Here is a 72,089-nt window from a genome sequence, read left to right on the forward strand (position 1 = left end):
AGCAGCACCCTCATTGCCTCTGTTTCTCTGGAGCCCCTTCATTCTTGTGGATATGAACAGGCCCAGCTCTGCTCCTGTCTTTCTTACCATGAGTCATGCAGAAGAAAGCCACCATGAAGGCTGCCAGATAAAATGGAAGGTGCCCAGTTAACTTTGAATTTCAGATAAACAATGGCATTTTCAAAAGTATAATTCAAAATCTTCATAGAATATACTTATACAAAAAATATTGTATATCTGAAATTCAAAGTTAACTGGGAATCCTGTATTTTTATTTGCTAAATCTGGCAACTGTCATCCCCATCAACCTTCTTTTGATGAGTGGCCCAGGCAAAGAGTGGGTCTTTGGGTCCTCCTATGGAGCACAGTCCTCTGGTAGGTCTTCCAGCCTCACATAATCCATACACCCCAGCAGGACCACTTCTCTCAGCCTCTTCATGCCTTCCTCTACTGCCTGCCAGGGCAACTCGGACTTGTCCGACTGCATGAGTGACCCTGATTTTTCCAGGGTTTTCAAAGCCATGCCAGCAGCTGTTTGTGCCATCACCTGAGGTTTTTCCAACAGTGTTAAATCCATTAATCAGAGAGTGTCCTGATGTCAATTAACATTTGCTTACCACGTCTTTCATTCTGGCCACCAAGTGCCTTCAAAATGCAATTCCAGGAGCACTCCTTGCTTCTGCTGGCACATGGAGGCTAATTTTTGCAAGTCTTCCAGTGTGCAGTTTCTTTCCTCCCCTAGTAGGTACAGTGTGTGCCCAGCTAAGTTATCCTGGGATTTACTGGACTGTGCTCTAAGTTTTGACCAAGCAACCAGGAAAGGCCATAGGGCCAGCTTCTGAGGGGGCACCTGTTGCCTTGTTGGGGAGATGCCCCTGCAGCATCTTCCATCACTGAAGTGCCAGCTCTTACTAGTAAGGGGTGAGCCATCTCTGCAAGCCCAGAGGGTCTGTGGAGGAGGGGATGTTGCAGCATTAACATCTTCCATCGGAAAGTTCCTGTACCATATTCAGAGACCAGGTTTTGTCCACCAGGGCTCTGACTGTTGCATAAGAAATCCATATTAGCTAAGTACTTAAATGTTTCTGGAGCTCTGTGACTCTGAGAGTTAGACATTTGGCCTGCCATTAAGCTGTGTCTGTTCATCCACTGCCAGAGGCAAGGACCTCACCAACAGCTCCCAAAGAGGCCCTGTGGCTCTCACACAGCCACTATTTGTTAATGGCCCTCAGTCTTTATCGTTCTTTATAATTTATAAATTTATAAAGGGCCTCTATATAATTTAGCAATAATTAGCCAACTCTGTTGTCTTTATAGGTATTGATCTTTCCATATTTTAAAAACCCTACAGCATTCCCCTCAGCTGCAACTTTTCCTTTGCTACCACTGGGGAAATCTTTAGGGATTTGAGCCACCACCTTGTACCAGAGACTATCTGAGCTTCATCTGCCAACAAGGATGGCTGGATGAGCCAGCTCAAATCTTAAATCCCTACATAACCTCCTCTTTTTTCTTGGACCACTCCTGGACCACTTATGTTGGCAGTCCTCTCTGAGAAGCAGAAGCCAAGATGGGGTTAGAGAAAATGAGGAAGGAGGTAGGAAGGGCTGGGAGAGCCATCAGCCTGTACTATAGGTCTATCCCCCACTGAAGGTGAGAGGAAAGGAAGGAAGTTTGGGTAGAAGGCTCCTAGTCTACATTAAAGTTCTAAGAATGCCCCACAAGGCTGCAGGGGAGTGATCAAGCCAAAGTAGCTTGTCAAGGTGCCCCAAGTCTTCTGGGTACAGGACTACTTAGGATCCCGGTATGCTTGGTCCTTAGCCTGGAATAGCTGTGGGAAACGTGCGTGGCCTGAGTTCAGAGTGCAGTAGTTGGGGTTGTCAGTCTCGTACAGCTGGAGGCATGGGATGTCCATTTCCATGGTTTCTGGAGAAACCATACCTTTAAGATTCCTAGAGTATGTTTTGTCCAGATCAGAGGCTCTACTAGCACCATCTTAATTCTCCTAGAGGCCCTAACTGAGGGGTACACCCTTAACTTGGTCTTCCTCCTGGGATCCGCATGCTTTATTGGCAACTCCCTGTATTTGGTCTGTGCTGTAATTTAATTTGGTCTAGGCTATATTGGAGAATTTTTACTGGGTGAAGAGACTGAAGATAAGAATTGTTTTATTTATATTTCTTCTGAATCCTGTGTTCAGATTGATCAGTTCTTTCCTAAGTTTCTCTCCCTCTCTTTTTTTTAATACTAGCATATATAGCTGAAAGAAGTCAACTCAGGTTTTCAACACCCTGTCCAAGTTTACAAGTTTAGTAGATACATCTTCCAAGTTACTGCTGGGTATAATTTTACCAAGTATTTCACCACCATATAACACAAGGTGGTATTTTTTTTCCTGACTTCTGGAATAATTTCCTTGGCTTTTTTCTAGCTTCTACCTACTGTCCTGTTTCAAAGCCCAATGCCATATATTTGAGCTTTCTATCACAGCAAAACCAAATTTCCCTATAGGTAGCATCAATTTCTGAGTCATTTAATTATTGTTTTAGTAATAGTGCATAACAAATAATCACAATATCTGACAGAACACCAAGCATTTATTTAACTCATGCCTCTCTGGGGTAAGCAGGTTCAGGCTGCACCCAGCGAAGGTACCTCTGCTCCTTCAAGCCATCAAGGGTGTGTCTCTTTTTTCTCATGGGACCAGCAGGACAGCTTGATGGTGCTTTCCATCATGATGAGAGAAGGTGAATCCCAAAAGCGTGTCCTAAGCCTTTGGTCACTTTGTATTTGGTAACATTCCATTGGTCAAAACAAGTCATGTGGCCAAGCTGAAAGCCATTGTGTTACAATTGCCTACAGCAATTACCATTACCAACGGTCATTGTAACAACACCGTGTTACCATTGCTTACAATATTCAGTACAGTAACATGCTGTACAGGTTTGTAGCCTAGGAACAACAGGCTATACCATATAGCCTATAGGTCTGCAGTAGGCTGTACCATATAGTTTTGTTTTAATACACGTCTTGGTGTTAGCACAACGATGAAATTCCTAATTATGGAGTTCTCAGGATGTATCCCTGTCATTAGGTGACACATGACTATTCATATATCTGAACAATACTCTCTTCACCCTTACTATCTATCATGGTTACTTCTTACTTACTATCATGGTTGCAAACTGTGTTTTCATTTTATGGCGTGGAGGTAAATTTCATTTTCAAAGATTTTTGAAGCAGAAGAAATTTAAATTTTCCTGAAACCAAAGGCTAATTTTTGAAAACACTTGTGAGGTTACTTTCAACTACTCTTTAAGTCTCTATTAATTGTCTAATATTGCAGGTAAAGAGATGGTCTGCACTTTATACGCCTTGAGAAGCATGTGTTCCTATCGAAGATCTACACATATTCCCTTAGGACTACAGGTCAATCCCTCTAAAATCCTTCTGTGCAGTCTTTGGCCCCAGGAACCGGCAGACAAGAGCTTGCTTTCTTGTATACAGTTGCTGTCTCTTTTTTAACATTATCACTTATGGGCCACAGGCCTGCCTGGCTGTGCCAAGTGCTGTGTTCAGTGCTTTAAATGCAGTACCATATGGAATCTTCATCGTGATGCTATGAGATTGGCATTGCTATTACCATCGTCATAGTCGCTTCTGGATGTAGAAGAATATGTCCCACATCTCACAGGAAAGTCAAAGAGATTAGAACTTGGACTTACCTGACTCCAAAGCCAGTACTCCTATGCTTAGCAATACTGCCTTTTTGTTTGAATTCTGCCTCTATTCACTCTTCCATTAAAACAGAGACATCCCTACTGCCCAAGAAGTCCTTCTGATCCAAAGGAATCAAAGAAACTGCTAATTCACAAGAATCTGACTGTAGACGACTATCAGGAGGAGTGAACAGCACTGGGATGTTTTGCTTTAGCCTAACATTGCGTCTCCATTAGGAAGTATAGCAGCCTGCTGAGGCTTGGTTACTAAGCTTGCCAAGAGTACTCGCTTCCATGACTCTGTGTTGAGGAAACACCAGTGACAATGGAAAGGAAGAGAGTCACCCTGGCCAGATACCCCTTTTCCTCTTGGCCCTTCCAATACATGCTGCTCAAGGAGGCTCTGCATTGCAAGATGGGCAAGGGGTCACAGGAGGAGGGGTGGTGAGCGATTCATTTTCCAGTTAATTGAAGGCCAAGGGAGTCCCTTTCTGAAGTTTTATTTGGGGGTCTCAGGCCATCTGTATATAGCAACCCAAGGAGAAAACCCCCAGCCACTCTGCCAGGGCAATTAGTTCTACATTTTCTTCCTCTGCTTCATAATCCCTACCTCACTCAGGCTGTGTCAACTGCCCAGCTCAGCATCTCTTGCAGTCAACTATCTAGCTCCATCTCTGAGGGATTTGTCCTCATTTCTGGGTTGGAAGCTTCTCACCTTCAAATTGCACAGTTTCTTGAGAAGAAAGAGATAATGGATGTGAAAGTGCTAGAAGATAGATAGACAGATATGAGACACCACCACCACCAATAACAACAACAGAGTACTGTCTATCCTCACGGCCCATGCCCAGTGGGCATTTAACAGAAGTAAAGACAGATGGATTGCCCAGAAAAAGTAGAAGTGTTTGCAAGTAAAGGGGTAAGGAATGGAAATTTCTAATTTAGAAGTAGCCCTTCTACTAAGAGCCAGGTTAATTAGGGACCATGGGGAATCTGAAATCAAGATCTCTGAGAGTCTATAGCCACACCAAGCTGAGGTCCTTGCAACTTCTGATCCTGAAGCCTGGGCAGTGTAATGGATAAAAGGCTGCCTAGATCAACCCTCACCTGCTCCCACCTTCTCTCTGTCTGATGCTTGTTTGCCTTTGACAACTCAATTTGCCTTCTACCCTCTGGCTGCACACACCCAGTGATGGTGAACTCACTCTATTCTGAGACATAGATTTCTCTCCTTGGGCAGGTCTGCCAACATGTCCTTCCTTGCACCATGTTACCATCACCACTCTCCCTGATCCACTATGCTCCAGAATAAATAAGAATTAGAGAATTGGGAGTAGGGCTTGGAGGTCAAGAACGTGTGCGTGGTGAATGAGGAAGAAATGATTTGTGGCATTTCCCTGTGCAGAAGGAAGAGAGGGAGGCAGGGGATGGTGGAAAGCCATCAAGGGGGAGACACTCAGATGCCTGCTGCTGGTGGTGTGCGCTGTGTCTCCTGGGACTGATGAGTGAGACACATTCATCCAACTACCCTTTGAAGACGTGGCAAGCCCTCTCAGCAAGAGGTTGAGCTTCCCCCATGAGGGTTTCCCAGGTCTTGCTTTGGCTCCAGAACAGTTATTTCCAATGCTCAGAAGCTCAGAAAGTGACCAGGAGAAAAGAGGTAGAGCGTTGTGGAGAAAGAGAAAGGGGTGGGGGGGTGGTGGGAGGGAGTGTGTGTGGGAGAGAGAGGAGGAAGAGGCACTGAGAAACTGAATGTGTCATAGGAGAGAGGGAGCAGCAGGGAGTATGGACAGAGAGGAAGAAAAATGGAGAGTTGAGAGAGTAGGGGAAGGAAGAGTAGGGACAAGCCAGGGAGGGCTGGAGCAAGCAGCAGCCTCTAATGTGTGGCTGCTCTGGGCTCTGGGGTCCCACACAGCTTCTGCTACTGGGCCACCAGACTGGGAAACTTGGTGGGGGTCGGGGTTAGGGAGATGGTTGGACCAGGAGGGCTGTGGGAATTCCCAGTCTGCACTGACAGGATCCGGAGGCCCAGCCCTGAAAACCCCAGGTGCCCCGACGACTCCAGGAAGATGGGTGCTGGGTGGATGGGACCTGGACAGATCTGCTGAGTGCTGCAATTTGGCAGTCGCCCTGGCTTTATTGGCAGCGAGGCTGACAGGAGCTGAAGGCCTCCCTGCTGGGCCCTGCGGCTGCCGAGTGCCTGCCTCTGGGGCGCCTTGCGGGGCTGGTCCCCTAGTGCGCCCGGGGATGGACAGGAGAGCACCGCGCATGCGCAGGATGCCTGTGGGCGAGGAGTGGGGAGATCCCAGGCAAGACTGACGCGGGTGGGGCATGCGGGCGACAGGCCGCGGTCCAACTAGCCCGGGAGTGGTCGTGCTTTCTGTCCTGTTTTTAAATTTTATTCAATGGGCTGGGCGCGGTGGCTCACGCCTGTAATCCAGCACTTTGGGAGGCCCAGGAGGGTGGATCATTTGAATTCGGAAGTTCGAGACCAGCCTAGGCAACATGGCGAGACCCCGTAAAAATAAATTAAATTACCCTGGAGTGGTGGCGCGTGCCTATGGTCCCAGCTACTTGGGAGGCTGAGGCAGGAGGATGGCTTGAACCCAGCAGTTGGAGGCTGCAGTGAGCCGCGACTGCACCACGGTGCTCCAGCCAGGCAACGTTCTGAGACCTTGTCTCAGAAAAAAAATTAAATTTTCATGAGTAAAACTTGTTTGGGAAAACGTTTTCTAAAGCCTGTAAAGCTTTATATTACTATCCCCGTCCTCACCAGGAGCCAACAAGGAATGTGTCACTGTATTACAGAAGAGGAGCCCCATGCAGGAGCACTCAAAGGCTGCCCACGAGACTCCAGACCTGGTGCTCTGCCCACTGTGGTGTAATAGCAGCTACTCTCTTGAAGGCTTAGGGCCAGTTAGTCCCAGGCCTTTGATGGCAGGGGCCAAAGGGGTGGGCTGGACTTGACTTTTCACTTCCTTTAGAGGTCTGTCCACATTACCTGTGGGGCATCATGGAATAAAGGAAGAAAAGCATCCACCCTCTTAGTTTTCCCCTTCCCTGGAGTGAAGCTGCCACCTGCTAAGCACAAGCCCACAATGAGACAATGAAACAGGTCACTCCTGCTGAGGCTTACATACCCAGGAAGCACACTCTGTGTCCATTTAAAAACATTAGAGCTGGCCTGCTGTCCTGAGATGCACGGGGAAATGGGAGACACAACCAGACACCAATAACACACTGCAAGGGTGTGATGGCAAGTGTCCTCAGACCCTCCTCTGGCCAGTGCGACCACAGCTCAGTCAGAAACCAAGAAACTGCCTGGGTAGGAGCTGAGTTTAACCCTGCAAGTCTTAATTTTGTGCAAGGCTGTACAATGAGCTGCAGCGGGTAGACACGGAGCAAGGCAGTTCCGCTTGTCTGATAGGACAGAAGCAGTACATATGGAACTACAGTATCTGGAAGGACACAGAAGTGGCAAGAAATGAAAAGACTGGTGCTGTGGGGATGGGAGGAGGGAAGCAGTCACCTTGGACTGGAGAGTGAGCAATCAGGAGGGACTTCACGGAAGAGGTGACTATCAATGTGCCATTTTGCATATAGATGGAGCTTTAGTTTACAACACTTTTGCATACATTATTTTGAGACACAGTATTATGGTAGCAAATGTTGGTAAGGTGGAGAAAAAGTGCTAATCCACTGATAGTGTTGAGTGTAAATGAATTAAACTTATGTGGGAAGTGGTTTGACACTCAGAATTCAAAATTCTGGGAATTTATGCTACAAACGTACTGATACATATGGGCAGATACACAAGGACAAGATACCCACTATAACAATGTTATTAGCAGCAAAAGACTGAAAACAAAGTAAGTCTTCATCAGTAGGCATCAGTTAAAGAATTGCAAGTTATCCAAGCAATGGAAACTGCAAGCAATGGAAACTGCAGTCACTACAAAGAATACGGTAACTGTGTGTTGATATGAAATGAAATCTCCAAGATACCATGTTGAGTAAAAAATAAAATAAGGCAAAGAATGATGTGTATGGCTAACTTTCATTTGAGTGACAATTGACTGTGTATGTTTTTATATTTGAATAGAAAATTTTCAGAAGGTGTATTAATCTGTTCTCACACTGCTATAAAGAAATACCTGAGACTAAGAGATTTGTAAAGAAAAGAGGTTAAATTGGCTCATGGTTCTGCAGGCTATACAGGAAGCATAGCAGCTTCTGCTTCTGGGGAGGCCTCAGGAAACTTACAGTGATGGTGGAGGGCAAAAGAGAAGCAGGCAGGTCTTAACATGGCCAGAGCAGGAGGAAGGGGGCGGGGGAAAGTGCCACACATTTTTTTTTTTTTTTTTTTTTTTTTTTTTGAGACGGAGTCTGGCTCTGTCGCCTGGGCTGGAGTGCAGTGGCCGGATCTCAGCTCACTGCAAGCTCTGCCTCCCGGGTTCACGCCATTCTCCTGCCTCAGCCTCCCGAGTAGCTGGGACTACAGGCGCCCGCCACCTCGCCCGGCTAGTTTTTTGTATTTTTTAGTAGAGACGGGGTTTCACCGTGTTAGCCAGGATGGTCTTGATCTCCCGACCTCATGATCCACCCGTCTCGGCCTCCCAAAGTGCTGGGAGCCACACATTTTAAAACAACCAGGTCTCCTGAGAACTATCACGAGAACAGCACTAGGGGGATGGTGTTAAACCATTCATGAGAAGCCACCCCCGTGATCCAGTTAGCTCCCATCAGGTCCCACCTCTAACCCTGAGGATTACAATTTGACATGGGATTTGGGCAGGGACGCAGATGCAAACCATATCAGAAGGATACACGAGAACCTGCTCACAGTGGCTGCTTCAGGGAAGTAAATTGAGGGCTTGGAGTGGGAGGCAAACTGCTAAAACATTTTACGTAATTGTGAAATGTATCATATATCTAGAAGAGTGTATAAAACATATGTACCATCTGAAAAGTAATTATAAGGCGTACCAGACAATGTGTATTGTATAATAAATTCTTGTACTCTGATTTTTATAGTCTGCATATAGTAATTTGTTACTTTTCCTATTGAAAAGCGTCTCTGTGAGGTAGACAAGGACATTCCTTCCTCTCTCATTTCATAAGTGGACGGTAGGGCTGAGAGCTCGGTGGGAGGGCCTGTGGGATATCCAGGGACAGCCCTGGGTGACTGCAGCATGAAATCAGGGAGGAGGAGGGGCAGGAGATGGGAAAGCCGGGCTCCCTGCCGAGCTTGGGATGGCTAGGCTCAGCCTGAAGTTTGTTTGTTAGTTTCAGAGAACTCATTAAATGTTTTGGGGAGTGACGTGATCAAAGTCTTACAAAGAGGAAGTAAAATCAAATGCTGTGATGGTCAGCAAGGCCATAGCCAAGCAGACTAGCCTGGGGAGTTGGGGAGGAGGAGAGAGGCTTGTCTTCCTTTCTGCTCTGCTCATTGTTGAGAATAATGAGAGTGGGGACTCACTGATGGGCACTCATGTGCTGTGACCTTGTTGATGGCATTGTGTCAGTCAATCCTCACAATGACACTGACACATAGATGTTATATCCCCATTTTCCAGGTGAGGAAATAGAATCTGAGCGAGAGCAACCTGCTAAAGGCCACATAGCTGGAACGCAGCGCAGATGGAATGTGCCTCCACGCCTGCCGTTTGTAAAGCCAGTGCTCTTGCCGGGACTCTGCGCATCTCCCCACAACTGTTGGCTGTCAGGAGGACTTTCCCACGTGCATCTTGCTTTGGGGCTTGATATTTCTCTCATCATCCTGTTACGGTGGCCATGCCACTGTGACAAATGTACAGTGGATGCCAAGGTACGTAGCGTGACATTGAGAGGCACTTGGCTCCTCTTGCTCTGGTCACCTGCCTCCCGTCAATCATGGAGGCCTTCGGTGTGCATGAGAGTAACGCAGGGCAGTGGGCCACATTTGAGAGGGAAATCTCCCTGAGCTCAGCCTCTGGGGAAGGAAACTGCCCGTGTGCTTGCTCTGCTGCTCTGGGAGTGGTTCTGGGCAGGCCCCCGTGCTCATGGCCTGGCTTTGCTGGGTATTCATATATGGCAGGCAGCTTCTGAGGAGAAGAAGGGGTTAAGGGCCTTGCTCATTCTCCTGCCCCCACACCCCAGAAACACACCAGTTATATTTTTCAATCTTGCACACCCCACTAATGAGCACCATTTCCTGGTGTCTGACACGATGGAGTGACTCTATGGGAAGATTGGGCCAGGATCCTGCGAAAGTAAAGAAATACCAGAATCTGCAAGATGGCCTGGCTCTGACCTGACCCCTGGGCCTGCCCGCCTCTGTAAACAGGCATGAGGGGTGCTGGAGGGTGCTAGAGTCAGTGCAGAGGGTGAGGAGTGTGGCTGCTTCTGCGGTTCTGGTCTAGTCATGTGCTGGCCACAACGACAGTTGGGTTTGCACAGGGGGCCTTGTTTGTTATGGTGAATCCACAGGTTAAAATCGAGGCCTGCCGTGTTGCCTTCCCTTTCTGGGAATCTGGTGGGAAGCACCAATGTAATAATCCTGATTTATATCTGTAGCCAAACCCCAAACACAGCTCCAGTCCTTGACAAAAGTAATTCTCCTTTGGACAGTAACGTGCAGGAACCATGCCAGTTTAGCCTATTCCGTACATTCTTCCCCTTGACAGGCCAGAGCTCAATGAATATTTCACCTTCATAGTCTTGGCCACAGTCGGGGGTTTGCGAAGCTGTCTAAATCTGGTTTATCAGCAGGAATAAATGCCCTCAGACTTAAAAAGTGGGAAGCAGAACTCGGCTCTGTTGGGCTGGTGATTTATGAAGGAACACTGAGCTGGGAGTGGAGGAGCAGTGAGGGGAGGGAAGGCAAGCAGGAGTCTGTGGGATTCCACTCACAACCTATAAAAGCAGCAACATGTACTCTAACGAGAGTTCATATTCCGAGATACATTTCCTCCCATGAAGGATAAGGCATCTGGCATCTATCACTTGTGAGGGACAGAGGAACTGGAGGGACTCTGGCTGCCTTTGGGGGGCACGGCAGGTGTGGGGATAGGCCGCGATCAAGCCCACGGTTACCTCTGCAGGAGTCATGGCCTTGAGGTGGCGCGTCCTTTCCATTTGCTGTCCATAGGGCCTGCCGTGCCTTGCTGCCCACAGCCCTGAGGCTTTGTCCTTACACCATCTGGCAGCTCCCAAAAGCCCATTCCCTCCGTAAATCATCTCAGGCCAGCCTGCGTAGGGTGTCCTCTCCCTCCACGATTACTGCTTCAGACCCCTAAGTGTCCTGATCGAACCAATCATTTTCCTGTTTGCACATTTAGCCTTTTGTTCTGTCTGTGACACCTGCAAGGTCACGCCCCACTTCCCTGCAGATAGAATCTCAAAGAATGAGCCCTGTGTTTGGGACCTTGGGACCTGGATCAGGCTGCCTAGGCCGACATCTCAGCCCTGCCACTTAACAGCTGTATGATTTGGGTACTTTTTTTCTTGTACCTGTTTTCTCACCTGTAATGCGGGGACAATAGCACACTCACACTCCCTGGATTATTGGGAGGATGAAATGGAGCAATAACTTAGCCCAGCACCTCCCACATGGTTATTGTTGGTTATATGGAGACACAGGATAATGGTGGTGATGGTAAGACAGGCAGGGCTTCACAGTCACCGAAAAATGCTGGGAGCAGGTGACTGCATTAGACAGCTAAGGCTCGGCGTAGTTTCCACAACTTGGCTGGCTTTTGCTTTTTCATGTAGTTTTATGATAATTGGCACCAGAGTCTTTTCTCAGCTCGTCCGTGGACACAGTGCAGTGCAAATTTCATGAGCTTTGGAGTCACACAGGCCTGGAGCTGAACCATAACCATGAATAATTCACTTAATTTCATTGGGCCTCAGTTTCCTCATCTGTAAAATGGGGATAATAGTAGCTACTTCAGATGACTGTGGGGCCGATTAAATGAGGTGATGCGTATAGCTTGTTGAATATAGTGGTAATGCAATGAGTACCCGATACTGATTTCATTCCTCCACCCTGGCCCCATAAGGCTCTAGGCTCCATTTGTATTTTGAGATCTCTTTGACATCCGCTTCTTGCATAAATGTTTCCCCATCTAAACCCACTGATGAGATACTGTGTCACGTGTTGTTTGTCTTTGATTATTTCATGCATACCAAATTTGTCATCCAAGGTAGATTACAAGCTTTTAAAGGCAATGTTGTCTTAAATATCCTTTTTTTCCCCCTTATAATAAAAACGTGCTTCTGGGCACATCAGTGCATTATAAACAGGTGAGGTGACTCGACTTTGACTTTAGGAGGAGCCAGCTGCCGAAAGGTGAATTGGGAGACTTATGGCGCCAACTCTCTCTAAGGCTGAATTTCTTCTCTTTTTCCCCCTTTCCCTCTCAATCACTCTCATTCTCTCAGCTCTTAGGATCAACTGCAATTCCAAGAGATTTATGAGAGAGAAGAATGTGCAGTTTTTCTAAAAAGAGGAAAGAGAAAATTGAGAGTGGAGAGGGACATGGGATATTCATGCATTCTGTTTTTTTCATCTAACAAACATGCATGTGATTATTGTGTGCCAAGCACTGTGTTAGGCTCTGAGGGGGGAAGAAGATTATGAAGAGGAGAGGACAAGTTTCTGTGCTTAATAAATTTATAGCCTTGGGTCACTGAGTTGGTGCTTCCAGGTCTAGTTGACCTACCAGACTGGAATTCCATTGCTTTGGTTTCTCAAGTAATGAAGTCAATCCCCTTGGATTCACGGAGTTTATCCAGAAGAAGTTGATGTGGTTTGCTTCTCAGGGAGAATGAGGACTCTTTGAAGGTGGTGTTTCTGTTTAATACAGGTTTGTGGGTCTTGGTACTAGCATGTAGCCTGGCAAATAGCATATCCAGTGAGTGTTGAGTGAACAAAAGAGAAGTGGAAGAGACTGCAATGAAGAGAGAACTCCCTGGATGCAGGTGGCTTTCTCTCAGCCCCAGGTGGAAGCTCTTCTACTGCACCAGCCCTGCAGTTATGTCAGATGGACTCAGGCCTCCAGAGTGTGGCTCAATAAACAACAGGAAAACAACAAAAGCTTTCTGACCAGCCTGCTGTGTTTGGATTGGCAGGAGGTTCCCAGTTGGAATTAGTGCCTCAGACTAACTCCAACTCTAACTCTGATTAGTGAGGATCAGAGTCCTTCCATATGAGTGACAGGAAGGCTTCTTGGCTCAGCCCCCGACTTTGGTGTGGAGTATGTGGGCCTGGGGGTGCGATTCCAGTGGGGTGGGGCGATGCAGAAGGGTAGGCTGTTCGGAGCTTCTCAGGTCCTGCTCATTTCCTCCAGTTGGCCCAGGCATCCTCACTTGTCCCCATGTGGTCTGGGGTCAGGACAGCAGGTTCTAAGCAGGCCCTGCTGCTTGCCAGCTGGGTGACCCCAGGCAACTCATTTCACCAATCTGGGCTTCTATGTCACCATTGTAAAATGACAGGGTAGATTAGGCGATCCCTAAGGTGTCTCCTTGCAGTTTTATGAAATTATTTTTGTTACCCTGTAGCTGCAGATCCTGGCAAGGAAGCACTGACATTTTTGACGTATGTTGAGATGGCCGAGGAAGACGGAGGGGTATTGAGAAACAGGGATATGAGATGTACCCTGAAACAGAACCTGGAACTCCTCTTCCCTGGTCTTTTGCACTCATCACTACCCCGCCTTCTTTTTATCTGTCCTTTACCCCACTCCCCAAAAATGATCCTTCTGGGAGAGAACAGCGTGCGACGGGAGAAATGCAGAACATGCCAGCATCTCTCCGCCTCGCTTTCTCATCTGCACAGGGAGGCTAATGCCACCTCCCTTACTTGGAGGTTGTGAGGATGAAGTGAAGTCATCTATATGCTATACCTTGTAAACTGTCAAACACCACATAAATGCAAGGCATAAAGCTGGCTCAGATGGGAAAACTATTAGAACATGTCAGGTAGCCCCCTTCTTACGTGAAGATGTTTCAGTACAAGGGATGCTTCTCCTGCCACTTGTCAATAGCCTGTCCTATTGGGTTTTGCCTGCCTTTTGGAGGGAGAAACACTCTTGTCCAACACTTCATTTCTTTGGATGCTTTTCCACTAGAGCAGAAAGAAAAGCATTTTCCATATGATTTGGCTTATCTCAGTAACATGTGCAGCAGCATCTCTAGGTCTTAAGATGACAAGGATTTGCTCTCCGTCTCTGGAGCAGACAGGACCAGGGAGCTTGTCTTGGGAGCAGATGCCAGGAAGTGGTGGTTGGTGTGTCATTCTCTTTCATGGCCACATTAGAGTTGGGGCCAGGGGAAAAGGCACTGAACAGGACTGGAGTTACTTCATATCGTTCTGGTTTTTGATTTCCACATATTAGCCAAAAGTTTGACAAGATCTCAGATAACATCTAGCTCAGCCGCTTTCTTAGGCCTGAGAGTTAGGGCCTGGCTGAAGCCATCCAGCCCATTTAGAAAGGAGCAGGAACTAGAATCTGGTCTCCGGACTTGGTTCTAGCGCTCTTTCTGGAATACCACAAGCATCCCTGTTCTTCCTCCTTCTTCCCACACATTCACCATCACTATCCACACCTCGCTTACCTCTGCCCTTTGCTTCCCTTTCCTGAGCCCTTTCGGTGTAACTCTCAGGACGGAAAAGCTTTCTGAGTTTCTGGGGACAGGCTTACTGTTTCACAGGGTGGAGTGACCTTCCCAAAGCAGCTTGGCCATGTTCTCCGGATGTCAGGAAGCAGCCTGGGCACCGGCTCACTGCATGGGCCTCTTCTCAGATCCAGATGCAAGAGTCAGAGACTCCGCCCATGGGCTCCATGCCTAAGGGGTCAGCGACATAACCATAGAACTGGGTTCTGTGGTGTCCGGGGCCCACTGTCCCTTCCCTATCCCTTGCTGATGTGGAAGGACCAGTGTGTGCTGACCTATGGTGTTCCTTCCTGATCCAACCCTTCTAACCCCTGCCCTCTTACCTCCCGTTGGGGCATTCCAAAGCCACACAGCATCCACTTGGCAGCCTTCTCCAGCGTCACCCAGATAGCTCTGGCCTGCGTTCAAGTGCCCATCTAAGCCCAACACGGGGTTGGCTGGTCTAGGGGAACTCACCCTGGGGAGAATTCACCTTCTGGCAACAGCTGACTCTATTTATTCAGATGAGAACAATTTTCTCTCCCTTGCACTTTCAACAAGTTTGACTTCAGCGCCCCCCCTCCCCCGCCCCCAGCCTCCATTGCTCAGCTGCCAAAAGCAATAAAAGGCTGAGGAGGAGGTGGAGGACTGAGGAGGAGGTGGAGGGCGGGGGAGACTCTCCACGATAATTGAGCTGTCAGCTGAGCCCTGGGGCTTCCTGGATCTGGGGTGTCTCACAGCCCACGTGGGCTGGTTTGCAGCAATGGGGAAGGGAGCTGTTTGACTTCATAATCACTCAGAGAGATAGCGGTGCTCAGGGCAGGTGGGGTGGGCCTGGGTGGAAGGCGCTCTAACCAGCCTCCCAGCCTCCCCTGTTGTCAGCTTCCTTCTTGTCTGGGCTAGAGCTGCCTCAATAGTTTGAACAGGAAACTGACCTGTCACATGGAGGTGGTGGGTGGGGATCATTGTGGGACAGAGGGCTTCAGTGCTGTGCTCTGTGATGTGCCAAAATGAGTAAGTCAGGAGACGATGTCCAGGTACACCCCAAATCTGAGGACCCAAAGAGCATCTTGGCTCTCGCCGGAGCATCCCTGTTTGTTTTTCGTTTTGCTGGCTTTTTGCTCTTCTACAGTCATCACTCTTGTGGGATTATTGGGCTATTAGTCCCCCAGGAGGAGGGTCCTGGACTGTCATTTCTGCCAGCCTGCCATCCTCCGGTTGTCTTGGGTGAAAAGACAGGTGGCACTGTTTGCTGCTCTAAGTGGACCTGGCCACCCTGGGGCTGGAAAGCTGGGCCCCTTTTGCCCGGGGACCTGGATGACTTGGGATGCCATCAGGAGTGGGATGCAGAGGAAGGCAGTCAGCAGCTTCCTTAAGGGTGGGTCACAAGGACCCACATCACTATCATTTGGAAACAGTTTATTGTCCCAGTTTGGCATTCACTGCTCTGCTTGCCTTCCCCTTCACAATCATTCTCTTGTCCTTCCCCAGTCCTCACTCAGATCCACCATCCCCCCACACCTGGCACCACAGGGGCCTTTGCTCACACCGCCCCCTCTGCCATGATGGCCCTTTCCTCATGTCCAACCACACCCATGGATCACACTCTACTTCCTCCCTAATTCCTTCCTGAAACTCCTCTGATATCTCTCTGGCTTCCCTGTCCTTTCCTCATCCCTCACTTACAACACCAAGACCCCTCTGTCTCCTGTCAGTGACTCAGGAATGGCCCTGCTTCTCCCTCTAGATTGAACTTCTTGAAGGAGAGATTCTCGCTCTCTCACCCTGTGCCTCCTTCACACGCCTAGCACAGGCCCTGTGAGCAGTTGAGCAGCAATTCCCTGTGGGGGTGAGGCATCCCGCAAGCATGCATTAACATACATTTACATGTAGCACATTTGCATAGTGCATGATCAAGATGGAGCTCCTGCTCTTGGTAGCTCTTCATTTGGAACAGAGGGCTCTGATGGAGGCCAATGAATCAACGAAAAGGCCCTATGGATGGGTCTGAGGCATTGAATTCAGAGCTGCAAGAAGTGTTAAAGGTAGTCTAGTCCAATCCAATCTCTTCTGTACAGATGAAGACACTGAGGTCCCAAGAGGTGAGTGGCTGAGTTGCGCAAGCAGTTAATGACAGAACAAGAGATGGCTCACTCTGGTCTCGTAAGCCTTAAACCTGGTTTGTGGTCATTGGAGCAGGCTTTCTACCAGTGCTCCTGGGGCTCAGTGATAATTCTGGATCACCCATATTGTCTTGTCAGTCTCACCTGCAAATTTCTATTTTGAAAGTCTTGGGAAGCCTGCCCTAGGCACCTCTGCGCTAATCCTGGAGGGGAACCAGCTTGCGAAACAAGCCACCACCTTTGATGGGACCCAAGTTCCTAGGTCACTGTCCACCAGCACCACTTGATTCCTAGCTCTGGCCCCAGGGGATGACCTCAAAATGAATTTCAAATCGTAGTTGATGGGAAAGAAAAAAGAAGATTGAGATGAAATTAAAAATCAATGGGAATAGCACATGGAAGTATAGGGAGGGCAGAGCTGGGGCCGGGGCCCCTGGGTGCTAAAAGGAGAAAGATGTTCTTCCCGTGAGAAAAATCATCCGAGAGCATCCAACAGGCCTCTTGTGAGGGATAGAGACTCCTCTGTCCCCATACTCCTCCCACTGAGAAAGTAGGTGGCTCCAGACTTGTGCTGGCTCCTGATGTAGGGCTCATGGGCGGGGCTGAGGCTCAGGGCTAGCGAAAGAGGCTCAGAACAGCTGGGACGTCCTCTCAGAACATCTTTCGCAACTGGATTTAGAGATTAATTGAGGTAAAGGGGAGAGATGCAAATACTTCTCCTCCTCCTTCTATCGTCTCTACCCTCATCAGCTTCCAAGCTTGGGAAAAAAAGTGATTTCTAACCGTCTCTCTTCCTTGTCCAGGGCTCTTTGGAGAAAATAAGACACACAGGGTCAGAGGGAGGGTAGCCCAGTCAGGCGGGTGTCCCAGCAGAGACTGGGCAGGAGCCTGGCAGGCACACCCTGTCCAAGGCAGCCTGTGCTAGCCTAGGAGTGGGAAGCGAGAGGAATGGGGGTGCTGTGTGCTGCCCTGGGCTCAGGGTGACACCCCTTTCCCTGAAAAAAATGTGTTATGTTATTCGACCTGAGGGAACACCCTTTAAGAGACTCCTGAGACCCAAACAAAGTCCTTTATCTGCAAACCAGAGACCTTCTTTGGGTACCCGCCAGCAACAGAGATCAGAGCCGGCCAGGGGGAGGGTGGCAGAGGCCCGCTGGCCGTGTTCCTTGAGTCCCAGATGGGAGCTGAGGCATCTAGGTAGGGGTCAAGAGGCTTGGATTTGCCATGACCCCATGTGGCTTTTGACTGCAGCGCTCAGAGACGGCAGCCCACTGCCAGGAAGGACTCTCTTCCAAGTTCGGGCTGGCTCAGGGCCCCGAGGACTCTATCCAGGGAGCCGTGGCCTGTGGACCACAGAAATGGTCAGATGCTGTGGTGCGTGTGCTGTTGAATAAGAAGCATTGCCAGCATGAAGAATTTTCGAAGTTTCTCCACTGTAAAAGTCCCCCTTGAATTTTGTCTTGACCCTGCCCACATTTTCTTAGTCACTGACATTTATTTTTCATCTCTCTGGGTTCAGAAAATCATCTCTCTCAGGCCCACTTGGTGTTTGAAGTGGGACAGGATTTCCAGGACACCTGCAATTCAGAGGTCAGTAGAGGAATGAAGGAGCAGAATCTGAGCCTGAGCCCCCCAAAATTCAAGGGGGACTTCGTTGCCTTCATGCAGTCAGACAGACATTGAAGAAATGCTTTTATGTCCTGGATTTTCCAATTGCTGTGACATGCAAACTCTTCTTAATGAAAATTTTTTGAGTGTGGGTTTACTTCAGGCCCTGGATCCTTTGCGTTGATTTCTTTAGATTGGCTCTGGAAACTATAGCACAGGGGACTTAGTGCTATTATCTTCCTAAACCCATCACAGACAGGGGCATGTTTGCTGACCTCAGAGAGAAGTGAAGCGATCCTCTCTGTATTTTTTGAAACCCCTTCTGTTCCCTAAGGAATGAGACTGGGTGCCATCTCCAAGATTGCTACAAATGCAGCAAGAGAGACAGGTGGGCCTGATTTCTGCAGGGCTCCAAAGGGCCAAACTGGGACTACGAGGAAGATCCAGGGCTGGCTGGGGTGATGGGCTGTTAACTGGTCCTGGAACTAGGCTAGGTAGAGTCCTTCGAGATCTTCCAGAGGGTACGCTGTCTCCAAATTCCACCTTTTCTCCTCATCTTGGAGGGCCTCGCTTGGCAGCCCAGAACAGTTCTCTAGGACTGAAATTTCCCCTTCCTTTTTTACCTTCTCCTCCAACCTTTGAACCTTGTTTCTACTCCATGCCCCACTGAGTTCTCCGGGTTTTCCATTTTAAAAACAAGGCCCTTATATTAAGAATAAAAAACCAGAACCTCTTCTGGTTGTCATATGTGCTTCCAGAAATAGTGCCCCAATACTATTTAAGACCCTGAAGTCAGAATTTCCAAGGAAGCATCTGGGGTGGGCTCCAGGGGGTGGGGTACCCTGCAGTGGCCTGGGAGATTGCTCTGCCCCGCATATGGGACCACATGCTCCTTGGGAAGCCTGGACTGTCTCTTTCTTTGGGTTCCATCTGGCTAATTTGTCAACTGAACAGCCCCTGGAGGATGCAAAGAAAGATTTGGCCCTTAACCGAACCAGAGATGAGCCACCACTGCAGCGTGCTAAGAGATCTAAGGATCTGGTGTAGCCCAGAGGTTAACGGTAGGAGCTTTGTAGTCAGACCTACCTCTGCACTTCCCAACTATGTGACCTCAGACAAGTTCTTTTATTTTCCCTGTCTCTAAATCCTCATCTATAAATGGGAGCTGATAATAGCTCCTCATAAGGTTGCCATAATGATTAATAAAGTAGCATAGAGGAAATGCTTGGCAGAGTTCTGGCCCATAGTAAGTGCTCAATTCATGGTAGCAGTCAGTACATATACATTTTTACCTACAGTGATGCTGCTTTCTGATGTGCACGAATCTTTGTAAACAAAATAGGAAATATTGGACTTGCTGTGTCTGTGTCACTTCTGAATGTCTTGTTTTGTTTCAGTGTCCAGCCCAATGCCTTGGACCTAGGAGATTCTCCCTGAGTATTTGTTGGATAAATCAAGAAATGAACTGGTTCAATAGGTGGGAAGGGAGGCAGCCCACACGGTGAATCTCTAACTGCTTCTTTGGAGAAAAGAGTATAAATACCACCTGCTCCAGCCCTCAGGCAGCACCGTATCTGAGGATTTTGCTTAACAAGTGCTTGTAGTTTTCAGTGGTTAGAGACGTTGCTGAGCCCAAGAGTTCATATGTGGATAGGGGTGTTGGGAAACCTCACCATTTCTGCTCTGTCTTAACCCAGGAAGGCCTTGTCACTACAATGAAGACGTTCCCAAGCCCCTCATTTTGCACATACCCATGTCAATGGGGCTATTGAAGTTGTGCCCTGCATAGCCTGAGTGGCTCTGTGTGGTAGCCATGGATGCTCCTAGCTTCGAGAATAATTGAGATTCCTTGACATGACAACTTGCCTTCCAAAGGACGATTCCTTTTCAAATGGCCTGAACGAAATGAAGGAAGTAGAATGATCAAAGCCAACTAAAATATCTCCTCTGGAGACAGGACTGCAGGAGGTCCTATCCTAGGAGAGCTGGGGTGTCAGTGGTGTGCACCTAGAGCCGCTCATGCTACCTCATGAGACCTGACCGAGCAGATCTTTTTCTAACTCTCAGGTAAGAACATTTACACCACAGGAAATGGCATATGCTACAAACCCAGGCTCCCCACTTCACCCCTCCACCCCAAGAGCTGGTTGTTAAATATTTATAGCACACCACTGATTTTGACCGAAAGCCAAAGGTATCCACAAGGAATAAAAGAGAGGATGGTGAGGAAGAGGATAGGAAGAAATCCTGGGGAATGCATCTGGACCTATGCAAACATTGTGGGGAAATGGAATTTTGCTTGCTGAACGCAGTGTGGAAAGTGTTCCCAGGCCCAAGCTGGTGAGAATGGTTATTTTTAGTTTTTAGTACTGTAGCACAGGAATTTGCCAACAATTCTTTCTGGGGCCAACCTTGCCTTGAGAGACAGGGCTTGCCTTGGGGCTGAGGCAACTGGGGTTTCCCAGGAAGCGTAGGTGGAGTGAGGGATGGGACAGCCCTGGACTATGGCAGATCTGAGCCCCCTACAGTCATACTATTGCACTCAGCTGCCCCCATTTCTTCTTTTCCCACAGCTGACCTTTCCTTTCCCCTTTTAGCACTTGAAGCCAATTTCAATAGTTAATACTCATATAGTAATTTAAACTTTATGTGGCACAAAGCTTGGCACGTAGTGGGCACACGAAAAACAAACAAACAAACAAACAACCCGAAACCCAAATCCTAAGGTTAATTGAAGGTTTAGGTGACAAATTGCTTTACCTATAGCCCCTCATTTAAGACTAAGAACTCTGTGGATCAACTACTGCTATTCACTCCCATTAAAAAAAAAAAAAAAAAAAAGAGGCCCTTGAGATGCAGAGAGTTGCTCACTGGAAGCGAAGACCCAGGACACAAATGAAGGTCTTCCTGAGTCCAGAGCCCCCATTTTTAAGTGTTACAAATATCAAGGAGAGAAAAGAGGAAGGTACAACAGGCTTTTTCTAATTAGCTTCATTTAAGCTGTGCTGTCTCTGAATCGCCCTGCTGTAAGGCATCATTTTACTTTTGGGGGACTTTGAAACCCTCTAGGAGCAACTGTGTCACACTATCCCAATTCATCCTAATCACTTGGATTTCAGAGGACATTCACTAATTCTGTGCTCCTGACCTCAGCCTTCCTGCTGCCCCTTATCTTCCATTTGTCCATCCAGCTACTCATTAAAGCCAGCTTATTCCTGGGGAGGCTATACTGTGTACTGCTCAGTGTGTGTGTATGTGTAGAATAATAACAACAAGAAACCCAGCTCCTAAGCCACATGTTTCACTTTGCTGCTTGTTAATTTTAACAAGGCAGCTGGTGGTTTGGACTGAGAGGTTCCTTTTCTATTAACCACAGATTTTCCTCCCTATGGATTTCCTGTTTGCAGTTTTGGAGGTAAAAAGTCTTGGTAGAGGCAAGCCGGAATTATTCCAACCTAACAGGAACAATTTGAAGAACCCAGGCAAAGGGAGCCTCTAACTGGGACAAACTTGGTCCTTCCAAATGAGAACTTTTTATGGTGCATGGTTATGGTCCAGGGACTCTGCTCAGCATGGGAGATACAGCAGATGAAGATTACCAATACTCCCAGGAGTGTGCAATCCAGTAGTGGGAATTAGTCATCCCCATAGAGTTATTACAAAAACTGTGCTAAGCACTCCAAGAGTGGTACAGGCTGTGGCTGGTATGCAGAGGAAATAGCAGACTCTCGATCTGCAAAGTCTTCATGGAGGAAGTCAGATTTGCATTGAGGGTTAGGAAGGTATTTTTATTTCTTATTTTTGTTCTTTTTACAAGCAAGAATGAGAGGAAGGGCATTACAAGCACTGGATAACCCTGCAAAGAAAGACCTAGAGGTGATCAGTTGTGAAAACAGTGACTCTGCTGGTTAGACCAGAGAAGAGAAATTGGGAGACCCAAGAATAGGGTTGCAAAGTCATGTGAAAGCCAGATCATGGGGTGTGGGGCACCTAAGGTCACGTAGAAGTTGAGATTGTTTTTCAGGAAAATGATGATCACTGAAGATTATTGTGTATGAGAGGGATATATTCAAAACTGAGTTCTAGAAAGATAACTGGTAAGTGGACATTAGAATGTGGAGGCAGGGAAGCATTTTGTTCGGGAGCACACTTGGGAAGCAATAAGTTCAGTGGGAATGGAAAGGAGGAATTGAGTGCAAAAGACAAGTCAGGGAGAGGCCAGGAGTAGTTGAGAGTGACCGAGACTTTGAACCTGGATGATCTGGAGGATGGTGACGCAATGACCAGGGAACGAAGGAGGATTCTTCATCCATGTTGAGAAACAGAATTTTTGACAAGTTCAGTTTAAGGTGTGGGTGAGACACTAGACTGAAAAGATTCAACTACCAGCCAGAAATGTGAATATGGTTAGAAAGAGAGCCCAGGATCAGGGTATGGGTTTTAGACTCCTCTGGACAGAAGATAAGGAGAAATTCCAACAGAGGAAAACATTCTTAGAAGATAGCACAAAGGGAGTGATTAGAATGAGGAAGAAAATCAGGAGAGCTTAGGACTTCAAAGCCAAGGGGGACAGCATTTGCTCAAGGTAGTAGTCAACTAGAAGCTGCAGACAGGTGAGAGAGGGTGAGAGACTGAGAGAGACGACTAGATGTTACAATTAGGAAGACACTGAAGAGAGAAGATTCAGCAGGGTAGCAGCCTCAGAAGTAACCGCATAGAGACATGGGTGGAAGGTTCAGAAATGTTGCCTACAATTAATTCACTTACAAATTCATTCAACATGTAGTAGTTCTCTCTTAACTGTGGTTTTGTTTTCTATGGTTTCAGTTAACTATAGTCAACTGAGGTCCAAAAGTATTAGAAGATAAGTTCTAGAAATAAACAATTCATAATTTTAAATTGCACTCTGTTCTGAATAGTGTTATAAAATCTTGCGCCATCCACCTCCATTGTGGCTGGGATGTGAATCATCTCTTTGTCCAGCATCTTCACGCCATCTGGTAGTCACTTAGAAGCTATCTCATTATCACAGCAACTGTCATGGTACTGCAGCATGTGAGTTCAAGTCGCCCTTATTTGACTTCATAATTGGCCCCAACATGCAAGAATAGTGATGCTGGCAACTCGGATATGCTAAGGAGAGGCCTACAGTTCTTCCTTGAAGTGAAAAGGTGAAATTTCTTGACCTAGCAAGGAAAGAGAAAAAATTGTTTTCTGAGGTTGCTAAGATCTATGGTAAGAATAAATCTTCTATTTGTGAGATTATGTAGGAAAAGGAAGTTTGTGCTGGTTTTGCTGTCACACCTCAAACTGCAAAAGTTATGGCCATAGTGTGTGTGATAAATGCTTAGTGAAGATGGAAAAGGCATTAAGTTTGTGGGTAGAACACATGAAGAGAAATGTGTTCTGGTTGACAGCAATGTGTTGTGCCAGAAAACATTGGACCTATACGAAGACTTCAGCAAGGGAGCCCCTAAAATGAGTAACATCAAGGCATCTTCTGCAAGTAAGGGATGGTTACACATGTTCAGGAATAGGTTTGGACTGAAAAATATAAAAGTTACAGGAGAGTCTGTGTCTGCCATTGAAGGAGCAGCTTCCTCATTTCTGGCAGAGTTGAAGCAGTTGGTTAGGAAGAAAGGATACCATCCAAAGTGAGTCTTTATTTGTGATGAAACCAGGCTCTTCTGGAAGAAGATGCACAGTAGAATCTACATTTAAAAGTGCAAAGGAGGCCCCAGGGCATAGAACATGGAAGGACAGATTGTCTTTGGTGCTTTGAGGCTACACTGCAGGGCGTATGAGAAAGCCAGGCATAACGTATGGAGCAAAAACCCACATGCTCTCAAAAACAAAATAAAAAATATTTGTCCATGTTTTGGCAACATAATGAGAAAACTTCGGTGACAGTTATCTTGCTTGTGGAAAGCTTCATCAATACTTCATCCTAGAAGTGAAAAAATACTTGGAGGAGGAAGAGTTGTAATTTAAAGTTCTTTTAATAATAGGCAATTCACCTGCTACCCTGAATCCATTTACTTTGAAAATGCAAATGTTGAGGCTGTATTTCAACCTCCAAATGAAACCTTACTTCTTCAGTTCCTTGACCAGGACATCATTTGGTTTGTCAAGGCCACATACACTCACCTGACATTTGATCACATTCGATCAGCAATTGATGCAGACCCTAATCTGGACATAATACGATGCTGGAAATCATTCGCTATTGCTGAAACAATAACTTGCATCAAAGCTGTAATGGAAGAATTAAAACAAGAAACTGTAAATGCCTGCTGGAGGAACTTATGGAGTGAAGTTGTGAATGACTATAAAGGCTTCTGAGGATCAATGGAGAACTTAGGAAAATCATTCATTCAGCAAGACAAATTGGTGGAGAAAGATTTGTCCATATGCTTGATGAAGTAAAAGAACATATTGAAGACCGTCGAGAAGTGTTAGCAAATGAGGAATTGGAAGAACCTGTTGAGTCATTACAGAGGAAGAGGAAGATGAAGAAGAAATTGAAGCAAAACCAGCAGTGTGAACATTACTGAAATATGCTGAAATGATTCAAATTGTGCAGACATCAAAAGACAAAATTGTAAAATATAATCCTCAGATGGAATGCAGCATTAGTCACCTACATGATCACCAAAGGATTGCAACCTCTGCAGCAACACTTTGATGAGTTAAAAAGAAAGAGACAATAACTTTTGATGACAATGTTTTTCCAGAAACTTTCAGCAAAAACACCCCTTCGACTATTGGAGATCCCCGACTATCAACATCCTCTGTTCTTGACATCCAGTCATCGGCATCCTCATGGCTCGATGATCCAGGATCATGCAAAGAAGATGATCCTCCTTCTGACGTATGGTGAGAAGGCTGATAGTAGCCCAATGTTACGTCACGACGCCTACGTCATTCCCCTACTTGGTGTTATCACGTAGGCATGTGTCATTTCACATCATTGCAAGAAGGGGAAGAGGAGAACAATAAGATATGTGTATTGAGACAGACCACATTCACATAACTTTTATTACAGTATATTGTTACGATAATTTTATTTTATTATTAGGTATTGTTGTTAATCTATTTCTGTACATTTTGTATAAGTTAAACTTTGTCATAGGTATGTAGGTATAGGAAAAAACATAGTGTCTGTAGGGTTCAGTACTATCTGTGGTTTCAGGCACCCACTGGGGGTCTTGGAACATATACTCCACAGATAATGGGGGTCTACTGTATCTACTGAACACCTACTGTGTTCTGGGCACTGAACTAAGTAAGCACTAGAGATACAACAGGGAACAAGATGGAGACGTTTCTTTCTTAATAGATGAAACAGGCATTAAACCCATAATTACTAAAGGATTGTTTATTACATCATGGTATCTTAGTCTGGGGATTGGAAAAGGCTTCTTTGAAGAAGCGACATTAAAACTGAGACCAAGTAGGAACTAACTAATCAGGTGAAAGAGGGGTAGAGGAGTCGAGGGAACAGGAGGAGGGGGCAGAGAAGAAGGCCCTGAGATGAAAAGGGACTTGACAAGGGAAGGTCCTAAAAGAAGATACTTGGGGATTCATGAATGGTAGAGAGAGGCTTCTTTTAAAAGTCTGTCAGTAAAACCAGGGCAGAGATGTCAGTGGCTTGAGGCAGTAAAGGTCTAAGTGAGATTGTGGTTATGAAAATGGAGACTCAGTTTTGGAGGCAGAATTCCAGGAGAGCCCCATGATGTCCATGCCCTGGTGCCATACCTTGTACACTCCTCTCCCCTTTAGTGTGGGTGGAGCCTGTGACTTGCTTCTAGCTGATAGAATATGGCAAAGGTGATGAGAAGCCATTGCTATTAATTTGTCACTTTCTATGTGACTTGTCTTAGCAGACTAGAGTAAAACTCTGATGCTGATATTGAAGAAGCAAATAGCAATGGACTACCTCTGGAGACAGCTGTGTGGCTGAGCACTACAGGTAGCCTCTGGCTGGCCACCAGGAATAAGTGAAGACAATTGTCACACGCCTGCAAGGAAGTGAACTCTGACAGCAGCCTGAATGAACTTGGAAGAGGATTCCTCCTCAGCCGAGCCTCCAGATGAGAATGCAGTCCAGGTAATAACCTTGATTGCAGCCTGTGAGACCAGAGCAAGGCCCCAGTTAAGCCATACCTGAACCCCTGACACGCTGAAAAGGTAAGATAATACAAGTTTATTGTTTTATGCTGGTAGACTTGTGGCAATTTGTTACACAGCAAGAGAAAACTAATATGCTCAGTATTTTTTTTAGGCTAAAATGTTGGAGGCTGTTGGGAGCAAAATGTTGGGGCAGGACACCAGCTATGTGGTCCGGGTAAGATTGTGGAGAAGGCAGGAGAGAAGATGGAGGGAAGAGAATTAGGCCCCTTCCTATTCTCAATGACTCCATAAGAAATGCTAAGCCACCTTGGGGTTCGTTGTGGCAACAGTAAAAATCATTTAAAAATGTGTTTTAAGTTACTTTTATTTTTCATTTATATTTCCTTTGAAAATATTTACCTTAAGGGAAATTAACTACCTCAAGTCCATTTGAAAAATAACTTTATAAGTTGAAAACTTCATTCAAATTTCTATCATCTTAACATCTTTTTAGCCTCTTGATATGCAAACATACCTCTCCATAGCAGCTGTAGTTGCAGAGATATATATATACACACACACACATATATATATATATAATTGGTACTTATATTCTGTTATTACAGAATTTACATGTTTCTTGCTGAGAAAACATACATAGAATGTAAATTTCTTTTACCATAAACATGCTTTATAGTATCTGTTATTTTATGCTTAGTACTCTGTCAAATTGAAATAACTTAATTTACTTTAATATTCATAGGTTGTAATAATTGTTAAATTTCATAGATTGTACCTCAAAACCATCATTATACAAATAGCTTCTTTTTTTCTTATGAGAAAAAATTAGAATAAATTATTAAAAGTGGGATTACTGGGTCAAAGGTAATAAACATTTTATGGCACTTGATATACATCCCATTTAAAAAATCTGAAAACAGTTGAAGTGCTATTCTTCCTTGTATTGTAGAGTAAGCAGTTATTTGAAATAATTTCTAAAGGATTTATCCCTATGACAGTTGGTTGACAAGTGATTTAGGAAGGTGACCCCATTAGAACATAAAGATATAATTCCCAGAGATTATCCATCAGAGTATCCATTTCTCCATATCTACCCCATCATCTATTCATTCATCCATCCACTCATCCATCTGCCCATCCATCCATTCAATAATTCATTCATTCACCCACCTATCCACCCTCCATCTATCCATCCATCCATCCATCCATCCATCCATCCATCCAGTCTTCCATCCTTCCAACCATCCATCTATCAACCTGTCTAACAGATATGCAATAAGCATCCACTGTTGGCCAGGTACAATACTTCTATCATTATTGAAGCAAAAGGTTACTCTCTTCCTTCATCCATACATAATTCTAAAGCTTTTCTGACTTCCTTCCCCTTCTCAAGTCTGCTTTTGATGTTCACTTGAGTCAATCATCCTGCATTTAAAAGTTTTGGCAGAAAGAAAACTTTGGCCTCTATTGTTTGCCTCAGTCCTCAGCCTTATATTCCAGACAAGTGGTGAAGATAGAATAGTATTGTTTTCAATCTAAAGAAAACAGCTCATACGTTTCACAGGAAGGGAACATTAATCCATGCTGGTGATATGGTACCTCTACTAGTGCCAGGCCTGTCAGGAAATATGACAAGGTAATCTCATTCAAACAAGGCATATTGTTTTCCATGGCACGAAGAAAATTACAGGAATGGCATTAACTCAATCGTTCTTAAGATTTTGAGATCCTTCCTTTAGGTTTACTACTTCATATAATTCTGATTTTCATAAACATCAGTGTGGTAAATTGGTACCATCTTTGCTGGGTACCTATGAAGAGGAGAGCTTTGGGAAGGAAGTTAAGAGGAACAGAGGAAATAACCACTGAATCTTGCAACCAGACTGGAAGGTAGACCTTCCTCTCTCCCTGCCTTCCCCCTTCCCCTTTTCCGCCTGCTTTCTTTACCTCCCTTCTTTGTAACATTTCTGGACTAAGCAATAGGAATTAAGTTACTTGTTTCAGTTAGTCTCATTTTCATTCTCAAAGATTTCTGGGCATATGTCTGTATCTATTCTATATCATTTATATCAACATCAGCTTTTACAACATTAAAAGGAGAAAATAGTAAGATTAGCTTCTTCTGAAGACTTCTCCCTACTCTACTGACCAAATGTATGTTTTCTGACAAAACTCACATTGGTTTCCGTTACAGTCTTCCACACATAGAAAAATGACTGTGTCTGAAACCACATGCGTTACATGTCTAGCACAATGTGACCTGACACCCTCCACGCTAATTGTTTCCATCCTTAACTAGACTCCGGTGCTTATTTGAAACTATTATTCCTCCTCCTCCAACTCCCCTCTCCCACTTGCCACGTTCTTCTATTTGCCTCTTTCCTCTCAGCTTCTTTCTTCCTTTTTTTCCCTTGCAGCCTAACAGTTTGTCTTAGCCCATCTCCCAAGTTGTTCTAGTTCAGGTGAAGCCTCTTCTAAGGCACATTTTTTTTCCATTCACCTTTTCTGCAGTTTCTCTCTCTCTCTCTTTTTTTTTTTTTTTTTGAGACGAAGTCTTGCTCTGTAGCCCAGACTAGGGTGCAGTGGCGCGGTCTTGGCTGACAGCAAACTCCGCCTCCTGGGTTCACACCATTCTCCTGCCTCAGCCTTCCAAGTAGCTGTGTCTGCAGGCACCCACCACCACGCCCGGCTTATTTTTTGTATTTTTAGTAGAGACGGGGTTTCACCGTGTTAGCCAGGATAGTCTTGGTCTCCTGACCTCGTGATCCACCTGCCTCGGCTTCCCAAAGTGCTGGGATGACAGGCGTGAGCCACCATGCCCGGCCAGTTTTTCTCTTTTAAGTGATCCTGATTGTATATAGAAAATCAGTAAATATGCACTTGTGTTTAGGAACAAGGCACTGTGGTGGGTATTCTTGGAGAAACCAAGATACCCCCAAGATACCCACCACAGTGCTTGCTTGTAAACATAAGTGCATATGTATTGATTTTCTTACAGGGTGTTCAGGGAGAGGATGCAAGAACTTGTAGGATGTTCAGGGAGAGGACATAGGTGAATAGGAAAGCTTCCCCCTAAGCCCTAAAACAAACCAAAACCAAACCCCAAACCAACAACCATACAGTTTGATGTATTCTTGTGTATATTATCTTACAGCTGTTCCCACACTTCTCTGATTCCTGTACTGTATTATTGAGTTCTCCTTGAGGGTAGGGAATTTCATCTCTATAGGTTTTATTTAGCTTTTAATATACTCAGTCATTGATCCAGAAAAACCTTTACTGAGTGTCTTCTATTTGTCAGACACTGTTTGAAGATAGACAGCAGTAACCAGGATTGCCATGCCAGATGGCCAAACTGTTATATAAGATGTCAGAAAAGGAGGAAAGAGATCTTTTTGGGTGGGAGCGGTTAAGGAGGTAGACTGTCAGGTGGACGTGAAGAACATGTAGCATTTTGTTACATGGGTAGAGCGGGCCACAGGGGAGAAATAGAATGAACAGGAGTGCAGATGAGGGTTGTGTAACACAAGTTCTAGGGCAGTGAGGAGAACAGCTTGGCTGATGTGGAAGGTTTGTGCTTGCATTGAGATATCTCAGAAGATGAGGTGGGGAAGGCAGGCTTTCGTGCTGGAGAAGCTCCAGGCTGCTCAACCCCACTTGCTCCTATTGCTCACTTTCTCACCTGTGTTTAACTAGTTTCTATTTCTTCCTGGCCCCTTTCATCAATTTTCTGCTCCTTAAGGATTAAGGCTGGATTTCTGCAGGCATATCAAATTGCAGGTTCTAATATAATGTTTGGATACTGTACCTTGCTGCATTCTTAATGAAAGCATCTGGCTTACTTCTGCATAAACCTGTCTGCTCTCAAGTGCCCCGAACCACTGTGTTTACAGAAGACTCTTGACTGCTTTACATATTTACAACTCTCAGTTTCAGTTCTCACAATCAACTTCCAGTCAGCCAGCATCTCTCAGCTACGTCTCATAAAATCCTATAGTGTCAGAGCTGGGAGGGATTTTGGAAGCTCAGCCACCCAACCCCTTCACTGCAGGGAGAATGAAACGGAGGCCCCCAGAGGGCCGTCGCTTGCTCGAGTCCACATTGATGACCTGCTGATTTATCATGCGCTGGTCCATTTGTCCATCCATTTAATAAAACATTTAAGAAGTGTCTGTAAAGGCCACACGCGGAAGCAAATATGAATAATGCATGAGGAACGGACTTGAGGAACACACATGCTAGTGCAAGAGACTTAGAGATGATTAGAACCCATGGTCAGTGCTATAATCCTGACAAGAGCAAAGCGAGGAGGAAGGAGGTAACTTTGTCTTGAGGAGCCAGGGAAGACCTCACAGAGCACATCTCTTTTGATGTGGGTCTTAAAAGGTGAGTAAGAGGTCAGCCAGGTCGACATGAAGCAAAGATGTTCCAGGCAGGGAGAACAACAAAGCAAACCAAGAATCATAGACTTTAGAAACACATCGTGGTCTGAGGGTCCTCGGCTGGGAGGGATGGGAGGTAAGGTCACAGAGGAAGGTAGGCGTCAGATTTCGAAGGGCCAGGTGTCCCCTGCTAAGGCAACCATTAGTTGGGGGAGGCCTTTAGTCAGGAAGTGACCTGATTTAATTTTTTCCCTTAGTAGATACAATAACATCTATGGTATTGTGGCAGACGACATGGAGTATAAAAGGTATACGTTCATCAATTTTAGAGAGACAAAAAGATGATCAATACTCAAATCCCAATGGATCCCTGCATTATTTGATGGTAGTGGATTTGCAGGAGGGGGATCTGATTTGGAAGGAACACATGAGTAGAATGCACAGGAGTTGGCAACCAATTGGTTCTAGGGGACGAAGGAGAAGGAAGAGAGGATGACTGACATTTTTAGCCTGATGGCATCAGGTGAGAAGGGCTGCAGAGGGAGGAGTGGCTGTGAGTGGAGAATGGAGGGGAGATGCTATGTTCCAGTTGGTCACAGTCCTTCCGGGGGGAGAGAGGCAGCAGGTGTTGGAGATTGGAGTCTGGATGTTGAGGTCTGTGCAATCAGATACGAGAAGTAGATGTATCCAGGCTGGAATCCCAGCTGACATTCACTGATTCCTAGATGCATGTTATACTCCATACCACCATGCTGCTCCCTGCCCTTCCTCTAGCTAGCTTCCAGTTCTCACTGGATTCTCAGTGGAGTGGAGGTAAAGAACTAATGGTTTCTCTCACTCCAGTCAAGACCAAGGAGTCTTTGTTGTTGGTTTTTTTTTCTCTCAAGTCATTTCCCAGGACTGATGTTACCCCAGGGCTCCAGGGGAGGGCCTGTCAGATGGCGTTTATTTATTTAATGAAAAGAACTTAATAATTTGGTTTTGTTTCCCTTTGGTTCTTTATTTTTCTTTCTACCCCCTTCTTCTTTGCTGGGCTTTGCAGGGCGGAAAATGGGTCAGCAGCTTGGCCAAAACATTCTTGAGTGTTTAATTCTTCAGCTGTTTTACAAGCCTGCCTGGTTTATGTAGCTAATCTCTCTTCTGTTTGTCCCTGGAGGAATGTACGTGTGTGTGTGTGCGTGCGTGTGCGTGTGTGTGCGTGCGTGTGTGTGTGCGTGCGTGTCGTGTGTGCGTGCGTGTGTGCGCGCGTGTGTGTGCGTGCGTGCACGTGCGTGTGTGTGCGTGTGTGTGCGTGCGTGTGTGTGCGTGCGTGTGCGTGTGTGCGTGCGTGTGTGCGCACGTGTGTGTGTGCGTGCACGTGCGTGTGTGTGCGTGTGCATGTGTGTGTCTGTGTGTGTGTGCGCGCATGTGGGTGTGTGTGCGTGTGCATGTGTGTGTGTTGAGGGGTGAGCAAGGGGTGGGTGGCTGTGGCAGAGGCCCTGTTTGGTGAAGAGAACTAAGGGATAATACAATGTGGAGCGCCTGCTCTGTCTGTTTTTTCCTGAGTCTGAGTTTCTATGTACAAGCTCTGTGCTTTCTTGCTCAGTCTCGGGAACTTGGCAGGAGGTTTGTCTCAAGGTTTGCTGTGAGGTTTGAAGACACTTTGAAAGGTGTGGAGAGACATGATTCCAGGGTTTGGTCATCTGTAGGCCTCCTTGTGTCCAGAAGAGTCTCATTTTATCCAAAGCAGATAGTAAGTAGCCATGTGCTCAGGAATGAAAGTTATTCCCAGGCTGCCTCTTTCTCCCTTGGGAGACACTGACTACTATGGAATTGTACGCTGACTGGAATCTCCAGCTCCCTACTGCCTTTCTCCAGCAAGAATTGTAACCAGCCCAGACACAGCATCCTTCTTTATTCCTCGGCCTAACAGCGGCCTTCTCCACCAGCCTATCGAGCTAAACATTTTCACTGGAACTCTTGATCAAGGTGCAATGGAATGGGTGCAAATTAGGGGACCAGGCCTTGGAATTCAGGAAAACATGAGTGGTGCGGACCTGTTTGTCTCTATCAGAAAACAGGATGACTGTAAGTCTGAACGCTCCCCAGTGTCTTGGATTTTATCTTAGGAAAGTATGTAGATTCCTAATGGATGGAAAGTATGTAGATTCCTAAAGGATTGAAAGTGGTAACAGAGTAGCTTTTATGCTTCCTAGGCGCTAGGCACTGTGAAGCCTCACATACATCATTTAAATTTATCAAAGCTTTACAGATATGCATCATGATCATCATCATCATGACTATTCACAGTCTACAGATGAGGAAACTGAGGGCGAGAGGGTTAAATAATGTGTCCATGGCGGTTCCAAGTGCAGAGCTGCGGCTGGATTCCCTTGACCCCACACGGCTGCATGGTGTGATTTTTACAACATTCCCTCATACACTTGCGTATCGTATTCCCCACCACAAAAATGTCAGGTCAGGGTAGGTATGATTATCCCCTTTTGACAAGCGAGGAAACTGTGGCTAAGAAAGGTTAAGTGGCTTGGCCAGAGCCACAGAGCTAATTAGGAGACGCAGACTCAGATCTTGGTCTCCTGATTCTTAGTCCAGACTTTCCCCTCCAAGCTGCCGGCCCCTTCTCGTCACTGCTGTACTCAATCTTATTCTTGAGTCTCATTTTCTGAAGGTTGGAAAGTTCCCCTGTTTTAATCTCCAATCTTAAAGTGTAACTTAAAGAGCCCCAGAGAAAACGAATCAACTACAGCGCTTTCCATCAAGGCTACAAAGTCTACCCCAGAGTTAGCTGGACAGTTACTGTATAGAAAATACTAACCTAATTAAAAACATATTTATTGAAGATTAGCAAGTCTGTAATAGCCATGAATCTCCTTCTTGGTCATTCAAATTTTAAAATATGTTTCCAATAACAGTGCAATTATTTGTATCATAATTGTTGGAGTAAAATAGAGTTAAATGCATATTTGGAGAGTATGGATTTCAATCTGTATCCCCTACATAGAGAGCCTGGGATTGTGGGACGGGACAATGGGAACAATGAAGGTCTCTTTAAATAAAGGGAGAGTGAGCAGGAGCCTGAGGAAAGTCCGCAAGGCTCACCCCCTCCCACCGGAGCCCCAGTCCCGTCTGGGCCTCGGTGTTTCCACTGACTTTTCACATGGTGTTCACGCCAAGTATTTTCACTGCGTTTCCAGATGTACCTAAAGTATTTCCTGGGCGAGAGTCAAAGCAGAAGAGGCAACGTAGTCAGGGCCAGTCAACAGGGTCACAGCAGGCCGGCCTAGGTGGTTTTCCAACCCTTGCCTTGCCCAGCCAACTCGCTGGGTTGCTATTGAAGTTACGTATATAAGAGGAATTATGGAATGGTGTCGTTTTTGTGGCAACGAGGTTTAACAATCTCTGTAGAATTGTTGGCATCTTAGTGACAGTTTTACTGTGACTGTGATCTTAGCGAACGTTATTTATCATACTGAGATGGAACTGATGGCAAAATGAGCTGTTCAACAGATGGTACTTCCTATAACAGATGTGGCCACGTGGTCTTACTCACACACTCCCATATGCCAGGTTTTACATTATTTATTTGTTCATTTGCACATTAAGAGAACATTTACTGAGTGCCAATTAATTGCCAGACTCTGGGCAGGCATTATAAGTGGGTAGAATAAGCCACCCCTTGCTGGTATGATGGCGGGTATGGGGAAAAGCTCTGAACTGTTCCCATGTACATCTTGTCTCATGTATGCATTTATGCAACAAAAATGTATTGAACACTTGTTATGTGCTGGGAGCCAGTCTAGATACCAGGCCTAGAACAGGAAACAAAACAGAGTTCCTGCTCTCATGGAGCTCACATTCTTGATGCTTGAAATTAGTTCACAGAGGAATAAAATGTTGCAACTGAACAATAAGAAATAAGACTTAAAAAGGTATCCATGCTAAAAAGCAAAAAGCAAAACTAAATTTGTTTGCAGATGACATGATCTGGTATATAAATAATCATAAGGTATGTACTGAAACCATTAAAACTCACATTTGAGTTCAGCAAGGTTGCCGGATGCAAGATCAAAATAAAAAAATCCTTTATATTTTTATACACTAGCAATGAATGATCCAAAATGAAATTAAGAAAACAATTATATCTGCAACAGCATCAAGAAGAAAAAAATACTTAGGGATAAATTTGACAAAATAAGTACAAGACTTGCACATTAAAAACTATAAAAAATTGTTGAAATTAAACAGTACTCTACATAAGTGGAAAGACAGCTTGTATTCCTGAATTGGAAAGCCTAATATTGCTAAGACAGCAATACCCCCCAAAGTGGTCTACAGATTCAATGCAATCCCTATCAAAATTCTAGCTGCCTTTTCTTTTCCTCTTTTGCAGAAATCAACAAGTGGTTCCTAACATTCATACAGAAATGCAAGGGAAAAAGAAGGACAAAGGTGTAGGATTGACACTTCTAAATTTTAAAATCTGCTACAAAGGTACATTGATCAAGACCGTGTGACACTGGCATAAGAATAGATATGTAGATCAAAGGAATAGACTTCAGAGTCCAGAAGGAAACATTTACATTTATGGTCAGTTGATTTTCAATAAGGATGCTAAGACAATCAATGGGGAATAAACAGTCTTTTCAAAAAATGGTGTTGAGGCAATGTGATATCCACATGTGAAGACTGAATTTGGACCCATAACTTACACTTTATACAAAAATTAACTTGAAAGGGATCATAGGCCTAGATGTAAGAGCCAAAACTATAAAATTCTTAGAGAAAACGTAGGCATTTTTGTGACCTTGTATTAGACAATTGTTCCTTAGACATGGCACCAAAAGCATAAGCAACTGAAGACAAAAATTGGACTTCATCAAAAGACAAACTTTCATGCTTCAAAAGACATTATCAAAAAAGTGAAAAGACAACCCGCAGAAAGGGAGCATATATTTGCAAATCTTATGTTTGATAAGGATCTAGTATCCAAAATATATAAAAAAAGAACTCTTACAACTTAATAATAAAAAGGCAAGTAGCCCAATTAAAAATGAGCAAAGGATTTGAATAGACATTTCTCAAATTAGACATACAAATGGCCAATAAGCACAAAAAAGATGCACAACATCCTTGGTTATTAGGGAAATGCAAATCAAAGCCACAGCAAGACATCACTTCGTTTCCACTTGGATAGCGAAAAAGTCAGACAATCATAAGTGTGTGTGAGGGTGTAGAGAAATGGGAACCCTCGTATTTTCCTGGTGGGAATGCAAACAGGTGCAGGCACTTTGGAGAACAGTTTGGCAGTTCCTTAAAAAGCAAAATATACAGTTACTATATGACCTGCAATTCCACTCCAAGGTATGTACCAAAGATAATTGAAGACAAGTGTCTACACAAAAATGTGTACATAAATGTTCCTAGCAGCATTATTCATAATAGCCAAAAAGTGAAACAAATCCAAGTGTTTGTAAATTAATGAATGGATAAAGAAAATGTAGTATAACCATATAATGAAACATTATTCAGCCATGACGTAGGATGAAGTACTGATACATGCTACAACATAGGTCACCTCGAAAATGTGCTAATGAAGGAAGCCAGACCCAGAAGGTCACATAATATATGATTCCGATGACCTGAAATGATCAGAACAGGTACATTCATACAGACAGAGTAAATACTTGGTTTTCAGGGGGTGGGGGAAGCAGGAATTGGGAAATCCCTGCTGGTGGATACAGGGCTTCTTTTTTGGAGTGATGAAAATATTCTAGAATTAGCTAGTGGGGACGGTTGTACAACTTTGTGAATATAGCAAAAACCATTGAATGTTACACTTTAAAAGGATAAATGCTATGGTATGTGAATTATAGCTCAATTTAAAAAGGATTAGACAAAAACAAAATAGACTTGAGATGCAAATACCCCCAAGAGAAGTTATAAAGGGACTGATATTTCACCTACTGAGGTATCTGATATGTAGTAGGTGCTCAACATGTATTTGTTGAATAAATGAATAAACAATCAAGCTATTCCCCCAGGAATCAGATTTTGAAGAGGAAAGAAAGAGCAAAGAGAAGCTTGAGGGAGCTCTTCACGATCCATAGGAAGGCAGGGGCATGGGTAGGACTGAAGAACGGTAACTAAGCTATTTCTGCTTTTCCTGATTTTCCCCAGGGCTGTCTCTGCATACTCCTGATGTCTCCCTTCTCTGACCCGGTTTGGTTTTGGTCCGCAGAATGTACCTAGTGCCTGGAACCTAGTAAGCTCTCTGTGAAGACTCATTTAATAAATGAATGATTAAAACCTCAACAACTCGTCTGAGAGTCCTTGGTAATTTACAGGGAGATAAGGCTTGAGAAAAGGTACAGATCCTAGGTGGGACAGCCAGATTTGCCATTTGAAACAGGGTCCTTCTATTGGACAGAAAAGTTGAGCCTCAGCTCCTCAGGCCGTCTGCATAGCTATGTACAAGGCTAGGGCATGTCCCCTTCCTTGGCTCCTACTGCGTGGTCTGGAGCTAAGCCAAAGAGAGAAGAGGTTTTCCTGGAGCCGCAGATGCTGCAGTTACCAGCAGACTTCTGACCTACTGGAGGGGAAGGCCTATGGGTTCAGTCCTGTCTCCAAGCCAGGTGGTTGATCAAGTCAGCCAGGGAGTACTGTGAGGTGCTTTGTGGGAGTGTTCAGAGCTAGCTAGGTATCTCACTCAGTCAGCAGTACATACGTATCTGTGTACGGTTTCATACATGTGTGCCATTAACGAAATTTGTGTATTGGAGAAGCATGCATTCATTTATAATTCCTTACATACCTTTAAGGATGCCTTTAATAAATGTATTGAAATAATGTAAGAAGGACTAGACTTATTTTTTATCTTGCTTTGTCATTAAGCAAGGGTCTTTGGCTATGTCACCTGACTTCTTCTGCAGAAGTTCAAAGTTTCATTTCTAGCCTTTGACTTTGTCTTTTTCCACATACTTGATGGAGAAGATAAGGGGAAAGAAACATTAAAGCTCAAGTCTTTCTTATAATTATTACTAAATAAAATCAATATGAAATGAAGATGAAGTTATCTTAAAAATCAAGAAAGTCATAATAATAATATGGAGATTTTACTCTGCTGAAAACTAAGGCACACACAAGGCCAGAAAAGTGGCACGAAAGAAGAGTCTTCAACTTGGTCTGTTCCTTTTTTTTTTTTTTTTTAAGACAGTGTCTTCCTTTGTCGCCCAGGCTGGAGTGCAGTGGCATGATCACGGCTCACTGCAGCCTCGACCTCCCAGACCCAAGTGATTCTCCCACCTCAGCCTCCCAAGTAGCTAGGACCACAGATATGCACCATTATGTGTGGTTAACTTTTAAAATTTTTGTAGAGTTGGGGGTCTCTCTGTGTTGCTCAGGCTGGTCTCAAACTGCTGGGCTCAAGCAATCCTTCCACCTTGGTCTCCCAAAGTGCTGGGAGGTTCACAAGTGTGAACCACCATGTCCAGCCAAAAGCCTTTAATTTAACTAAAGAACAGCTGAACCACCTCGGTCTGCAATCATGTATCATGTGCAGTTTTAGTTTATGTGCTTTTTGTTTCTCAAATTCTAAATGATGTGATAGTAGTTAACATTTTAAAGATTATTTATTTTCTTTTTTTTTTGGAGACAGGTTGTATAAGACTCTGTTGCTCAGGCTGGAGTACAATGGCATGATCATAGCTCACTGCAGCCTCCAACTCCTGGGCTCAAGCAATCCTCTCACCTCAGCATCCCAAGTAGCCGATACTACAGGCACATGTCACCATGCCTGGTTAATTTTTTTAATTTTTATTTTTTGTACAGACAGGATCTCATTATGTTGTCCAGGCTGGTCTCGAACTCTGGGCCTCAAGTAATCCTCCTGCCTCGACCTCTTAAAGCGCTGGGAGTAGAGGCATGAGTCATGGTGTCCAGCTCAGCTAACACATTTTTAGTACTTTCCATATATCAAGTATTGTATTGATATTATGTAATTTAATTTTCATAACAGTCTTATGAGATAGGTAGTATAGTATTGTTTTCCTTTTACAGGTGATGAGACAGAGGCACAGAAAAGTTAAGTAACTTGCTCAAGGACAATAGTTAGCAGATGACAGAGATGGATTTCAAACCCAGGCCATGTTACCAGCAGTGCTTTAGCTACTATACAGCACTGCTTCTTGTTTTATGATTCGAAGATACGAATTCATGAATTGAGCATGTTGTATGTGTGTCTCCCAAAACTACAGAGTAAGAAGTAGGGTACAAGTAGAGAGTGGACTGAGTGTGGTGGCTCATGCCTGTAATCCTAGCACTTTGGGAGGTGGAGGTGGGCTGATGGCTTGAGCCCAGGAGTTTGAGACCAGCCTAAGTAACATGGTGAAAACCTGTCTCTACAAAAATTACAAAAATTACCTGGCCATGGTCGCACATGCCTGTAGTCCCAGCTCCTCAGGAGGCTGAGATGTTGAACCTGGGAGGTTGAGGCTGAAGCAGCATTCTAGCTTGGGCGACAGAGTGAGACCCTGTCAAAAAAAGAAAAAAAAAAGGGGGGGGGGTGGTTTATTGTAAATGGAGGTAGGACTAATTCTTGAAGCATATTGTGGTTTTGCAGGAGGTGAGTCAGATGGCTTAGTTAAGTCGACCCAGCTGTTGGGATGGGTTGTGCAAAGCCCAAGCACAGGATTCAGACTCCATCTTCTGTGTTCTTCTTAATTGACAAGCTGCAATGGCCGTCTTCAGAGTCTTGGTTTTCTATGGTGTTCAGCTCCTGAGTTCTTATGTTGTCGCTGGGCACAGAGAAAATAAACAGAAGGTAAGGCAAGAAGGAAGTCCTTATAGAGGTGGAGCTGAAGGGTGTTTTAGGGGACCAGTCCATCTCTCTCTCTGTAGTTCAAAGGCACAACTATGCCCAAAGACTTGGGGTAGCAGGTCTGAGGGGCATTTAGGTTGATCCCTACTTTCTTTTTTTGGGGGATGGAATCTCACTCTGTCACCCAGGCACGATCTCGGCTCACTGCAACCTCTGCCTCCTGGGTTCAAGGGATTCTCCTGCCTCAGCCTCCCAAGTAGCTGGGATTACAGGCGCCTGTCACCATGCCTGGCTCATATTTTTGTATTTTTAGTAGAGACAGGATTTCACTATGTTGGCCAGGCTGACCTCGAACTCCTGACCTCATGATCTGCCCGCCTCGGCCTCCCAAAGTGCTGGAATTACAAGCGTGAGCCACCGCGCCCGGCTGATCCCTACTTTCCATCGTTAGGTTCCCAGGCTTTGGTTTATGAGCAATAAATTCTCCCAGGAGGTTTGTCGTTTCATTTTATTGGAGGATGTTTTCTCATTAAGTCCCTTTCCAGGCCATCAAAACTCCCCAAACTCTTGGGAACTGCATTCCATCTACATGCCTTGTGATTTCCTTCACCCCAACCCCCACCCGTGTATCCTCTTCTCTCTCCTGTTAGTAGTATGGGCTTTGCACAACCCATCCCAGTAGTTGGGTCAACTTGAAGCCATCTGACTCTATGTCAGTCTCTCTTTCTCTGTCCACCCTACACCAACTTACGACCCCAAGAAACTTTGTTTTCCTAGAGCTGCCATTTTGAAAATGTTGCTTCCTACTCTAGGAACTGCTTTATGAGTAAGATGGGACACCTCTCCATTAGTCCATAAGGTTGAGAATATAAATCTATATAGAGCTTAGGTACCATCCAGTTAAACCTGCCTCTTAACACAAGGATTGTCTTTACGGTGTTTATATCAAGCAGCCATCTAGTGGCTGGTTAAGCACCTCCAGTGACACGGAACAGCCAGTTCAATTTGTAGACAATTCTGCTGGAAACTTTTTGCTATAGCAGAAATGCAATATCCATAGTGCCCACTAATGGGACAGTGGGGTGTGGATGTGTCTTTAAGAATTTGAAGGTCTTTTTATGGTTTTTCTCCATTATTCACCCCAATAGTTTATTGATTTTGAGACAGGGTATTGCTCTCTGTTGCCCAGGCTGGAGTGCAGTGATATGATCATAGCTGCAGCTTTGAACTCTGGGGCTCAAGCGATCCTCCCATCTCAGCCTCCCAAGTGACTAGGACTACAGGCATGCACCACCTCGCCCAGCTAAATTTTTAATTTTTTTTTTTTAAAGAGACAGGGGTCTCAGGCCTGGCACAGTGACTCACGCCTATAATCCCAGCACTTTGGGAGGCCGAGGAGGGCAGATCACTTCAGGTCAGGAGTTCAAGACCAGCCTGGTCAACTTAGTGAAATCCTGTCTCTACTAAAAAATGCAAAAATTAACCAAGTGTGGTGATGTGCGCCTGTAGTCCCAGCTACTTGGGAGGCTGAGGCAGGAGAATCGCATTAACTCAGAAGGCGGAGGTTGCAGTGAGCCGAGATTGTGCCACTGCACTCCAGCCTGGCCAACAGGGCAAGACTCCATCTCAAAAAAAAAAAAAAAAAGATGGGAGGCCTCATTTTGTTGCCCAGGCTGGTCTGTAACGCCTAGCTTCATGAGATCCTTCTGCCTTGGTCTCCCAAATTGCTGGGATTACAGATGTGAGCCTGTGCACCCAGTCTATCCACTTTCTTTATTGAGGCTACATGTTTTGTTCTTTCAGTGAATGGTTCTTTATGTATCCATACCTCTCTTGAAGGATTATGCCTGGAAGTGAAGCAAGAAATATTCCAGGTGTGGTCCAATGACACTAAGAACGTGGCTTCTGTGTTCTGTGTTCCAGTTATATATTCTAACAGTATGTTAGGGTTTTTGTTTGGTAGCTGCATCTCCATGTGAAACTTTAGGGAAATTGCATCTTTACATTTTTCTCCCTAATGCTGCTGTTTAGACATATTATCTCAGATGCAATAATAAGCTGATGAGTGGAATGAGAATAGGACCCTCTTTCCTAGGGAAAGGCATTCTCTGAGTCATAACTGCTGTGCTGTCTGTGCAGGCACCCAGCTAGGTGAGTGAAGGCTTGAAGCCATGTGCTGTCATGTGACTGGCTGAATTACTTGGTCAAGAAACCAGAGTGGACCCTTGGCCAAGGTCAAGGGGCTGGCGTACCAGAGAAAAGGTAACAGCTTCATCAGATGGTTTAGCAGGATGAAAAATAGGTATTTGAATTTGGGTTTGAAAATCAGGGTAAAATTTGTCAGAAGCCAGAGAAAAAATACACAGGTAGCCAGAGAACAAATACAGTGAGGAATGAGTAGACCCCAGGGGCTGCACTGCCGTTTGTTGATGTAAGGAAAAGAAAGTTAGACATAAATGTTTCCTCTCTGAGCTGGCGTTTTTTAACCTGTGAGCATTTTGTGTACGACTTACAGGTTTTGATATACCCTCATCCCTGAACTGAAGGCATCTGTTTTGCAATCAGAAGAAAGGTCTTAAGTGTGTGTGCTTAGCTGGTATTACAGCACACCACTGAGAAACTGCGGGGAAAGAGAGTCGTGACTGTGTTCCTGAGGCCCACTTCTTGCAGTTTCCTCAAAGGTGGGAGACCTTACTTCTTCCTAGAATCCTCTGGGCATCCCTGTGGCCAGAGATTTAGGAACCTTGCTGGCCACAGACTCAAAGCAGGAAGGCCACCACTTTCACCCCACAACCTAACCCCAGGGAGGAGGCTCTCTGTTGCTAGTGAGAGTGGAATAGAGGCTGCAGGTCCACCTGAGTTGGCCACAGAGGGGAGGGCATGGATGAGAGGGAGGAAGGGCTGGTGTCTCCCCTTCTCCGTGGATCCCTCTCCTCTACTTGCCTCCTTCCGGTCTCCTCCTTACCTCCTCCTGCTGTTGGAGTAGATGAGCTGGGGACTCACACCAGGGCTTGGCACAGCAGGAGGAGGGCATGGAGTTTCTCTAGACCTTGGCTTTAAGTAAGAGTGCTGACCAGGCTCTTAAACTGGGGATGTGGGCTAGTCCAGCTCACTAGAGTGGAGTCTTAGGTAATATTAAGGTAATGCATTTGTCCTGAGAGCATCCCTGTTTTAACTGGCCCTTGAGCAGCTTAGCAAGGACAGTGCCTGGCAAGAGTCTCAGTGATCTCCCCATGTCTCATTTTTGTTGATAAAGTCTAGCTTCAGAACCATATTTCAGGTCACCTGAGCACCTGCCTTCCTAGCACAGTGGCTGACATCTACTAGGCATTAAATAACCATGGGTTATTGTCATAATTAAAAACCAGATCTGTTTTCTAAAATAGGGTTAACCATTCTCAAACGTTTTGAATCTGGAGGACCTAAAAGAATTTGGGGTCGCATGAGTCACCAGTGAGGAACTGTATAGAAACTGATTTTGTTATTTTTGCTCCTGACAGATAGCTAAGCCCAGTGACTTCCTGAGAAACCCCACAGAGCGTTAGCAAAGGCCTGGGGAGAAGAACTAGGAACCCTGCCTCGTCCCTTGCTATGTTAGGCGGCAAACCCTGCTTTTCTTCGCCAGGAACAGCAACCTGACCGTGCTCCCTCTGCCAGAGTCGAGCTTCCCTGCAGAGTCAGGCAGGATGGGAAAGGCAGATGTCAGCCAAGTGGGGCTCTGTTTGAGTCACATCCTGGTAAATGCATGTCAGAAGCAGGTGAGCGATGTTAAATTTCACACAAATGACACTCCAGATGAAAGGTGAGAGCATAGCAGCCCTGAGCTTTGTCTTTGTGCCCAGACCACTCTCTGCTGTGCAGAAAGAAAAGCCTCATGGAACTCTAGAACAGAACTCAGAGCCACCTGGGGCTGGAATTAGGGCGTGGGGGGTGCGGGCATGCTCCTGTGAGTCCTGCTTCCACCGATCGTGAGACTTTGAGGCTCAGAAGAGGCAATAATTGCACAATGGGAATGCACATAATACCACTGAACTATACATTTAAAAATGGCTAAACCATTTGTATTTAGGAGAGATGGGATTTTGCCATGTTACTCAGGCTGGTCTCGAACTCCTGACCTCGGGTGGTCTACCTGCCTTGGCTTCCCAAGGTGCTGGGATTACAGGCATGCCAGACATGGTGTCAGGTGCCTGTAATCCCAGCTACTTGGGAGACTGAGGCAGGAGAATCACTTGAACCTGGGAGATGGAGGTTGCAGCGAGCCGAGATCGCGCCATTGTACTCCAGCCTGGGCAACAAGAGTGAAACTCCGTTTCAAAAGATAAAAATAAAATAAGTTAAACCAGTGTCATGTTATGTGTATTTTACCGCAGTTAAAAAACAAAACAAAACAAAAAACAGCAGCCAACGTGGACAGCAAAGTACAAAACGAGCAACAGCAATGACAGTAGCAGTGATGATTTGCATCCAGTTCTTAAGTGCAAGCAGCACGACGGGGACTAAAGCATCTCCCTGTGAAGAAGAGCTTGAGGAGAAGAAGGGCAAGCGTGTGGGAGCCTCTGTGAAGGCTACCCCCACGCACGCTTTCATCAAGGGCCTTGCTCTGTGACTCTGACCTCTCTTGTTGCCCAGCATGGTCCCTGGGACCGCGCAGTCTGCCTTCCTCACCAGAATACAGCCCCCTCCAAGGCTGCAGTTTTTCTCCAGGAGTCCTGCCTGGGAGCCTAGCTGTCAACACCACCCTCTCAGATGCTCGCTGCCTATGGCATCCTGCACCGCTAAAGCTTGGGCAAATATCTTGCGCCTCCCTTTTCCTTGGTTAAGAGTATGATATTTGCAAGGGAACTTTACTAAAAACGAACAGGAATAGATGAAGAAATAATGACCCAAAGTACAAATTGCATAAGCAGAAAAGTAGCTCTACCATATTAAACACATCATCAGACATTCAGCACAAAATTAGGTGCTTGACATACTCATTTTTAATTTTTGCAATGCTCTGAAAGGAGATTGTTGTTGTGCTTCTTTTAGAATCGAGGAAGCTGTTGCTCAGAGGTCTTAGGTACATAGCAAAGCCAAACCAAGACTCGCACCCTGGCCTGATGGGCTCCAAAGTCTTTATTTTTTCCCTCTATACTGCTTTGAGGGTTCACATCCAAAGGAGGTTCATAGAAACAGCAGACAGCTTTAACAGATGCCACAGGCTCCATGAGAACCATGCTCTACCTGTTGCTTACAGACACATTTTAGGCCTTTTGCCTGCCGTCCTGCCTCCTCAGTAAGCTTGTGGGGGTAGGGGCTTTGCTGGCATTGCTCAAACCTGTACCCGTAACACCACAGACCTTGGCACATAGTAGGTGCTCGTAAATATCTGTTGACTGGGTGAATGAATGATGCTGCTCTCTTGGCCATGTTACATTCTGCCTCAGCATCCACAGACCTCTCTGCCCATTTATCTTGTGCTGCTGTCCACAGACAGATGGCAACTTTCATTTATAACGCCGTTTTCAGACCCCACAGCCTTCTTTTTTAATAATAGTTTCTGGATGACTCTATTAGCTCTCAGTTAACTTATGAGTTCCACCAAATGAGCTAGTCCTTTTGTAGCCCAGGTTACCTTCTTTAACTCTCTCTATAACCACACAGACTACTGCTAACTTAGGTGAGTAATAACGGTGATTGTGATCATGGTGATGATGAATAACTAACATTTACGAGGCAGTTAAGATATTCTGGCATCATCAAGTGAGGACTATGCATGCATCATTGCATTTCTTTGTTTGTTTTTGTTTTTTGAGGCAGGGTCTCTCTCTGTCACCCAGGCTGCAGTGCAGTGGCACCATCTCAGCTCACTGCAGCCTCCACCTCCCAGGGTTAAGCAATGTTCCAGCTTCAGCCTCTCGAGTAGCCGGGACTACAGGCATGTGCCACCATGACTGGCTAATTTTTAAATTTTTATTAGAGACCATGTTTTGCCATGTTGTCCAGGCTTGTCTTGAATTCCTGGGCTCAAGTGATCTGCCCAGGAGATCATTACCCCTTCAGCGTTGCAAAGTTCTGTGATTACAGGCATGAGCCACTGTGCCCGGCCATATCACTGCATGTAATTCTCACCACGTCTTTGGTCATGGATCCTATAATTATCCCCATTTTACAGGTGAGAGAAACTGAGACTGAAATGGCCCAAGTCCTGCATATTTATTTCTGCTTCCAAAACTTTAAACTACTTTGTACTTAGCAACCTGAAATTTTTCTACATCTTACCTCACAAAATACACTGTCTTAGAAAAAGTGGTGCTTATTACAACAGACCTGTGATATCACAATGCCCTGCCACACCCTACTACGATTACACCCTCTGCACCACGAAAATCAGCACCCGCTCTGTAGCAGGTAGGGTATCCTTTTACAGGAGATGGAATGCCCTGCTTGGTTGATAAAATTGGCCCATCTTTTCTTCTTCCAGGACCTTCTACCAGCATCGCATTTCCTAAATCACTTCCTTTGAAAGAACACAGTCCTTCCAAAAAGCTCTCAAGCTGTATAAGTTTTGGCTGGACCCCATTCAAGACCAGTATTTTACACTTAATCTGCTTCTACATGGAGCCATCAGGATGAAGAGGATTTATGAGGAGTGCTTTCCCGGAGCCTGACCTTTCTCTTATGTTTTATCATTTATTTATAGTCCAGTGTCTTCAGCAAAGACATCCTGGGGCCTCCCGCTGCGTGATGCTATCAGATCGCCCCTCGCTGCTGGAGCCGGTGTTCTTGGCGAGGAAAGGAAGAGGTCGGGGCAAAGCGAAGTACCAGGTCTTGAAGCCTCTGGCACTCGTGGGATGACTTCTCAGCGGCTTGCTGTAAACTGCTCCCCCACCACCTGCCTTGAGTAGACTCTGGCTTTCTGTGGCAATTTTCTCGTGATCCCTAGAGCCCAGCCCTGCTTTCCTCCTACCTGGATGGCTCACCTGTGGATGACCAGTGCTTGAATTTAGCCTTGGAGATGGAGAGGAACTGGAGGAGGAGAAGAGATGTTTCAGTCCTAGATGAATTCATTTGGAAAAATAAGCCTCCAGAATTTGAGTAAATCTCCATATTATCCTGGAAGAGTTTCAGGTCTTCACAAAACCCAAGTAACATCTGTGGATGCCCCATCTCTTCAAGGTCAAGCACTCCATGACTGTAGAGTGAAGGGTTTCCTGTGCAGTCGCTCCCAAGCCCCACATTCAGAGAGGCGGGGCTGCCCTCTGTGTAATGTCCTGGTGTCACCCCTCAGAGCGACTGGTTCTTCCCTCAAGAGTGTTTTCTTTTAAAGTTCACAGTGTTCACTTTTTTGTTTGTCTTTCTGTTTACGTACTGCAAAGAGAACTCTGAATTCTGATTGCAACCCTACCCGTTAGATAGTTTTACATTCTTCCTGAAATGTTGCACGGTCACTTATGGCATTGGGAAAAATGGACACCGGCATTTTTAGATCTCCAGGCCACCGAGGGGCATGGGCAGGTGGTAACCTGGTTTTCAGAACACTCACAACTTCCCTTTTGTTAACACTTGCAGACTTTCCCCCTTTTTGCATGCTAGTAGTGTTTATTTTTCAATGGAATATTTCACTCATAGAAAAAGAAAACATACTGCATGGATATTAAAGAATATAAAATAAACACTCCCGGACCCATTACCCAGTTTAAGAAATAGAATGTTCCCCAAATGGTGAAGCACCTTCTGTGCCCTCCCCATTGGTGATCCCTCCCTGCTGAGGGAATTTATGTTTATTGTTGGAAAGCATACTCAGTAAAATAAATGCATTTTAGAAATGTGTGTGCATCTGAATTTGATATGAATAGTACCACATAGGGTGATTCTTTTGTGTCTTCTGCTTTTCAGGCTGATCTGAATTGATGCACGTAGCCATAGTTAATAATTTTCACCACAGAATAGTATTCCGTGATGTGACTATTTCAGCCATTACTTACCATTTCCCAGCCAGTGTATAACTGCTTGTTTCCCATCATGCTATTAAAAGTCAGGCTGCTGTAAATGTTCTTGGCTGTGTTTCCTAGGGCCGGTAGGTAAGGTCCTCTGGGCCACAGCCCTCCATTTTAACCACCTTCTGCACATCCTCTTCTTCTCCATTTGGGTTCTCTCCTTCTTCAGTGACTATTTCTGGTTACTATCCTCAGGGATTATGTTGCACACTGGTGGTACAAATGCCTTGGCTGCTTCTGCTTTAGTGGAATAACTAATGCCGTCATTCACGTTGATGAGTTGGTTGAAACCCTGACCCTGAATTCCTGCAGGTCAGCTGGCCCTCGGTGCCCTATCTTCCACCCTCTCCGCTGGTGCCACCCTTCTTCCCCCCCTCGAAAGCACTACCCTCTCCTCCTTTCCTCTGCCTTTTGGTCTCTGCTTTCTAAGACAAACTTTTTACCTGTCCTTTTGATTCTATCCCATGACCAAATTCCCAACTACCTTTCCCATCCATGTACTTTCAGTCCGTCGTTTCATTACAGACCTACTAACCATGGGATGAGATCCCCATCTCTCCCGAATCGTTGTTTTTTTAAACCTTAAGCAATCATCTCACCTCCGCTTTCCCTGGAAAACCTCTGTGCTGCCTTTCTCGCTGACACCCAGGACCTCTCAGCATTTGACTCTGCCCCAGCCCTCTACAGAAGGTGCCTCCCAGGAACTCACCTGAGGCCTCCCAAGGAGCGAATTCATAGACTTCTTATTCACCTCACTTGCTGAACACTCCACCTGCTCCTGAATCCCTCCTCCGGTCTGCACAGCATGTCACTGCTCTGATGGTCCCTTCAAACCCCACCATGGTTTGTCTGCTCTTCCTCTGTGTACTTCCCCTAAATTATACTTCAGACGTATTATCCTTCCATTTTAACCTGGAGAAGTGGGGCTTGTCTAGGAAGCCTGCTGGGACCTCAGCAAAGGACAGGGTAAAAAGTCATGTCATACTCAGGCTTGATCTGCAGACATTCCAGGGGAGAAATGGCAGCTAGGCCAGCCAGCCTCTTATTCAGATGGCTAAGACACTTAGCCTCAGGCAGCTGATAGCTTTGTGGGTGAGGGTGTCCCAGCCACTCTGAACAAGACCCCAGACAGGTGGAAGGTCTGGGGCTATGGGCCTGGCTAGAGCTGGGCAGTAAGTCCAAGTTCTGATCAAGTAGGCTGGTGTTCAAGGCAGGCTGTGGGCTGAGCACATGAGCCAGGATGGCAGGAGGAAGCAAGACCCCACTGTCTAGTAGCCTCTTAGCATATGTGTCACAGTCTTCATTAGGACTGGGTTGGAGATGGGGCAGATGAGCCCGGCATTCCCAGCGTCACCAGCATGACTAACACCATGAACCTCAGTGCTATCAATTTCATGTGGGTGATCCAAGCCCTGGCCTGCCTGCCAGCCTGCCTGTCTCTCTCTTCCTCCCTCTCTCTTTCTCCAACGTGCAGAACATTTGCAAGAACAGTAAAAAGAACCTTTCTTTCTTGTAGTTGTTTGAGAGTAAGTTGGTGACATGGCACATCATCAATCCTTTCACATGTATTTTCTGCAAATGAGAATGTTCTTATCTGTAATCAAAATCCACCATCAAAACCAGAAGATTAACAGTTACTTAGTACTGTGATTTGGCTCTCAGACTCCATGTGAGCCTTACCTCCTGTCCTAATAAAGCATTTTACAGCAATGGTATCTAACCCAGAATTAGTCCCCTCAGCCTTCCCCTGACTTTCATGATCTTGACAGTTTTGGAGATAACAATTCCAGTTATTGTGTTGAATGTCTCTTAACTTTGATTTGCTGATGTAGCCTCATCATTAGACATAAGTCATGCACCTTTGGCAGGAATTGGTGCTGCATCCCTTTCCTTGCCTACTAGGAGGCATATGATTGCAAGTTGTCCCATTACTAGTAAGGTTGACTTCGGTCACTAGGTTGAGATGGTGTCTCTCAGTGAGGAAAAGTTACTTTTCCCCTCTTTGTAATTAACTGATATTTTATGGAAAGTTACTTTGAGGTATTGTAAATATCCTGTTCTTCATCAAACTTTCAATATATTTCCCTATTTATTTATATCAGTATGGATTCATGGGTTCCTATTTTATTCAACAAGTTATACTCTGTTGTTATTTATGATCATTATTTATTTTGGTGCTTAAAGTGTCCCAGATTTGGCCAGTGAGAGTCCCTAAGCTGGCTTTTGTGTCCTCTGGACATGTGCCATCACTTTTCGTGGTTTTCCTTATTTTCTGGCCAAAAAAAAAAAAAAAATTGTTTCAGGGCCGTCTTTGACTTTTCCTACCTCGCCCTGGAATTAGCCATTTTGCCAAGGAATCTATTTATATCTACGTTACAGATAGATAGGTAGGTAGGTAGGTAGATAACTATGAGTTCACACCCACATCTCTAATTTAAATCCACAGGGTTCATCCTCGCTTTGTCTTTCTCCGTTTTGAGAACTGTGATGACTACTTTGATGCGTCAGCCTGACTGGGCAAATGTTTGATTAAATAGTATTCTGGGTATATCCTTGAAGGCGTTTCTGAGTAAAGTGGATGGACGGCCCTCTCTGATGTGAACGGGCCTCATCCAATCCGCTGAAGGCCTAAATAGAACAAAAAGGCTAAGTGAGAGTTCATTTTTTCTGTGTGACTGTCTCTGAGCTAGAGCATCCATCTTCTCCTGCCTTTGGACTCAGAATGGAAGTGTACTGTTGGCTCTCCTGGGTGTCCAGCTTGTCTATTCCAGGTCTTGGAGCTTCTCAGCCTCCATATCTGTGTGAGCCAATTCCTTATAATACATGATATCCTATCTATCTATCTATCTATCTATCATCTATCTGTCTATCCATCCATCCACCCCTCTGCCTATCATCTATCACCTCCTATTGGTGCTATTTCTCTAGAGAACCCAGGTTAAAACCACAACCCAGCAAACAGCCTGGCTTCCCTAATTCTCAGTATATTTACTCATCTGACATATCCTCCTTTGTGTCAACAGTTTCCTTTCACTTCCATCACCTGGCTGCCCCTGCATGGAGACCATCCTCACCTCCCTGAGGCTCTGGCAGCCATTGCATGGGGCCACATTCCTGCACAGAGGGCCTCCTGTGGAGCCTGGGCCCTGGGACCCCTCAGAGGGCCAGGGCACCCTCTTGTGCTGACCCTGCCTCTGCCGGCTCAGGCTGTTGTGTCTCTGCTCCGCTGTGGGAGCGCCTGTCTTGTTGCACTCCACCAAAGCTTAGGACTGAGTTGTTCAGGAAAGAAAGGGAAGGGGAGAGAAGGGAAGGGCGGGGAGCTGGAGTGGTGGGGAAGAAAAAGAAGAGGAACAGGAGGAGGAACCAGATTTTTGCTTTCAAATCTAGTTCCTTCCTTCCCAACTATTTATTTGTCATTGCCTTTGATGAATCCTGTAGGTGCTTTAGAATCTACGTATCTGAAACTACTCACATTTCCTCTAGTAAAACCTTTCTCTCTTTACTTTCCTATGGGGCTGGTCAGAGTATAAGTTAATTTGATTCTTTCTGAGGAACAATTTTGTTTCAAAAGCCTTAAAAACCTCCACATTTCCTTTGGCTTCCAAATTACACTTTCAGAGATTTATTCTAAAGAAGTAATTAAAGATGTGTAGAGATATTTAGCTTCAAGGATGTTAATTACAAGTAAAATTGGAACCCTGCAGAGTGGTTAGCCTCAAGGAACAGACAGAGTAAGATGTGGTAAATTCATACATTAGAATTCTAAGTAATCAGTAAAATAATGCTGAATTACAAGTATTGATGTGAAAAATGTGTACTATATATTGTTGAGTGAAGAAAAGTCATAAAATGGAATAATCCCAATTTGTAATTAGAGTATTAGAAATATATAAGCATAGAGAAAGAAAACAGTATACCAAACAGGAATAGTAGCAATCCGATTATGGACATTTCTTTTCCTTTTCCTTTAATATGTTTTCAGATTTTTCTTCAATAAACACTTTTTATGTATGCAGTAATCAAAAGCTATAAAAAGAAAAAAAACCATGTTTTTGTCTTGACTTTGCTATTTCTGTTAATAGCACAGGCATTCTTGAAGTCATGGAACCCTTTGCACGAACATTGACAGCTCCCTGTCACCCGTCATGGAGTCCTGGTCGCGATATTCCTTGGGGCATACCTTTCTCTCTGTCTGCTGGCTGCCTCTGCAGCTCAGGCCTTGCAGCCTCACACCTGGACTATTGCACTGGCTCCGTTGCATCACCTTGACTGGGCTTGCTGTTCCACCCTGACCCAGGCAGCCAGAGTATTGCCCTGGGGCAGTTCTTTGAGCACAGCTTCCTCTGCAGAAATGCAGACAGCAGAATCGCCCTGCTTTCCGAACCCGGGCTGCATTCCTTAGCCCAGCCCTCTGTCCCTGGTTGCAGCCAGTGTTGCCTTGCCCTTGTTTCACACTCAGACTCTGTGCTCCTGCAAACATGTTCTGGCTTCTCTTTCTTTGGTTTTACATTTTCCTGCTTCTCTGGTCTGCTCAGTCACTGGCCGTTCTGAAGTTACTTTCCCCCCGCCCTTGCTCGCGCCTCATTCTTCAGTGCCTCACTCAGACATCATCTCTTATGTGATGCCTCTCCCTGTAGTCCCCACTGTGTGCAATTTTCCCATCTCTGAACAATGTAGCATTGTGTGCCACTCCCATTTTCTTCCTATGGATAAAGATGTACCATCTTCAGCTCTCTCTTTTTGCTTTTGTTTAGGCCAGCTCTCTTCCCCTGTGGCACAGTCTGTCCTCTCCAGAGGCCGAGTCTTCTTCCTTGGAATTCTTTATCCTTGGCTCAATCTTCCTGTCCATTTCATTCGCTAATCTATGTTGGAGAAAACCAGACATTGAGATCATAAAATTTGGACCTGATCTTTTACATTTTTCTTGAAATTGCCTACTCCTCCATCCACTAAAGTCTAGTTTCTAACCCCTTAGATGTTACCAACATTGAGCTAGCAAAGGTCATCAATGGTTTCTGTTGGCTAAATCCAACAGACTTATGAGTGTTAGGGGCACAGCCCAAGTGGGCTTCCTTTGCAACTGGACAGGCTAGAGCCCAAGTCCCAGCCTCCCCTTGAACTGTCTCTATCTTGTGCAAGTCATACAAGTTCTTCAAGAACCAGTTTCCTCATCCACTAAGTGGAGATAAATAATAATAGTATAATTTTTAATAATTGTAAAAATTAAATGAGATAGTGTTCATAGAATGTTCACACAGTGTTGAACGCCAAGAAGTGCTCTGCAATTATGAGCTACTGCTATTACCACAATCATAAAGTTAAAATCATTATACTGGCCTCTGTCTACCCTTTACCCTCACTGCGTGTTGCAGCCCTTCCCTCCTGCCCATCTAAGACACTTTATGCTTCAGTTACAGCAAGCTGCTAGTAGCTTCCCAAATGCACTCACTCTGTCCTGTCTCTGAGTCGTTGTGCTTGCTCTTCCTTTGACCAAGGATATCCTTCCCCATCCCTAACTTGCCTGGGAAACTCCTATCCACCTATTCCCTCCGTCTTTTGAAACCAAATTCATGTGTTGCTTCCTAGCAAAAGCCTCCCTTCTCTTCCCTGAGAATGAGATTTACTTTCTCCTCTGTGCAATCTTTGCACTTTGTAAATATTTCCATTGTTGCACTTATCAAATGGTATGAAATCTTTTGCATTTACCTTGTCACCTTCCCACTGTAAAATCCTAGACTCTGCTTCTATTTCTGTATTCCGTATCTACCACAGTGCACGGCACACATGAGTCCCTCAAAAATATTTGCTGAATGAAAAAAACATGGAAGGAGGCAAAACTCAGAAGTGGCAGAGCCAGGAATGAAAACCAGGACCTCATACTCCTAACCCCATGTTCTCCCGCGGACGTCCCCCAAGAGTCACAGACACAGTGAGGCAGTTTTGCAGGTTGTCATCTAATGTCTCATGGCCTTGGATTGACCTGAGAGTGAGATTTACTGCCCAGTGCTCTGAAAGCTTCAGCCTCCAGCTCGTCTCAAAGGAGTTGCACAGGCAAGGGACTAAAGTGCCTCAGAAAACAGTGGGCATGTGGAAGGCTCTGAGGCTGCAGGCAGGAACCTCAAAGACCCCATCCAAAGCAAAATGAAAACTCTTTTTAAAGCTCAGTAAAAGTAGAGGGACTTAAAAAAAATTTTATATTAACGTGATCTCCAGGCTGTGTTTATTGAAACAATCTTAGGTTCATAATCAAAACAATGTTTTATCATTTCCCCTCCAGGCTGGTCACAAGCTACAAACTGGATCATTTGACACATCTCTCGTGCACTTGAAACTCAGATTGAAACTCTGCCATTTTAACCGTACAAAGTAAAAGAACTTTTCAAAGCCCCACATATATATTTTTCTGATTCATCCTTTTGATATTTTACTTGGACTAAAACCCAAATTCACTTGGTTTCCTCCAAGCACATATTTGGGCTGCTTCCATCATTGTTCTTGGAAATGATTTTTCCTTTTGACATAGTGTACACTGGATATACAACCTGGTCAACACCGTCACAGGCCAGAGCAGTGACTCCCTCGTGGGCTGTCAGGAGCATCCCTAAAATATTACGTCTCCACAAAGGAGGACCAGCTGGTTAGTTGTGCAATGTTCAGGAAAGCATTGTGTGTGTGTGTGTTTGCGAGTGTGTGTGTGTTTATGTCAGCAGGAGTAAGCTTTGTGTCTGCTGGGGAAAATGCTGGGTAAGCATGTTTTTCAGAGGGTTTGGAGAATTTCTGTGGCTTGTTTGCTGATATGAACGAATGTCAGAATATGTTTTGGGAAGATATGTGGGTATGTTTTCATTTATCTTAGGGAGGAATCCCAAGTATAGGAGACTTAACATGGGGAGACGTTGTGTCTCCTGGGTGGTGTTGGCAGGGGATATTTGTTAGGAGAATATGAAAAGCTCATCAAAACTGGGCAAAGTTTTACCTTATTGTCTTAGAGGAAGAAAAATCAGCTTGTTTCACTGCTCTGGGGTTTGACCACGGCAGCTTCCAGGAACTGGGATGGCCTGTCTGGGGCAGGAGCAGGGAGAATGGAGCCAGCTACGTGGATTAGTCCATTTTGCACTGCCATAAAGGAGTGCATGAGACTGGGTAATCTAGAAAGAAAAGAGGTTGATTTGGCTCATGGTTCTGCAGGCTGTATAAGCATGGCACCAGCATCGCTTGGCTTCTGGGGAGGCCTCAGGAAGCCTTACTCCCAGTGGAAGGTAAAGGTGAAGAGCAGCAAGTGTGTCACATAGTAAGAGAGGGAGCAAGAGAGAGGAGGGAGTGCCAGGCTCTTCGAAACCACCAGCTCTCAGGCCAGCAGCGAGAGCTCACTCACTCCTGTGAGGGGAGGCACCAAGCTATTCGTGAGAGACCTGCCCCCATGATCCAGACACCTCCCACCAGGCCTCACCTCCAACACTGGGGCCACATTTCAGCGTGGGATGTGGAGAGGACACACATCCAAACCACATCACTGTGGTTTCACCCGAGTCAAGCTGCCAAACTCCTTATTGTCCTTGGTCATCTAATGAGTCCACTGGCGTGTACCCCACTTCTCCATGTACCCCCTTTCCGGCCCAACCTCCCCCACATCAGGTTCCCACCTCCTCACCTGCCTGTGACTGATCTTTGCTCCTTCTCCCTTATTCTTGGTCCTTCTTTCCCAGTTTTCTCTCTCCTTGTGGTGGGTCCTGGCTATCCGCTTCTCCTTTCATTGTCTGCTCCACCGCAACCCACCCCACGCTTTTTTATTTCTGCCCTGATTTTTCCTACTGCCTCCCGCCTCTGTTCGTCTTAGGCTCTGCCTTCCGTATTCCCTGCCCTCCCTTCCTCCCCCAGGCTCTGGGTCTGTGTGCTCTAATGGGAGCCCAGGTAAAACACTGACAGGGGAGGATGACCACAGCAAAAGACTCAAGTAAGCAAAAGACCAACTTGGCCCACGTGGTGAAACCCCGTCTCTACTAAAAATACAAAAAAAATGAGCCGGGCATGGTGGCACACGCCTGCAATCCCAGCTACTCGGGAGGCTGAGGCAGGAGAATGGCTTGAACTTGGGAGGCGGAGGTTGCAGTGAGCCGAGATCGTGCCACTGCACTCCAGCCTGGGCGACAGGGAGAGACTCCGTCTCAAAAAAGAAAAAAGAAAGAAAGGAACACCATGACGACAGGCAGGAGCAACTAGAATCCCTTGGAAGAATTCAAGTTCCTTTAATGTAGACTGTTCCTAATACACAACGGGGGGATCAGAGCCAGTGAAGCCATGCTGCTGCCTCTGGCTCATTGCAGTCCATTTTCAATAAAGGCTATAGCTGGACACAGTGACCAGATGAACTTGAAGTTCCACCCAGTGCTGAGATTCTATGGTTTGCAGGATATTATAGCTGTAATATTTTAAATACTTTAAAATCGTGAATACATATCAGTTTTAATTGATCCAGGCTTTATCTTAGCTGGAAGGAAGAAGGCCCGGCCACGGTCTAAGCTCTGTTGAACTGTTTGGCAGGCTTTCCTGTCCTCTCGACGCTGCTGCAGCCAGAGCCAGGGAACTCTAGCACACCCAGAACTTTCACAGAGGCCAGAGTCCCTGCTTTCCAATTCCTCCCACAGTTTAGGGAGGCGATGAGATACCGGTACTCTCGTTCCATGTTGCTGTGACTTCCAAACATCATAAAGAAAACTGAGAATGGCCCTGGCCGAGCCGTCAGCCCCAGCCTTGCTATGCTTCTGGTCCTGAGGAGACTGGATGGGAAGCCTCCAGTTTCTCAGCTAGGGTAGGTGGTATGCACCTGGATGTCAGCATCTCCTCTAGTTCCTGAGGGGCCTTCTTCCTAGGCTCTCCCACTAGAATCCAAGTTGCTACCAGACACAGCACTACATCTATTTCTTGGCTTGACTAGCTTTTGAGCAAGTGTGATGGTTAATTTTCTGTGTCAACGTGGCTAGACCACCATACTCAGCTATTCGGTCAAACACATCTGAATGTGGCTGTGAAGACATTTTTCAGATGAGATTAATGTTTAATCACTAGACGTTGAGTAGATCAGATGAATAATGTGGGTGGCCTCATCCAATCCCGTGGAAGCCTTAAGAGCAAACACACCGACATCCCCAAGGAAGAGGAATCTCTGCCTCCAGACGGCCTTCAGAAACAAGACTGCAACAGTGACTTTTTCGACTTTTTTCTGAGTCTCCAGAATGCCATCCCGGCCTAAACTTTAGGACTTGCCAGTCTCCACAGTCCTGTGAGTCCATTCCTTAAAATAAATCCCCCCCACCCCTGCTCTGAGTGCACGCATGCATGTGCGCACACACAGATACACACACACGCACACACACACTACTGGCTCTGGGGAGTGCGAACTGATACACCAGGTGAGGCCCAATCTAGACACAGCACAAGGTGGCCTTTCTTTCACTGTTTAATTTATTGCTGCCACAAGATCCTTAAGACAACTCACTGACTGTCCAGGATTAAATTAGCTCTCGGATGGGTGACTGCTGGTAACGGGAAGCTATCAGACTTTAGGGTGACCAACATCCTGGTTTGCGTGGGCCTGGGGGATTTCTCGATCTGTGGGAGCTTCTAGGGCTAAAACTGGGAAACCTAATACATCAGTCAACCTCACCACTTTAGCAATTTGAGCTACTGACTGTTTTACATTCAAATGCCTAACATTTTTGAGACTGCGCCTCTGGTGTACTTACTAAGACACTGTTGTGCTTAACATCTCCGGATCTTGGTTGCTGATGCAACAAGCACACAACCCCTGTCACAGACATGCCATTTTAAGGCCCTGGTGTTGCGTCCAAGAATCACTCAGAGCCTTACATAAACATATCTTCTAATGTCCCCAAAGCACTTTAATTATGAGTGTGCCTCTTGCCAGCAAGCACATTTACATGCTGGCTGTGGAGTATTCTTCGGATTTTCAATGTTGGCTGCCATAAGCCATGGCCGACCCTGCCTGGGTTCTTTTCTGTGCGTGGGAGCCACAGCTGTGTATTTGTGAACCCTGCTTTCTCAAATGCTAGTGCTCTGTGACTTCCAGTTTTCTGGAAAATTCACCCTTGCCTGGCATGAGCCCTCCAAGTGCCCTTCTTGCAGTTACCTCCAAAGCTGAATGTCTGTGTGCAAGCCCCTTCACAGAATCTAGACAAGATCAGGCCTCTCCCTCTGCCAAACCCCTTTCTGTGTGGACAGTTTCTTGACTGCCCAATCTGTAAGACTGGGCAATGGAGAAAGTCAGGGTTTAAGAGGTTAATGCCCCTCGCCTGATTGCCCCGTCTCTCTCCTTCCTGGGGGGTGTGAGTAAGGGCCTCTCAGAGACTGAGGTCTAGAGGGCTCCCAGGCATTCAGGCCCTCTGAGCCCAAACAGTTCCACGTGGCATGTGGGTTTTGATGTGAGAAGCTGCACATTGGAGATGAGTGTGCTGCTATTTATCAGACACTAAACTCTGTGCTCAGAAAAGCCAAGCCCCTACACTCTCGCCCCATTAGAGCTGCTGGCCATGAAACATGCTCATTCGCGGAGCCACAGATAACTGGAGTGGAAGTTGAGACCCTCGATGACCTCCGTGGCAAGTACTGTACCAGGCACTCCCCTCCGGGCAATAGATAACCCCACCACCATTTTACCAATGAGGAAATGGACTCAGATTAAGTGGTGTGTTTGGTGTCACAGTAAGCAAGCCGTGAAGCTAGACTTTGATCCCAAGTTTCTCTGACTCATTCCAAATACCAGTGTCCTTCCTCTGATGCTTCACAGCTTAACAAAGTGCAGATACATGCTATGCTCCGATCTCAACTTCATCCTCTGTGAACTCAGAATTAGGATGGTGTGATAGATTGTTAAATATGACCACAGATTCCTCCCATCCCTGTGTGCACGTCCTGTGCACGGCAAGTTTGCTGTTTCTGCCACCACGAAGTGGAGGCTTACTTCACTCCTTCAGCCTAGGTTTGGCCAAGGAGCTCGTTTTGGTGAATGTGATGTTAGCAAATGTGGTGGGACATGAGGCTTGCCAGGTGCGTGTGCATTGGGACTTGCCTTCTCTTGCTGCTGGAGACCCTTCCTCCCCCACAGAGCAGTTAGAGGCATAAAGCTTAGGCAGCAGCTAGCACCAACTGCCAGGAGGGCAGATGATACCATCTTAGACCAGCCAGCCCCCAGCTGATCCCCTAGCTGACCAGAGCTGCGTGAATGATTCAGGAGAGACTAGAAGAAGAACTGCTCAGCTGAACCCAACTTAATTATGTATAGGTTTGTGAGCTGTTAAATCACTGGTTTGGCTTGTTATAGAGCAATAACTGGCATAGAGGGTAACACCCATCCCTTGGGCATAGAAACTGCAGAGGTGCATGTGTACGCACACACACACACACACACACCATCCCATGTTGATTTAGCTACTTGGTTGATTTCACTACTTGGGAGAAGGCCGACCACTAAACGCTCAGAGAGTGTCCCACCTGGATGGCTGTGCTTTCATTTCCTATCTTTCTGTCACTTCCCATTACTTTCTTGTCTCAGACCCTTTGTGCCAAAGTCCCTGTGTTGGTGGGGGGCGGGGGGGTGTGGGTGGTCGAGGGAGTGGCACTCAGCTTTTCCCTGGGACTCATTACCCCTCTATAGGATAATGGGATAATGCATTAGTTCTCTCACCCATTGTTGTGCCTTGCACATTCTAGAGCCTCAGACCTGGCAAGAATTCACTGTTTTTCCTTCTTTCCTTTTTTCTGTTGGGCTCTGGGTTCAGAGGTTTTTGCTGGGTTTTGGGGAGGAGAGGATAGTGGGAGTGACAGGAAGATAGGCTCTGATTTCCTCATGAACGAGGATGAGATGAGCTAGAAAATGATGAAGCACTTCCACTCCAGGGTATAGTTGGTTTGTCCATGAGAATAAAGATTAATTTCTCTCATACTCATTCTATCCTCTGCTCATCTAGTTTGTTGTTGTTGTTGTTTTGAGACGGAGTCTTGCTCTATCGCCCAGGCTGGAGTGCAGTGGCGCGATCTCAGCTCACTGCAAGCTCCGCCTCCCGGGCTCACGCCATTCTCCTGCCTCAGCCTCCCGAGTAGCTGGGACTACAGGCGCCCGCCACCACGCCACCATGCCTGATTAATTTTTTTGTATTTTTAATAGAGACGGGGTTTCACTGTGTTAGCCAGGATGGTCTCGATTTCCTGACCTCGTGATCCACCCTCCTTGGCCTCCAAAGTGCTGGGATTACAGGCGTGAGCCACCGTGCCTGGCCTACTCATCTAGTTTTTAAGAGAAATTTGTATTCTTCTTATCCTTATGAATATAACATAGGCCTTATTTCTTATGAATAAAACGCTTGCCTAATTAAGCTTTCTGTCTGGTAAAAACAATGACAAAAGTATAAATGTCCCTTCCCTCCCAATAATAGACCTGTTGATTGAGTAGGTTTATTGTTGTTATTATTATGTGATGTTAAGGCACTTAAGCAGTGTCTTAGAATGTCCCATGAAAGCATAAACATATCTCAGATTATCCATTTTTCATACTTTTTTAAAAAAGAAAGTAAGATACAGTTTGATATTTTTGTTGAAATCATCCAGCAACCAACTACAACAAGGGATGGTGAACTTTCTATAAAGGAAAAGACAGTAAATATTTTAGGCCTTGCTTTCATGCGGTTACTAACCGAACTACTACACTGCTGTCATAGCATGAAGGCAGCTGTAGGCAGCAGTAAATGAGTGAGCATGGCTCTGTTTCAATAAAAGTTTATTCACAAGCAGTTGGATTGACTTTGGCCCAGCAGTTTGTAGTTTGCCAACCACCATCTAGAATGTGGAGATTCTGAGCCATGGGCATATAGCCTTTGGGGTTGCAAGTCAGTCTTCCCAAGAGGAGCTTTTATATACTCCGGGAAGCTGACGTTGTAAGGGGCCTTAGATAAGCCTGGACTGGTATGAAATCTAGTCACACCCTCTGATTTTACAGATGAAGCAATAGGAGCTCAGAGAAGTGAAGCAAATCACCCAGAATGAGGCAACAGAACTCATGCTCCTGACGCTGAGCCAGGGCACAGCAGTTGCTACATACTTTCTCTGAGTACTTCCAGTATGTTTCCAAGAGCTTTAACAATAATAACACCTAACATAGAGATGTTTGCCAGTTTATCATTTACAAAGGTGAGAAAATATATCTTGTTTTATATAGGAACAAATTGAAGCTCCTAGACTTTCAGTAACCTGCTAGTGATCAGAGAGTCAGCTAGTCATGGATCTAGACACAGACCCATGCCTTTGGACTCTAAGACTGGCATTATTGTGCTGTAGAAACACGTTCTATAGATAATGCCTCAGCTGCAGAACAGGAACAGTAGAGAGAAACTGGTAACTTCCCATTGACTCGGTAGATTTGGTTCTGAGTGTGTTTCTGGGTACAGCAATAGAGGGGATCCCTCTTGGCTCTGTCTTTGAAGATTTGATCCTGTGAATCTGGACCTGGCCTGGCAGCAGATCTTAAAGTGACTCCTGAATCTGAAGTTAAGGATCTCTAGTACTTCCTGGTGCTGCCCCATTACATGCAAGAATCTGGCATCTACGTAAAGCTTTTTTTTTTTTTTTTTTTGCATATGTTCTCAGGGATTAGAGAGTGCAAGCCACTTGCTGAATAGTGGTCGTTAGGTTTGGAATAATTCAGGCAGACAAGCTCAGCTTTGGAGATGCTCCCTGCAGCTTTTTTCCTCCTGGGGGAAAGAGATAGTGAGTAACTGTGTCTTGGTGGTCAGGTACACCTAGCACAGGACAGGGTGCACAGACAGTAGGGCGCTGCCTGGTTTATGTCAGTCCCACCCCTTCCACCCTCTCAGTGACACTCAGTGACACTCTGCCAGGGCAGCGGTGCCTGTCGACCTCTTCCTACTCACATTCCTGAGCACTGCTGAACCCAGCCCAGCTAAGCAAACCCTGCCAAGCCACTCGGCACACAGAGTGCGGTGAACTGCCTAGAAGAATGCAGAGACTGAGACCAAGGCCTGCTTGGCTTTGTTATCATTTATTTTGGTGTATTTATTTAATTGTATTTGCAAATTCTTCTTTATTTTCCTTCTTTGCTCTTGGATGGCACGTGACAAGGACTTCCTGGCATCACATCTAATTATACTATTTTAAAATTTTTCCTTCATGCCCCATCACTGGCAAATGTTTTTCAAAAAACTTGATGAGATTAAAACTAAATTGACCAGATGGCTTCTTTGCACCTAATTTAGCACAGTCCAGTGGTGCCAGATTTCTAGGGCACAGGGACCCATTATCCTCATGCTTACTTCCTTGAGCTGCACCACTCTGTTCTGCCTTTTATATTTATCAACTCTGGAAATGGATTTAAGGAAATGCACAGATGTTACTGAGCTAAGAGGAGCCTTGGGGCTTTAGGACTTGGCAGAGAAATGTAGCAGTGTGCTGGGAAGAGTCCCTGAGTTGCATGAGGGATCATCTTTTCATCTTCCAGTTCTGCTTCCTAAAGCCCAGCTAACAAGGGAAGTAAATGGTCTAGAACTACAAAGCTAGACCTGGGTTTCATGTTCTCTCCCTGTTGTGTTCATTGTCCAAATTTGTCAGAGGGTATGAGAATTTTCTGGTTAACACTTAGATTCATGCATCCATCCCATATTTTCTAAGTTCCTCTAACATACCAGATGCTGAAATAACAGCTGGGGATATCATTACAAATAAGACAGGCAATCTTTGCCATATCAGGATGCATGGTCTATTTGGGGGAAAATATTTAAAAAGGTAGTTCAGGTGTTGTTGCAATCTCTTCTTTTCCTTCAAAAGGTAGTATTCCGGCCGGGCGCGGTGGCTCAAGCCTGTAATCCCAGCACTTTGGGAGGCCGAGACGGGTGGATCGCGAGGTCAGGAGATCGAGACCAACCTAGCTAACACGGCGAAACCCCGTCTCTACTAAAAAATACAAAAAACTAGCCGGGCGAGTTGGCGGGCGCCTGTAGTCCCAGCTACTTGGGAGGCTGAGGCAGGAGAATGGCGTAAACCCGGGAGGCGGAGCTTGCAGTGAGCTGAGATCCGGCCACTGCACTCCAGCCTGGGCTACAGAGCGAGACTCCGTCTCAAAAAAAAAAAAAAAGGTAGTATTCCATAACCTAAAAGGCAATTAAGAGATTTGGAGTATGTCTCTGCAATGTCTTCTCTGGGGCCTACAGGGTCATAAGCCTCTCTGTTGTTGACAGCTATGAATGACGCAGCATCCGAGCCTGCCTATGGAACTGCTGCCCACTTCTCCATTGGATCCAAGAAAGGAATACAGAGGAGCACTCCTTTCCCCCTGGCAACACAATGGGTTGTGGTACATATATGATGTTCCTTACGGAAGAGTTACGGTGATCTCAGAAGGAAACATTCCAACTCAAAAGGACAAAGCCTGAAGCTGTACTTAGAACTTCCTATTTTATTACACAAAGGAAAGAGACGTTGTCTTAGGCCTTCACAAGGAAGACATCCTTCTCTGACCTGGCTGTCAGGTTCACTTTTATATTCATGTGTATTTCTTCCTTAAGCCTCTCAATCTGGCACCTCTCAAATGTTTTCTGTGGAAAAATACATTTCCTCCACAGGTTGAGGCTCTAGGTTTTTCCTTTGAATCTTCAATGTCAGTTAGCATTAACTAGATGAACACAGATATTCACTGACTCTAAGTTTCTCAGGCTACATAGCCCATGAGTGAGTGTGTAAGTAGATCCTGTACCTACCAGTGAAATTGTGACCTGCAGGTTCCCGATTTAAGTGGTATGTTAGCTAAAGATATCACTCTAAGATAAACATAAGCTTTTCTTAGCGTTCACGTAGTTAAATCCCATGCTGGAAAAATAATATTTCTGTATTAGCAGGGCTTTCTAGCTTAGTCGCTTGGGAATGATAGGACCTCATGAATGGGTGAAAGGGCCTCAGGCTCTTTCCTGTTCTGATCAAGCCTGGAAGAATCACACCACAGTGACCTCAGTTTTTAATGGTTATTCTATTTATAATTTGGGAAATAATTACAGTTCTGATTATATTATGTTGTTTTTAGTCTCCCTCAAATGGGAGGAGGAAGACTCTGAAAATTTGTCTCACTTCAACAATTTGTACAAATTACTTAATTACCATTGTTATAATTAACCCAAAGGAAAAATACAGCGTTCCATGATGTGCACAGCTGGGGACATCAGACATGATCTGGCAAGAAAGGGAGAAAGTTCCTTAACGGGTTGAGATATAAAAAGTAACTAAGCATCTTCCACTTCCAGTCAAGATGGAGTAATGGGGATTGGATTTACCCTCACACTTGGCACAACTACAGCACTGAAAAAAATGTATGAAAACAATGACACTCAGGACATTGACCATCAAGTGACAAAGGAAAAGTAGGATGGGAGCCCTGTGATTACCCCAGCTTGCAACCTGGAAAAAATTTTCAGGTCACAGTGTAGGTAAGAATCAGATGTTTCCTTGAGTTGAGAAGACAAAATGAGGAGTCCAGGGAAACTAAGGCAGCTAGAATTTCCACAGAATAATCTCCATAAATGAGAGATCCATGCAGAGAGAATTTCAGAGACATTCAGGAGATTCCTGTCAAGTACTCAGTTGAGTGTGAATCAGGCCATGCATGTGAGGAATTATCCAAGGCTGGGGAAAGAATGACCTTGAGAGGATTAGAGGAAACAGCAATCTAATGTCACAGACAGCCTGTTTCCAAAAGCCACAGTTGAAAACCCAATTTAAGGGACATCAGTTACAATTCTAAGAAGTGTCTTACCTCAACAGTGGGAAAAATTATCCTTAGACTAAATGCAGCTCTGGTCCCAACTAACAAAGTTTAAAGCAAGTCCTGAAAAGACCAACTGTTTTTGAGCAACCTAGCCACATTCTAGAATCAAACTTAAAAATTGCTCAGTTTTCCCCCAAATCTGATTAAAACCGCAAAGCCACAGACCTACGAAGTTCCACAAACCTAAGTACAAGTAACACAAAGACAACCACATAAAAATGTTTAAATGTTGAAGTGTTTAAATTGTTTAAAACCAATTATGAAGAGAAAAATCTTAAAAGTAACCAGTGGAGAAAGACATATTACATACAGAGGAACAGGGTAAGGAGGACAGATTTCTCTCTGGAAACAATGCAAGTCAGAAGACAGTTGAACAGCATCTTTAAAGTATTGAAAGGAAAAAAAAAAAGCCCACCTAGAATTCTTTAGTCAGCAAAAATAACTTTTAGCAGTTATGGAAAAATACAAACTTTTTCAAATATATAAAAGCTGAAGTAAATCATTGCCAATAGACCAGAATTATAAGAAATGTTAAAGGAAGGCCTTCAAGCAGAGGGAAAGTGTAACTAGATTAAAAACCTCAATCTTCACAAAAGAATGAGAAAATGGTAAATATATGGGTAAATATAAAGACTATTTTAAAAACTTTAGTTATACTCAAACACAGTAAACCATTTAAGTGAAAAACAAGAACACTGTACTTTGGGGTTAATAACATGTAGGACATATGTAATATGTAGAAAATGTGTAACAACCATAGCACAAACATGAGAGGGGAGAAAGAGAAGAATAATGTTGCAAAGTTTTCACACTACACTTGAAGTTATCTAATATACTTGAAGGTAGACTATGATAAGATAAAATGTGTATTATAAACTCCAAACAATTTCTAAGCATAATGAAGGATTATTTTAAAAAAGGAAAAAAAAAGAGCCCAGTCACAGTAGCTCATGCCTGTAATCCCAGCACTTTGGGAGGCCAAGGTGGGCAGATCACAAGGTCAGGAGATCGAGACCATCCTGTCTAACATGGTGAAATCCCGTCTCTATTAAAAATACAAAAAATTAGCCAGGCATGGTGGTGGGCACCTGTAGTCCCGGCTACTTGGGAGGCTGAGGCAGAAGAATGGTGTGAACCCAGGAGGTAGAGCTTGCAGTGAGCAGAGATTGTGCCACTGCACTCCAGCCTGGGCGATAGAGCAAGACTTTGTCTCAAAAAAAAAAAAAAAAAAAGATGAAATAGGATCAAAGAAAACCAAACAGTGTAAAGGAAGGCAAAAAAAAAAAAAAAAAAAGTGGGACACATAGAAAACAAATAAATTTAAATCTAACCACACAATCACATTAAATATAAATGGCCTAAACACTGTAACTCAAAGGCAGAGGATAACAGACTGTATAAAAAATAAGGTACAACTTTATGCTTCCTAGAAGAAACTCATTTTAAGTATAAAAATACAAACATTAAAACTGAAGGATGGAAGAATATATCCTAACACTAACCCAAACAAAGCTGGAGTACTATATTACTATCAGATTAATGTAGATTCAAAGAAAAAAAATACGACCTAGGATAAGGAGGACTGTTTTATAATAATAAAAGGGCCAGTTCGAGAGGACATCAGAAATCTATAAATGTGTATGTACCTAATAACAGAGCTTCAAAACACATCAAGCAAAAACTGAAGGTAGAAGAAATATACAGTACATGAAACTAGGAGGAATATACAAATCCAAAATAATAGTCAGCTATTTTTACACCCCCAACTGTTAAGAGTGGACAGAACAAGTAGATAGAAAATCACTAATCATAAAGAAGACTTGAAAAACACTATCAACCAACTTGGCTTTAAAATGTACACGGATAGAACACTCCATCTAACAATGGCAGTGTACACTTCAAATGCACATAGAAGATTTACTAAGATATACCATATTTGGGGCCATAAAACAAATGTCAATTAATTTAAAAGGATTCAGTTCATGAAAAGCATTTTCTAGGACTGCAATCAAATCAAATTGGAAATCAATAACAGAAAGATTTCTGGAAAATTCCCAAATATTTGGAAACTAAATAATATACTTCTAAGTAACAAATGGGTAAAAAAAGATATCAAAAGAAAAATCAAAGAGTATTTTAAACTAAATAAAAGTAAAAACACAAATTATCAAAACTTGTGGGATGTGTCTATGTCAATACTTTGAAGGACATTTATGGCAATAAGACCCATATTATTGGAAAGAAGAAAAGTTTTTAACCAATGACCCCAGCTTCTATGTTAAAAAACTAGTGGCCGGGCGTGGTGACTCACACCTGAAATCCCAGAACGTTGGGAGGCCAAGTCAGGTAGATCACGAGTTCAGGAGATTGAGACTATCCTGGCTAACATGGTGAAATCCCGTCTCTACTAAACATACAAAAAATTAGCTGGGCGTGATGGCACGTGCCTCTAGTCCCAGCTACTTGGGAGGCTGAGGCAGGAGAATCGCTTGAACCTAGGAGGTGGAGGCTACAGTGAGCTGAGATCGTGACATTGCACTCCAGCCTGGGCAACAGAGCAAAAACTCCATCTTGAAAAAAAAAAAAAAAAAAAAAAAGAAACTAAAAAAAGAAGAAGAAATTAAACCTGAAAGGAAATAATAAAGATCAAAGTGGAAATCAATGAAATAGAAAACAGAAAACTATAGAGATAACCAATGAAACCAAAAGCTGTTTAAAATAATCAATAAAGTTGATAAAGTCTAGCCAGACTGATTGGAAGACAGAGAGAGAGAGAGAGAGAGAGAGAGAGAGAGAGAGAGAGAGAGACAATGTTATAATATCAGGAATGAGCGAGATAACACCACACCATATCCTATATGTATTACAAAGATAGTAGACAATATTATTAACAACTTTATGTCAATGAATTAACAACTCAGATGACATGGATAAATCCCTTGAAAAACATAAATGACCAAAACTCACTCAAGAAAAATAACTCCAATAGCCCTGTATCTATTTTAAAAAAAGAATTACTAGCTAAAACTCTCACGAAGAACACTACAGAGGCCAGGTGTGTTGGCTCACACCTGTAATCCTAGCACTTTGGGATGCTAAGGTAGGAAGATCTCTTGAGGCCAGGAGTTTGAGACCAGCCTGGTCAACATAGTGAGACCCTGTCTCTACAAAAGTAAAATTAAATTAGCTGGGGTTGGTGGTGGTACGTGACTGTAGGCCCAGCTACTCATAAGTCTGAGGCAGGAGGATTACTTAAGCAGAGGGGTTCAAGGCTACCGTGAGTTATGATCTCACCACTGGACTCCAGATCGGGTGACAGAGCAAGACCTTGTCTCCCTTAAAAAGCAAACAAACAAACAAACAAAAAACACTACAGGTCCAGATGACTTCTCAGGTAAATTCTACTAAACATTTAAAGAAGAACTAATACCAATCTACATAAACTCCTTTAGCAAATCGAAGGGAGGGAACCTTTACAGTTACCTTCACAAGGTCAGCATTAGTCTGATATCAAAACTAATCAAAGACATAGGAAAATATTAAGGACCAATATCCTCATAAAAATAGAGGCAAAAATGCTTAACACAATTTTTAGCAAAGTCATTCTAACAATATATAAAAGAAGAATACCTTGTGACCAAGTGATTAATCCTAGGAATAAAGGTGATTTAATATTTAAAAATCCATTCTATGAACAGATTAAAAAGAAAATGATACGAGTTTTTCCAAAGGTGCAGAAAAAAATTACAAAATTTACCATTTATCTATGATAAAAATTCTCAGCAAATTGGGAATAGAAGGAAACCTTCCTCTATCTGATAAAGGGAATCTACAAATGAACAAACAAACAAACAAACAAACAAACAAACAAAAAACACTACAGGTCCAGATGACTTCTCAGGTAAATTCTACTAAACATTTAAAGAAGAACTAATACCAATCTACATAACTCCTTTAGCAAATCGAAGGGAGGGAACCTTTACAGTTACCTTCACAAGGTCAGCATTAGTCTGATATCAAAACTAATCAAAGACATAGGAAAATATTAAGGACCAATATCCTCATAAAAATAGAGGCAAAAATGCTTAACACAATTTTTAGCAAAGTCATTCTAACAATATATAAAAGAAGAATACCTTGTGACCAAGTGATTAATCCTAGGAATAAAGGTGATTTAATATTTAAAAATCCATTCTATGAACAGATTAAAAAGAAAATGATACGAGTTTTTCCAAAGGTGCAGAAAAAAATTACAAAATTTACCATTTATCTATGATAAAAATTCTCAGCAAATTGGGAATAGAAGGAAACCTTCCTCTATCTGATAAAGGGAATCTACAAATGAACAAACAAACAAACAAAAACCCAAAACAACAATGAAAAAAAACCCCCCAAACCCAACAATGGTTAGTATTGTACTTAATGATGAAACAGTGAGTGCTTTCCTTGAAGGTCAGCATCAAGGCAAGGATGTCCATTCTCACCACTTTTGCTCAACATTGTTCTATAGGTTCTGGCCAGGACAATTAGGCAAGAAAAAAAATGAGTCACCATGATTGGAAAGAAATGAGTAAACTGCCATTATTTGCAGAAGACATTACTGTCTATGTAGGAAATTCATGAAACTTACAAAAACGCTGGTAGTAAGAATAAAGCTATTCTTACTATTTATTAGCCTTATATCCTGTAAAGCATAAAATAGGTTTGAAAATAAACTATATTTTTATGTATTACAATAGACAAAATTAAAATAAAAACACTATTTACAGTAAAATCAAAATACAAAGTATTTTGGGATAAATACGGCAAATGATGTACAAGACATGTACTCTGAAAACACAAGGCAATGCTGAGAGAAAATTAAAGAATACTCAAATGAGCAATGTATCTTGTTTATAGGTTGGGAGAGTCAGCATTGTTAAGATGTTAATTCTCCCCATATTGGTCTATAAATTCAATGCAACCCAATCAAAATTCCAGCAGGCTTTTGCATAGAAAATTTCAAACTGATTTAAAAATTCATCTGGGAATATAAAGGACGTAGAAGTCAAAAAACTTTGAAGAAGAACAACTTTGAAATAAGCCTTGAAGACACATTAAAGATTATTATAAAGTTAAAATGTAGCATTGAACTCAAGGTGGAGAAATAGGCTAAAGGAATGTAATAGAGTCTAGAAATATATCCACACATATATAGCATATGCAGTCAGTTGATTTCTAAATTTTATTTTATTATTATTTTTTGAGATTGAGTCTCACTCTGTTGCCCAGGCTGGAGTGCAATGGTGTGATCTTGGCTCACTGCAACCTTCGCCTCCAAGGTTCAAGTGATTCTCCTGCCTCGGCCTCCCGAGTAGCTGGGATTATAGGTGCATGCCACCTCACCCGTCTAATTTTTGTGTTTTTAGTAGAGACAGGGTTTCAACACGTTGGCCAGGCTGGTCTCAAATTCCTGACTGCAGGTGATCTGCCAGCCTCAGCCTCTCAAAGTGCTGGGATTACAGGTGTGAGCCACCGCACCCAGCCTAGATTTTATTCATTAATATATCTTTGTTTAAAGAGATTTTTAGGCTTACAGAAACATTGAACAGATAGTGCAGAGTTCCCATAAACCTCTGCACTACTTGCTACTCACCACCCTACCAGTTTCCCCTGGTATTAACATCAGTGTGGTTCATTTGCTATCCTTGGTGAACCCACATTGATACATTATTATTAACTGAAGCCCATAGCTTATACTAGGTTTCACTCTTGGTGTTGTATGTTTTATGGATTTTGACAAATACATAATATTATGTATCCACAATTACAATATCATACAGAATACTTTCACTAACCTAATAAACATCCCTTGTGTCCCACCTATTCATCTCACTCTCCCTCCCCCTGACAACCTCCCCTTCCCTGGCAATTACTGATATATATATATATATATATATATATATATACACACACATATATATATATTTTTTACTGCCTTTACAGTTTTGCTTTTCCCAGAGTGTTATATAATTGGAGTCATACAACAGATAGCCCTCTCAGAATGATGCTTTCCCTTAGAAATATACATTTAAGGTTGCATCCATGTCTTTTCCTAGCTTGACAGTTCATTTCTTTTTAGCACGAATAGATGTGCCATGATTTGTTTATCCACCCACCTACTGAAGGGCATGTTCCTGTTTTTGGCAATTAGAAGTGAAGCTGTGATAAACATTGGTGTGCAGGAGCCCTATTGATACGGTGGTAATATGTTGGGGGGAAGGGAAACTTTCTATTATCCTATGATTAGATGTCAGCCATTTAGAGTCTATGCTGCTTGGGTGTGACATTTACAGGTGCTTCTCAACTTTCCCTTTCCTGTTTGGAGAAACAAGAAGACTAGAGGAGGCTGGAGCTATTTCCCTTGCCCCACATGGACAGCCACAGGGAGCTGGTGTTGGGGATATCCCTTCCCACAGACCCGTCAGGATCTGATAAAACTCCCAGTTATGCCCCAGTAGAACAGTTTCCTTTGGGGGCAGGCCTTTGTTAAGGGGAAGAGATCACCTGGACATATTTCAAAATGATTACTCCTGTCCCACTGCTGGAAGTAAGAGGAGATTTTCTCTAATTTTCACTCTGAGAGCCAGGTGGGGCTCCTGGAGGTAAAACTTATGAAAGTGTAGGGGCTCCCCTAAGAGTGGGCTGCCAGGACTTTTTATTTCTCAAGCTAGTCCATAGCTTAGTCTCTAGCAATGAGTCAATTATTGTTTAGTTGCTCCTACCACGGCTGGGGCTTCTGCTCCTGTAAACTCTGATTCTCTGCATCTACCTTTCTCTCAGTTTTTGCGGTAGTAGTATGATGGCCTGTGACCTCAGTTCTCTGATTGATCAAAGAAGAGTTGTTGATTTTCAGTTTGTTCAGCATTTTCCTTGTTGTGAGACTGGAAGTGATGGCAAGCTCTTTACAAGTGGAAGTTGGAAGTTGTCAACTGCTTTTGAACGATGATGCAAAGCCAGTCCATCCAGTGAAGAACGAACGGTCTTTTAACAAATGGTGCTGGAACAATGGGACACACATATTAAAAAAAAAATGAAGAACTTTGATCCATGCCTTGGACCACAGGCAAAATTAACTCAAAATGGATCAAATGGATCCTAGAACCAAGCATAAAGCCCAATGCCATAAAACACCTAGGAAAAAAGTTAGGAGACAAATCTTTACAAACTTAGGTTAGGCACCGATTTCTTAGATACAACACCAAAAGCATGATCCAGGAAATAAAAATCATTAAGTTAGACTTCATCAAAATTAAGAACGTCTGATCTTTAAAGACACTGCTAGAGAATGAAAAGACAGGCCACCATCAGGGAAAAAATACTTGCAAATTACACAAAAGATTTGTACTCTAAATATGAAATCTCTATAATAAGGAAACAGATAACTCAATTGAAAAATGGACAAAAGATTTGAACAGATGTTTTACCAAAGAGACACACAGATGGCAAATGAACATATGAAAAGATGTTTGACATCATTTTTATTAGAGAAATGAAAAGACAAATGAAAACCATAACGAGATACAACTATACCCCTATTAGAATGTCTGACATTAAAAACTCTGACCCCTACCCAGCGTATCTAAGGATGTGGAGGATCTATCTCCCACACAGTATTGGTGAAAATGTAAAATATGCAGCCCCTTTGGAAGCAGTTTGGCAGTTTCTTAAAAAGTGAAACATGGCCGGGCACTGTGGCTCATGCCTGTAATCCCAGCACTTTGGGAGGCCAAGGCGGGCGGATCACCTGAGATCAGTAGTTTGAGACCAGCCTGGCCAACATGGTGAAACCCTGTTTCTACTAAAAATACAA

At 44.5% G+C, this 72,089-nt stretch overlaps 1 long non-coding RNA gene across 1 annotated transcript; it reads left to right on the forward strand.

The window, feature by feature from the left end:
• Positions 1-17,108: 17,108 nt before the first annotated feature.
• LOC117080980 lies at positions 17,109-47,094 on the forward strand. Its single transcript, XR_004436035.1, has 4 exons — positions 17,109-17,171; positions 19,486-20,155; positions 25,975-26,278; positions 46,104-47,094. It is a non-coding gene; the product is annotated as an uncharacterized LOC117080980 (long non-coding RNA).
• The last annotated feature ends 24,995 nt before the right edge of the window (positions 47,095-72,089 follow it).

Source organism: Trachypithecus francoisi, unplaced genomic scaffold (genome assembly GCF_009764315.1).
Source record: "Trachypithecus francoisi isolate TF-2019V2 unplaced genomic scaffold, Tfra_2.0 Lachesis_group8, whole genome shotgun sequence".
In the NCBI taxonomy this organism is placed as follows: domain Eukaryota; kingdom Metazoa; phylum Chordata; class Mammalia; order Primates; family Cercopithecidae; genus Trachypithecus; species Trachypithecus francoisi.